The sequence below is a fragment of the Euprymna scolopes genome, chromosome 15 (genome assembly GCF_053919585.1).
Source record: "Euprymna scolopes isolate OS-2025 chromosome 15, ASM5391958v1, whole genome shotgun sequence".
Taxonomy (NCBI): Eukaryota; Metazoa; Mollusca; class Cephalopoda; order Sepiida; family Sepiolidae; genus Euprymna; species Euprymna scolopes.
This window is the reverse complement of record NC_136496.1, coordinates 97,085,017-97,157,105: the sequence shown is the minus strand read 5'-3', so window position 1 is coordinate 97,157,105 and position 72,089 is coordinate 97,085,017. Positions and strand designations below refer to the sequence as shown.

At 35.5% G+C, this 72,089-nt stretch overlaps 1 protein-coding gene across 1 annotated transcript; it reads right to left on the bottom strand.

Moving 5' to 3' along the window:
- Nucleotides 1-13,388: 13,388 nt before the first annotated feature.
- On the bottom strand, nt 13,389-50,565 carry LOC145294205 (uncharacterized). Its single transcript, XM_080141314.1, has 9 exons — nt 50,049-50,565; nt 47,967-48,092; nt 42,615-42,732; nt 35,097-35,279; nt 27,629-27,723; nt 25,877-25,982; nt 21,156-21,240; nt 19,142-19,328; nt 13,389-13,652 (listed from the first exon to the last, which is right to left on the bottom strand). The coding sequence occupies exons 1-9, from the start codon at nt 50,175-50,177 to the stop codon at nt 13,533-13,535; spliced, it is 1,149 nt and encodes a 382-aa protein (XP_079997440.1). The 5' UTR covers nt 50,178-50,565; the 3' UTR covers nt 13,389-13,532.
- Nucleotides 50,566-72,089: the final 21,524 nt, after the last annotated feature.

Here is a 72,089-nt window from a genome sequence, read left to right as displayed (position 1 = left end):
TTTGCATGTAAAAGTATTTAATGAAACCACAAGTAAGTCACAGATCTTACTTGGTTAAAAAAAGGGTGAGGTAAGAGGAATAGGAGGGGAGGTAAAAGAAAAAATGATAAAAAGATTTCACATGAATGGATAGTCCGGTGAAGGGTAAAAAATCCAAGAATGGTAAAATCCAAACACGGTCGAATTAAAAACTTATATATATATATATATATATATATATATATATATATATATATATATATGTATATATATATATGTATATATATCCGAACTAATGGCAACCCCTATCAACAAGAACAACACAGTAACCCTTTTTCGTCTTACTAGATAAGGCTTGCACAATGGATAGCACCAATTCTTCATATTGATGGATTTCAAGCATCCTAAAATAAGCAATGATTAAAGGGACACTTTTTACAGTAACATTGGATTTTTTAACTTTTACTTCCGGTTGAGTTGAATCATAAACAGAACAGCCACGACCAATGTAATAGAAGACCTAACCACTGAAACATGTTGTCATGCCTGAGATGCAACATTTCATCAGTGGGACAGAGGTTGAAACCTAGATGACAGTTCAGGACCTATCAGGTCGGTGACTCTTTTGAACCCTTACATGGGCGAATAATGGCCTTGTAGCGATACAGGATACTTTCAGGTATAAGTAACTTGCTAGCACAGTAGAGAGAGCCCGCCTTTTTCACAGCAGCCTTGGCAATGCTCTCAATGTATTTGTTCCAACTCATGTTCCCTGTAAACGTTAAGCTGAGGAGTTTGAAAGAAGTACTTTCAAGTAATGTATCTTTAGCCATTGCTATTGGTGGTTGAGAAGGTTTCTTATAATCATTGAAGGAAACAAGCTTAGTCCTGGCAGTATTGAATGTGACCATCCAACCTGGATTCTTTTATTTAAGAAGAATTTAATTATGTTAAGTTTTCGTCCAGTGATACCGTATGACCTGGGAAGCCATCGTGCCATACACTGTCAAAAGCCTTAGATATATCTAGGTCTACTGCCCTTCCCTCCCTTACTTTGTCCAGTACATGATATATACATTCGGAGATTACAGTTAGGATATCTACTGTAGAACGGGCTTGCCTAAATTCATATTGCTGGTCGGTCAGAAGTTTAGCAACTGTAAGATGATAGACTAGAGCTTATTAATTATGGATTCAAATACTTTGGCAAAAAGAGGGAGGAGGCTAATGGGGCAATAATTTAATGGGTCAGTTCTTTCACCAGAATTCTTGTAAACTGGTACCACAGAAGCAGTTTTCCAGCAATCAGGAAAGTAAGATTCGTTAAGGCATTTGTTGTAAAGTTTGGAGAGGACTGGAGCAACCTCAGTGAAGTATTTTTTTAATAGGATGAGATCAGGTCCAGATGCTTTTGATGTGTCTAGGTTTTTTTATGATATCCTGCACCTGAGTAGGGGTGATTTTCAGATCATTTAGTGTGGTGTCAATTCGCAAAGGAAAATCAAGGAGGGAATGGTTTTCTGGATCCAATGTAGAGTTTGAGACAAACCAACTGCCAAGCATGTTAGTCTTCTCGGTTGCTGTGCAAACAACCTCATGATTATTGGATAGTAGAGGAATTGTTTATTGGCCATTATTTATTACACCATTGTAGATTTTCCAGAAATCACGAGTTCCTAAATTCTGCGCTTCAATTTCTTGTGATTTCTGTGTATTCTCTCTTAGCTGTCGCTATTTCTTTCTTACAATTATTTCTAGCTTCAATTAACTTTTGTCTGTTTGTACTGAAAATACTTTGGATAAATCTACAGTATGCATGCTGCCTTTGAGCAATGTCAACTGCACAAGTAGAAGTAAACCATTGGGGAGAGTGGGGTTTGCTATAGAACTCCCATGTGGGAATATGAGCTTCAATTGCTGCTTGCAACTATTCAGTGGTCTCATTTGCACAGTGTTCTGCAGGGAGAGAAATAATATTTCCCCCTGGGGCATCTATGATGAGATCCCTGATGGCTTCCCAGTCAGCCTTCTTATAATACCTTGTCGTTTTGAGTAATGGTTCTTCAGCTTTGGGTGGAAAATTTAGGGCGATTTCTATCATTATCACAGTGTGATCAGCATTCTGAAATGGGCTATGGGCATGTGTTACACAATCATATGGGAACTGTGGTCAGATATAGATCTGGAAGTGAGGCTTGTTGATCTTGCTGGACTGGGAAGCTTGTCAGAAACAAAACTCTGTGATAGGGAATGAGATATAGAGAAGCTATGTGTTATGCTACCAGCTGCGTCTGTGTAAGTTGAGAAAGCAAGCTAATTGCTGTGGTGGGCATTAAAGTCACCAAATACATGTATCAAGGGAGACTATGCTGTATCTATGCTGCCTGGGATTTGGTTGATTAAAGTACAGTCCTGGGTTGAGGGAGAGCGGTAGAGAAAAATATAAGTAGCTAATTTTATGTGGCATGTTAAGTCTAAAGCATATAAAAGCCTGGTTGTTTGATTCTAGTTTTGATTCTCTAATCAAGGGGAGGGTGTTCCAAATATAGACTTCAAGTCCGTACATATGTTTGTCTGAATCCTTACGGCAAAGTGGGAGATAACCAGGCATGTTAAAGTGGTTAGAGGGGATGGAGGAGTGTAGGTTAGTTTCACTTAGTGCCAAGATATCTGGGGAGTTTGTTAGGAGAAATATTCAACATCATCTAAATTAGTTTTAAGCCCACAGATATTCATGAATGCAAGCCTCAGGGGAGGAGGCAAATTGATTTTTGTTTAAGTTTACGCCTTGTTTGATCGTAATTTTTGATTGAACTGTCATTTTATTTCATTTAAGTTTCAGTTTTAGGGTGCTGGACAAAGTGGTTGTGCAGAATACCAAACATGCAACACAAGTAGACCATCAGCTGACTCCTCATCTACAGGATTGTGGCCTCAAGAAAGCCCATTGGAGATAGGTGTAAGGTCTCTTTCCATGCGCAACATGGCACTATAATCATCCCGATATTATACAACTGATGAACGCTACCAAAGAGTCAGGTTTTCCTCAATCCAGGCTCTCGCAACTGTCTGATTTAATTATCCCAAAATGCCCCCCTCCCCCCAAAAATACTATCTCTTACCTTATTCTCTTGTTTTATAGAAAAAGGGTTACTGTGTTGCTGTTGTTAGGGGTTGCCGTTAGTTTGAATATATATATATATATATATATATATATATATATATATATATATATATATATATGTATATATAGATATCTCAAGTTACCAAAACAAACTAATATTGTTATATCATTGTTATTATCAAGTTGCCAAAACAAACTGATATTGTTTCTACATTCATCAACTCAAAGCTCGCCTAAATCTTCCTGATGGACTAAATTTTATGGACATGTTTTTCTTGACCAAGTGTCAGCATAACCCTCCAACCATACCTCATCCTCTCTCATCCTCATCTATCTGAGCAGGGTGCATGGCGTCGCCTGGGATCCCGTTACACAGCAACATATATGTAATGTGTCAATCAAATTTATGTATCAAAATTATATAATGAATTGCACTTGCCATTACATCACCTTTGCCCCTGCACACATAGCATCTTTTCTTTGGTTGCGTTTGAAAATGTTTTACTTTTACAACTTCCGGTTATATTAAGAACAACCTACATTATTTTTCATTTATCAAATTTCAATACTATCATTTAATTAATTTTTAATATCATTTAATTAATTTTAATATCATTTAATTAATTTTAATATCATTTAATTAATTTTAATATCATTTAATTAATTTTTAATATCATTTAATTAATTTTAATATCATTTAATTAATTTTAACCAGCATATGTTTTTTTTTATGTTTTTATTATTATGTTTGTAGTTTGAAATTTACTTATAAAAGACTTCTGCGAACCTAACATGAAACTCTGGAAATCTTCACAAAATGTACACAAACTATTGTTACACTCAACACATAAAATGTATACTTAAAATAAATCAGATTTAAATCTAAAAATTAAACATATGTTGGTTTAAATTTAATTTAATTAACTCGAATAATGAATTGACAGTTTATAATCGAATTATATATAAAAATTGTAACTTTGTGACTGTATCGAATCCTCCAAACCAGCAGTAATTATAACCTCCTACACCAAAGATTGCAAAAGCATGAAGCACATGTTTCGGCATGTAAAAACCCTTTTCAACACAGATCGAGCCTCTTTAAGAAAATTATTAATAAGCTGTCAATCTAAGCATAATGCAAAGTTCCAGCTTCAGCCATTGAACACTATTATAATTAACATACTGTGTATGTCTGCTAAATCAACATTATATAGAATTTAATTCTCTTCTTTCCCATGGTAATTTACGACGGCTGAGATGGTTGAATTCCAGGCTGCAAAGTTAAAGGTGATTTTGTGTCTGGGTTTGAATCCTTCAACTGATAGTAATTACCATCTCCTACACTCAAAACTGTGTTAGAGTGAAACACATGTATCTGTAGGTAAAAATAAAAAGTGTGTGTATATATATATATATATATATATATATATATATATATATATATATACACAGACATAACAGAAAAAAACGGACAGTAATTTTTCCTAAGATTAATATATGCTTATTTATATTTGCAGATAAGAATAGTGCTGAAATAACTTAGAGTATCACATTAACATTGCATCTAACAACATTGAAGCATAACACAAACCAAAGGAGCATCAGACCTATCAGAATTTCTGCAAGCATGAATTGTGGATCAACATGAAGGTGATCTTAGTCAACGCAAAATCTCACGAAATCTTTCAATACCCTTTTCTACTGTTAATAGAGTGAGTGTACAATTCACAAGAGAGGACAGAGGGTGCGCAAAATCTCATTCAGGTCGCCTCTGAAAGAACCTTGTGTTTTGTGAAAAGAAATGTTGAAGAGGATCCTCGGTGCAAAGCCTCTGACATTGCAACATAAGCTGGTGTCAGTCCCAGAACAGCTGTTAAGTATCTTCACAAGCTGGACTACAATGGTAGAGCTGCAAGAAGGAAACGTCTTCTTCATCCTGCCAGTATTAAGTGCAAAAAAGATTGGGCTCATGAGATGGTGGAGAGACCTATGACCTTTTGGACCAATGTCATGTTCTCTGATGAGTCACAATCTGCATTATTTCCCAACAGCGCAAGGATATCGGTATAGAGGCTCTGTCAGCAAGAGTTTGACTTCAAAAGACTGCAGGCAATGGTGTAACATGGGGGTTTCTTGGTATGGTATGGGGTGCAATTTGGAGTGATGGTCGCTTAGACCTGGTGGAGTGTGAAGGAAACATCAATTCTGCTAAATATGTTTCAATATTACATGAAGGACTCCTACCAATATTCTCAATTGGTAAAATGAACCATGCTAACTCTCTATTTATGGGAGACGGAGTGCCTTGTCACTCTGCTAGGGCGACACAACATTGGTCGAGCCAAAATGGGATTAATAAACTTCCATGGCCAAGTCAGTTCCTGGATATGAACCCAATTGAAAACTTTTGGGGCATATTAGACCGGAACCTTCACAAAAAGAAAAGGAAGCCATCTTCTAGTCTGAACTTTTTGCATTATTGCAACAGAGATGGCAAGAAATTCCTCAGGATGATATTCGTCAACTGATCAATGCATGCCCAAAAGGGTCCTAGCATTAAAATAGCAAAGGAAATTTCAACCAAGTATTAGTTATTAAATTTGTGATCATTTATTTTGATTTTGTTCTATAGATTATGTTTATTGAAATAAACTGTTTCTATGAAGGTCTATTCTTTCTGTCATGTCTGTGTGTGTGTGTATATATATATATATATATATATATATATATATATATATATATATATATATATATATATATTTTTATGTGCATAAAAGTTATCCATGGACACATGTTTCTAGCTATCATCTGTCGTCAGCATGGCTAAACTTTTTTGGCAAGGTGTAACATTGCCATAAACAAACGAAAGCAATAAATAAATAAAAATCTGGGTCGACATTTTTTCTTTCTTAACAGAAGTTTTTATTACCATTATTTTTGGAACCACTTTAATGTCTTTCTCTCTCTCTCGCTGCCACATGTCAGTTTTAGCCTGGAGAGCGGTTCTCCTTCTTCCCACCACATGATGGCTGCAGCCAGCCATTTTCTCGCCTTTGCTTTACACATCCATTCTTCCTGATGCCGACTTTTTTTCTCTGACGAGTACGTTTTACATTTTTTCTCCTTTTTTCCTTCTTTTTGCTCACATTTCTTAATTTGCATATGCACATTTTTCTGCAACTACTGCGGCTGTAAAAATTTAAGTTCAGTTAATTTATATATATTTATACTATATATATATATATATATATATATATATATATATATATATATATATATATATTTATCTTTATTAACTGAACTTAAATTATATATATCATTCAAACACGGAAGTGTTTGAATATATGGTGAAATGGCAGTTTTCGTCATTTAGAACTGCTTTAAAGCTTCACCGCTTACTCATTTTTCGACCAAATTTCAAACAATTATTACAGTTTATAGATCACTTTCTCAGCTATATTGTGAAAAACAATTTTCAATTTTCGCTCATTAAAACAAAAGTTATGATGAATTTACTAGTGCCAAAATCGTAAAAAATGTAAGGAGGTGAGCGACACTTTTTATGGCTGGTTTCCATAGAAACCACATCGCCTCAGCGACTACTGTTGCTACCAATTCACCGCTCTCACGAAAAGAGAAGTAACAAGTGAAACTGAGAGAATGAAAGAATAAAAGGGAGATAATTGGGGGGAATTTATTGAAAGCAGACCAGTGCCATACATTGTTATTACATATGTGTATGTTATGTTTATGGGGGCAAAAAAATAAGACTGAAAGTAGTTGATGGGCAGAAATCAGAAGCTCACAGTATTAATGCTGGAGTCCCTCAGGGGTCCATCCTGGGCCCAACTCTTTTCCTGATCTACATTAATAATCTTCCAAATCACATCCTTACATCACTGGTAGACATTTATGCTGATGACACTACTATCTATGGTAGCACATCTAAGACCGTAAACAACCAAGTTCTCTCCGATTCTCTCTCCTCTGATCTTGAGTATGTGGTACAATGGGGAAAGGAGTGGCTGGTTACTTTTAATGCATCTAAAACCAAGCTTCTATCTTTACATCATCAACGTTCTGATCTCCATCTGGCATCAATTGAAATGAATGGCTTTTGTCTTGGAGAGGCCTCATGTATTGACAAGCTTCTGGGCTTGACCTTTATTCCTGATCTTAAATGGAACACGTACATCAAATCTGTTGCCAAGGTCGCTGGAAAAATGGTGGGATCCTTCTATCGATCCAGTAGATATCTCACCGTTAATGCAATTCTCTATCTATATAAGAGCCAGGTACATCCAAGGATGGAGTACTGTTGCCACAACTGGGCAAGAGCTGCTAGAAAGGACTTGTCCTGCCTTGATAGAGTTCAAAATAGACTTCGTAGCTTCGTAAGAGATGTCTTTTTCTCTTCTCTGCAACCTCTATCTCACAGAAGAGATGTTGCGAGTTTGTCTCTGCTTTATTGTTATTTTCATGGAAAGTGCTCGACTGAGCTTCAATCTATGATCCCTCCTCGCCAAACTTTCACAAGAAACACTCGTCTAGCTGAAAACACTATCAATAATTCCCTCCACTATTTATCTGTGCCTAAACCTAAACGTAGATTCCATGAACAAAGCTTCTTTCTTAGAACTGCACGCCTGTGGAATTGTCTTCCATTTTCATGCTTTCCGGCTGACTACAATATGGTTGTCTTCAAGTCCAATGTAAACAAGTTCTTGATGAGTCGTTTCACTTAAGTTAACAAATTTACCGAATTTCCATTACTAACGATTACTATATTGTCCAATTGACTACTGTACACTCTTAACCCTTATCCTCGAGTGGTCTCTGGCCTTGATAAGTGGTTATGCCAATGTAAAAAAAATAATAAAAATAAACAAAGAACAAGTGAATTTACTGGAAGCCTGGCAAAATCATGGATTACAATAGAAAAATGGAAGCATGAAAAGTAATAGGGTTAAGCTTAAACACGGAAAAGTAAAGGACTAGTTGTTAAAACTGCAAAAGAAAAGGACAAGATATTCTAGTAAAAAGTATAATAAATTTATAACTTAAAATATTGTAGCCTTAAGAATTTTTTTAAATTCAATGTATAACAGTATATAATCAATTCTTAATGCTACAATATTTTAAGTTATGAATTTATTATATTTTTTACTAGAATACCTTTTTCTTTTCTGTTCCAGTTTTAACAACTAGTCCTTTACTTTTCCATGTTTAAGCTTAATCATATTACTTTTCATGCTCGCATTTTTCTTTTGCAATATATATATATATATAATCAGGCTTAGAATATACTAGACGATTCGACTGGTACATATATACAATCATAGGTCATCTATGTTCTTATTTATTTACCTCCCACAATAGCAAAATCAGACACAAGGTCATTTTTAATGTTGGGAACATTCAGCTCTCCAAAAAGGAGCACACTGGATTGAAGCAAAAAGTTGCCTTAGTCTAGAAGGATTTCCCCTTCACTGACTAAGGGTAGAATTAACTAAGTGTAGCATCAGAAGAAATACTACACTTTGTTCCTATGTACTTGCTTCTCCATGAGGGCAGAGTTAGACGCAAGGTCAGTTTTTAATATGGGAAAATCCAGCTCCCCCAAAAGGAGCACTCTGGACAGGAATAAAAATAAAAATTGTCTCAATCATGAAGGATTTCTCTTCCACTGACCCAAAACAGAAAAAGCGAAGTGTAACATCAGAACAGATAATACACTAATCTCGTTTATTTAGTTTATTGCTTGAAAAAATTACAATTAATGTTGAACAAAAAATGCAAAAATTACAAACAAGAAACTTAGGCATGAAGCTCTAAGAAATTTGGGAGAGGGATGCAGGGTCTTTTTAACAGGTCTACAGAACTTGTGTGTACAATTTTGTTTTTTTAAACAAAACAAAAAAGTTAATTGGAAGAAGTCTTCGAATTTGATATTGTAAAAAGTTCGATATTGTAAAAGTTTGTGGTGTAGAATGGGAAAGAGCTATAAAACACATAAAAAGAAAAGATTGAACCAAATAAAATGCATATTGGGGTGTATTAATATGGTCCCTCATGACCCTAATCTAAGTATTAGATTGTCCACTGTTTTCGGTTCCCAGAAAACAAGCAGGACTGTCTCTAGTTGTGATGGGGGTGATTTACTAGAGGATGTGGGGAGAAAATGTTAGGGTGGAAAAATGAGGGTTGAAGGTGACTTCCGAGTGGAGGAAGACTCGGGAGAAGACAAAAGAAAGGGATGCATGAGTTGAGCAAACTCAGAGGTTTTCTAGTACCAAAAACAGGATCTCATTTGTACGATCAGCCAAGAATCTTTTTAAGGACTATGCTATTTTATGGGATAGGTTCCTGGGTACCAAGAACTGCCTGTGGGAGGACGAAGGGAGGACAAATTCAAATCTGGCTCCGCGATGGATGCATAAACTAGTGTTATGCATCCACCTCTTATTGAAATCCACTTGAGGCAACCTCCTCCAATTACATCTGATTTTCACTTTAAGCAGATGTTTTAAGTAAACAAGCAGATCCCGATCTGTAACAGATGTTCCCTCGTAGACCTTTTTGGGGTGGCTGATCTAAATCACCAATCTTGCTACTGCTAGGATAGCCAGAAAAATCATTCTTTTCTCCTCAGACAGCGGCAGATCAATGTTGTCTATGTCTAAGGAAAAGCAGGTGCTCGACGTCGATGCAAGCCGTTATCTCTTTGACATACTCCATGAGTCCCCAAAGTCAGCTGCAATAGAAAAAGGCATGCTTGGTCATTTCAATTTCATGGTCACTGCAGCACAGACACCGCGGAGCAATATCCCTATCTACTTTTTGAAGTTTGACAAAGAGGGATAGTGCATTCCAGACCAGTCACCAGGTAAGGGAAAACTCAGAAATTATTCAGAAAGTCCCATCCCAGCACCCAATTTCACTGTGAGCAGATCTCCTTCAACCATCCTAGTCACCCCCTAAAGGGATCTGAAGCAGTACCCATCACTAGTGCCCGATAAAGATTTTTCTTAGGTTTTTTCTTAGGTTGTGAGAGGAAACTAGTCCCCAGTACAGCTCTAAGTGCAGCTCAGCATTCGGCAAAAAACTTTGGTTCCCCCTTCGACCTACGACGGCCTTTGACTGAGGGGTCAAGTTTAAGAATGGGAAAAGCCACCTCATCCCTTAACTTGCAAAGGAGGAGTTTCAGCGCTAGACGTATAACAGAGGCGACAGCAGACAGCTCTGACACACCAACTGAGAGATAGTGAAAGACTCCAAAAACATACTGTTGATCTGCATCGCTACCGTCAGCCTGTGATACAAAACAGAGACCCACTTGTGGAAGTCTAGATTAAAACTGGTGGCCTCTAAAACAGATCACAGGAAACGATGGTTGACCCTATCGAAAACCTTGGACTGATCTAAATTGATCAGTGTGACTTAGGTCACATCTTCTATTCCCCCTCTGATTATGCGGATCAAATGCAGATTGTTTTGAATCAATATCTCCTTCACAGCGTAGCTCTGGTCCAGTTCGATCAAGTCAGTGATGACAACCTGCCAGCAATTCATAAGAATCTTTGCCAAAATCTTCAATTCTGTGTTTAGTAGAGTCAAAGGCTTGTAATCATCTAAATTGTTTCCCCAATAGCTGGAAGATGGTCTCTGTGTTAACAGTGTACAAGAGTTCTGGTGAAAGAACAGACCTTCTCAATTATCACCCCATTAGTTTCCTCCCACTCTTCGCTAAATCTTTGAGACCTTAATTAATCAAGCACTAGTTCACCACCACACAAAAGCAAATCTTCTCTGACAAACAGTATGGATTCAGGCAATGTCGTTCTACTGCAGATATGTTAACAGTCATCTCTGAACGCATTTACCATGTACTGGATAAGGCAGGCGAAGCCAGGGTTGTATCCCTTGATATATCCAAAGCCTTTGACAAAGTCTGGCATAAAGGGCTGCTAATGAAAATTAAATCGTACGTTATAACTGGATGTATACTAAATATAATTAGATCCTTCTTAGACAATAGAAGCATACAGGTTGTCATTGACAGACGTACATCTAAACAGCATAACATTAATGCAGGAGTGCCTCAGGGGTAGATCCTTGGACCATTATTATTCCTGATATTCATAAACAACCTCCCTGATAATATTATATCCACGATGGATATATTTACTGATGATACAATGTTCTATAATATGCATGAGGGAAGAACAGATGTACATAAATCTAAGACAATGGCAAAATTGTTAGAAAATGACCTCCAGACTATAGTGGAATGGGTCCGCAAATGGATGGTAGCATTTAATGCTAGTAAAACTAAGCTGCTCTCCTTTATATAAGACGCCTCTCTAACCCCCTATATCCGTGACAAATAGCACCCTACATGAGAATTCTACCTTCAAAATCCTCGGCCTAACATTTGCAGGTAATATGAACTGGAACAAATACATAGAGGACATTGCAAAGGCTGCTGCAAAGAAGGTGGGTTCCCTATATCAACCTAGAAAACTACTCACGCCTAAGAGTATCCTGTACCTTTACAAGGCCACCATTCACCCATGCATGGAGTATTGTTGCCACATCTGGGCTGGTGCATCTACCACTTGTCTCTCTCTCTCTTAGATAAAGTCCAAAAAAGAGTTATCAATCTAATCGGTCCTACTTTATCAACTAAGCTCCAGCCCCTGTCTCATCACCGCAATGTTGCATCACTGTGCCTGTTTTACAAATATTTTAATGAAATGTGTTCTGATAAACTCGTTTCACTTGTATCCCCTCGACATACATATCCCCGACAAACCCTCTTAGCAATAAGATCTCACCCCTTCACTGTTGTTCTCCCTAAATGCCAGAAAGCTTTCTATTCTAATAGTTTCTTCCCTCAAACAGCTAGACTTTGGAATTCCCTTCCTGATGCCTGCTTCCCTGGCTGTACTGATATGCAGAAGTTTAAATGTAACATAAACAAATATCTTGTTATTCTTTCCTAGATGTGGCCCCAAATAGTAGCCCCTTACATCCAAGTGGCGATATGCTTTGTAAGGGGTGAACATGACTAAAAAAAAAAAAAATTTCCTCCGTATCGTGCTATTAACCTTTCCTCAGCAATGTGATCACTCTCTTGGTCACCTTCTCGGAAATGGAGCCCTGAGTAAACCAATGGTTGAACACATTATTATTATTATATTGTCCAATTTCTACTGTACACTCTTTAACCCTTATCCTTGAGCGGCCTCTTGGCCTTGATAATGTGTTGATACCTATGAAAAAAAAAAAAAAGAAAAAGTCCAATGTGAACAAGTTCTAATTGAATCGTCCCCCTAAGTAATCCAAGTTACAAAATTCCCACTGTTTACTATGCTAAAATCACAATGACTAATGTATACCTATTAACCCTTATCCTCGAGTGGCCTCTGGGCCTTGATAAGTGCTGACACCCATGTAAAAAAAAAAAAAAAAAAAAAAAAAACATCCTTCAGAAAAGGGACCAACATGGGTAACAGCCTCAAATAAAATTTGTAGGGAAGACCATCGTCCTGGAGACTACATTGTGATCTTGGTCTGTAGACCAAAGGCCAGAAACTAGAGAATGTCATCATCCTTTTATTACTTAATCATTTATGACATCATAAAGGATCTCTACCTGATGTCTTCCGTTCCATTTTTTATGCATGATATCACATCATCCATTTATGACATCATAAAAGATTCTTCTCAATGTCTTCCATCTATTTTGGTGGATCCAGTGTACATAATAGTTTTATTTTTACTTTTTATTCTTATGTTTTTTACTTGGGAGTCACCACTTATCAAGTCCCGGAGGCTATTCGAGAATAAGAGTTTATGAATGTAAGGTGGTAGTGTAGTAATTTTGTATGGTGTAAATTGGGTAGAATTTGATTATTTATGGGGATGACTCAACAAGAACTTGTTTACATTGGATTTGAAGGCTACTATGTTGTATTCAACCAGGAAGCAGGACAGTGAAACAGTGTTCCATGGGCAAGCAGTTCTGAGAAAGAAGCTTTGTTCATGGAATCTGCGTTTAGATGTAGGCACAGATAGAAAGTGGGGGAAATCGTTGATAATGGTTGTGATAGACGACTCATTTTTGTTCAGGATGCTGTTTGTTATTCGCTAAAACTGGTGGGAACCAAGTGGCTACTCAGCTACTTCAAATTAGTATATGGCCAGAGTAGGCATAGAAATATTTAAAAAAGAAGAAAGTATGCATGCAAACATATTTATTTGAATGTAAATTTTTTTTTTAAATTTTAATTTTGTTTTATTTACTTTTAAGAAAGAAATTCCTTATCAGAATTATCTCCCTTGTAATTTTAAATTACTTCCCTTGCGTTTATTTCTTACCGTTATCCATAACGTCGTGTAGGATAGTTTCAATTGTCTAACGACTTTAATTTTTATGCCAAGAGGTGGCGTCTTCTCGAAAAGTTGCAGTATGGTGGTTTTTATTAGTCATTTTCCATCGCTTCATCCACGGACCAGAAATCCTCGTGTCAAACTCATCTTCGTCCTATTGAGACCATAATTTGATAAAATACAATGAACAGTGTGTTAGAAGAAGAAGGCAAAGATGACGACGACGACGACGACGACGACGACGATGATGCAAATTGATGAAATGCAAGCAAATTATATTTTTTTATCAAACTACATAGTTTTAAAGTTCTGAAACCGGTTTAAAATGTTTTTATTTCAATAAAAGATTTTGTCGATATTTATTTTTTGGAGAAACTAAAAATCCAATATGGCCAACCCATGTGTATGCTTGCTGATGTTTCATTGGCTAATAAAATGGTTTTAAAAAATGACTGACCTATAACTAATCCTAAATCCAACTGACACCCCCAGATACCGAAATTAGGGTTAGTGGTAGAATGATTCTTTTTTTTTTTAACTATCTTTTAAGCCTGAAACTAGTGACCATCTCCAAACAAAATTTTTTAGTTATTTGTGTTTGGCTAACATTGGAATCAAGGTTTTTGATAAGCTTGCCAACATCATGTACAGATATTCGTAGATCGCATAGTGTGTTCCAATGTTGCATCCCTGTGCCTGTTTTGCAGGAGTTTTGGTGGAATGTGCTTTAATAAACTCATTGCACTTGTGCCTCCTTGATGTACATATCCACAGCAAACTCGCTTGGCAACAAAATCACACCCCTTCACTGTTGAATACCAGAAAGCTGAATAGTTTTTTCTTCCCTTTAACAGCTAGATTTTGGAATTCTCTTCCTGCTACCTGCTTCCCTGACTGTACTGATATGCAGAAGTTTAAATGTAATGTAAACCAACATCTTGTTAATCTTTCTTAGGCATGGTTCCAAATAGTAGCCCCTTTCGTTCAAGTGGCAATATGCCTTGTTATGGGTAAACGGAAGTAAAAACATAAATAAATAAAAGTAAGAGGATTAAATTTTTGCATTTGATAAAATTAACTTGTATTTGTTTTTGATTTACGTATATAAATAATTCCAATGAGTTTATATCCAGAGATTCAGCTACTCTCCAACTAGAACTGAAACGTGTTTGCAAATGTTTGCATAAATAAAAAGTAAAGATTCTTTCACAAACGAGCACTGTTAAGAGACGTATTAAAATACTATCAATTAGGCAAAATTGTGAAAGTTCCCTACCTTAGATTATCGAACACTCTTGGCAGCTTACTATATATTTGCTTAAAAAATAATAAACTTGTTTGCTTTTTATTTTGTTTTTTTGTATTACATTTTCACCCCAAACAAGGCACATTGCCACTTTGTTGTAGGGGGCTACCATCAGGGATATAAGCTACAGGGGTACTATGTAGGGAGTTGGGCAGCAAGATGTCGGTTCACATTACACTTGAACTTCTGCATATCAGTACAGTTGGGGAAGCAGGGACCTGGAAGGGAGTTCCAAAGTCTAGCAGTTCTGGGGAAGAAACTACTGGAGTAGAAAGCTCTCTTACATCTAGGGATCTCTACTGTGTAGGGGTGGAATTTAGATGGTAGTCGGGTTTGTCGGAGGTATTCACATAGAGGGGGTACAAGTGCTTGCAGTTCATCAGAACATTCACCATTAAAATACTTGTAGAACAGGCAGAAGGATGCAACATTTTGGCGATGGGACAGAGGCTAAAGCTTAGATGACAGTTCAGAACCTATCAGATTGGCAACTCTCTTTTGAACATTTTCTAGGAGCAAGAGACTAGTAGCAGATGCACCAGTCCAAATATGACAACAATACTCCATACATGGGCGAATGATGGCCTTATAGAGGTACAGGATACTTTCGGGCGTTAGTAGCTTTCTAGCACGGTAGAGAGAGCCTACCTTCTTAGCAGCGGTCCTGACAATGCTCTCAATGTAACTGTTCCAACTCATGTTCCCTGTGAACGTTAGGCCGAGGAGTTTAGAAAAAATACATTTAGGTAATAAGTCTTTGGCCATTGCTATTGGTAGTAGAGGTTTCTTGTAATTATTGAAGGAAACAAGTTTAATCTTGGCAGCATTTAATGTGATCATCCATTTTTGTCCCCATTCCACTACGGATTGGAGGTCTTGCTCTGGTGTTTCTTCCATTTCCTTAAAATTAAACTGAAAACTTGTTTTCCATTTTGTGTAGTTGTAATCACTTTTGCAGTAATAAAAATGTTGAACTGGATTCAAAGGTAACTTAAGCATGAGGTTTGAATTGTGTGATCAATGGAATAGTTATATATAGCCACGCTGATGATTCTTGGTTAAGATGAAACACATGTATGTGGATGTTAAAACATATCTATATAATAAAATAAACTAGATTTTTCCCTTGTACATTCAGGCATTATAGCTTAATAACGAAAACTTTAATATTCTAACCTGTTCTGCCATCCAATTAACCCTTGTGCATGTTTCCAGATATTATGCATTCATTTTGTCTTTTTTCAAACTTTCTTATGTTTTTTTCCAGTTTAACTGTTTCTTCCAAATAAACCTTCCAAGAAGAAGGATGCTGTCATTTTCACTCATTTCTTGATATCTACTCCTACAGCCAACAAAACACCAGAGCCTAATTGTTTATGGCATAATAATATTGTGAACAACGTTTTTGTTTAGTTTTTTATGATATTGCTATTCTCTATTATCTCCTACTACACATTTTTAATTAAAATAATGACTGCTCCAGTTTTATGGAATATATGAATAGTGGTTTTGTAATTCAAGATACTGACTTCATTATTAAAAGTTATACATATTTTCTTTCTTTATACGTTTGTTTAATATCGAAAATGTTACATCTGGTGATATGTGTTATTGGCTTAACAGCCACTCCAAAATGATCACCGGATGAATATAACCTTTAACACATTTATTTAACAAGTTACAGATTAGATGGTAATGTTGAAACCGCAGGACGTGTGATGATTTAAAGTCTGTGATGCTTAGGGTTTATTTATTTCCCAAATTGTCATGGCTAACCCTATGACTTGTTCGATTGATATTTAACAGAAATGTACACAACTAATAGCATTTTTGGTGACTAAACTAAGAAATAGAATTTTCACCATATATCTTAGCTGGAATTAATGTTGAGTCGGGAATTTCTAGACTAAACAAAAAAATAAATTGGTGACTATTCTATTTCACCAACGAAACAAATACAGATTACTTTTAGCAAAAAAAAGGAAAAAACTTTAATGTAACATGTGGTTGCTTTCTTTTTGTTTTTTGTTTTTACACACACACACACACACACACACACACACACACACACACACACACACATTTTAGATTTCAGATAAACCGGGCAGAAACAAACAGACAAACTCAGAATTTACAATGGAGGATTAGTTTTGCATAGAACTAACATAATATATTGTTTTTTATTTAGATACAAAGTTTTCCAGAATTAGTAAATAAATATAGATTACTAGCATGGGTGTCCGGTCAATTTTTTTAACTTTGACCCCTATTATAGCCCCTTAATATTAATTGTTTGGAGCTCAAATCAAGTTAGATCCATGTCCAAGGAACCTATATCTAAAATTTCAAGTGTTTAGACCTTAAATTGTCGGAGGAGTTTGGTAGAGTTCTCAAAGGTCAAATCGTTTAACTTTGACCCCTTAACATCCAAATTTCTGGCCGAAAACTAATCACATAGATTTCCCCAAATCTCAGTACCTTGTATATCAAATTTCGAGTCGGTAGACTAAAAATTGACAGAGTTATTGCGTAGGGAAATGTACACAGACAGACACACAGACACATTCATTTTTATAGATATATAAACTAGCATTTCTGCCCGGCTTCTGTGGTACATCGAAAGCATTGCTGAGGCTGCTGCAAAGAAGATGGGCTCTGTATACTGTACTAGAAAGTTATTTATGCCTGAAAGTATCCTGTACCTCTACAAGGCCACCATTCACCCGTGTATGGAGTATTGTTGTCACATTTGGGCTAGTGTATCTGCTACTAGTCTCTTACTTTTGGACATGGTTCAAAAGAGAGTCACCAACCTGATAGGTCGTGAACTGTCATCTAAGCTTCAACCTCTGTCCCATCAACGAAATGCTGCATCCCTCTGCCTGTTTTACAAGTTTTTTAATGGTGGATGCTCTGATGAACTACAAGTCCTTGTACCCCCTCGACGTAAATACCCTGGACAAACCTAATAAGCAGCAAAGTCCCACCCATACACAGTAGATATCCCTAGATGTAACAAAGCCCTCTATTCCAATAGTTTCTTCCCCAGAACTGCTAGACTTTGAAATTCCCTTCCGGGTGTCTGCTTCCCCAATTTTACTAACATGCAGAAGTTCAAGTGTAATGTTACCAGATATCTTGCTGCTCAACTCCCTACAACTTATTCCCTGATAGTAGCCCCCTACATCTTATGCAACTTATGTTCTTGATAGTAGCCACCTACATCAAAGTGGTACTATGTTTTGTTTGGGGTGAAAATGTAATAAAAAAAATATGTGGTAATCTCAAAGTGGTACAAGCATTTCGATTCTGGCGATATGAAGCTTGAAGGTAAGCCTCATTTGTGACAGCTGTTAAAACTGGATGATGAAGACTTGCAAACTGAGTGGGACATTGCATTTTCATCAAGCCCTCAAGAATTGGCTGATGAGCTGGAAGTTGGTAAATGGATAATTCACCAACACTTGAAGCAACTTGATTTTGTTCACAAAAAGCCGTGCCAAGATCCACCAGAACTAATTGAAGCACAAGCCAACGGACGAGTTTCAATTTGCCTTCAATTGCTCAGCAATTCATTGGACAAACATTTTTGGAAGTGCATTGTGACATCAGATGAGAAATGAGTCTATCTGGTCCAGCACAATCGAAACAAACGATGGGTTGAGAAAGAGCAAAGGATCCCATCGGTTCCAAAACAAAATTAATTCGGCAAGAAAGTCATGCTGTGCATATAATGGAACTTTGAAAGAATTGTGCACTTTAAGCTGGTTCTGAATGATCATGCCATCAATGCCGAATTTTACTGTAAGCAACTGCAGTGGGTCTACGAAAAGTTGAAGCAAAAGTACTAGGCTCTGATCAACCATAAGCACGCTTTGATTCAGCAGGACACTGCCAAGCCACACACCACCATGAAAAAGAAAAACAAGTTTGAAGAGTTGGATGGCATTGAGGTTCTGCCACATCCAGCCTACAATCCTGACTGTGCTCCATCAGATTAGGTCCTTTTCCGCTCAATGCAATACTTTCTAAAAGGCTGCTGATTCGACTCATGAAGTCAAGGAAGCATGTAAAAAATTCTTGGATTCGAAGCCAACTGAATATTACTTTGGCCAGATATGAAAGCTTGCAGATCGATGGCATAAAATCTTGGAAAATGATGGTCTTTATTTTGAGGATTAATTTTTTTTTTTTTTTGTTATTACTTGGCGAGTAAAATTTAAATTTTTTGCAAGTGTTTACAAACTTTTGAGCCAACTCAACCTCATTCATATTTTCATATTTCATTGTAAAAGACACATGCATAATTATGGGTCACATGTAAGCATAATATTTACCTTGCTTGCATAATCCTTCAAAGGTTTCTCATTGCTTGTAAAAGAATGCCAATCGATCTGAGTGACTGGGTTCTTCAAAGACCTCATCAAAACTCCTTCTTTCAAACCATAAAATCCCCAAGGATTTTCAGGATTTTGCCAGCGAAGATCAAGACTCCAACGAATTTCATTCGAAATATTTGGTAAGCTATGGAAGAAATAAAATATTTGCATAAATCATCATCAGTTTAACATGATATTTAACATTAGATGACTTTAAGAAATTCACTTTTAAACTAACCTAACTCTGGCTAGGTTTTCATTTATCTTCTTTCTCTCAAGTCTATGTTTATCATTTCCTTCCATATATTTCTCCTGTGAATCTACCCTGCTACCTCAATTGTTCAACATCTACTTACCCAAGACTCTCATCCATTCTTTCATCTAGCCATACCATTAAAATCTCACATCTACACACATCTCCCTATAATGGCTACATTTTTCATCAGAACTATGCCTACCTTTAAGATTCGTATTCATTGTATCATTTTTATGTCATTGTCATTTTTCTGCAACTTAAATGTTAAAAATCTGCAAAAATCAGATTCACTTTTTACAAATTTGTCTCATCACAAGATCTTAGATTTTCCATATTGTTATGAAGACAGAAACAATTTGTTTATTCTCTACTTTGTAAAGGCATTATAATGATTTCATCGAATTTATAATGTTGCAGTTTTGCTCAAGTTGCATTTCTTGCAACATTTGTTTGTGTGTTACGGTAAGGCTTTAGGGTTAAAAAAAAAATCCACTAAAAATCAAAGAACACAGTTGAAGTTGACGTGTACAGGAAGATACGGAGCAAAGAATAAAATCTGGTTCATAAGCATTTGATGTTGAAACGAACAGACGACTTTTTCTAGGCTCTTCCAACCATCTCTTCAGGGATGTCAGGGAAGAGATTAACACTATACAATTGTCTAGATGAATGTGCTTTCATTGTACTTGTAAAACGAAAAAGAAATATGAGGTGCGTTAAATAAGTTTCCAGACTTTTTTTTTGTATCGGCACTTTTATTGATAGTACACATGAAACTCTAGTTCCTTTTGAAGTAATCTCCTCCAGATAAAACACTTTCTAGAAAGCCCCATAGAAGTCCTCTTGTGTGAGCATGTCAATGACTCTTGTCACAGCCTCTTTCATCTCCTCAATTGTCTGATGACAGCCTCTAAGGTTTTCCTTGAGCTTAGGGAATAACCAAAAGTATAATTAGAAACATCAAATCAAAATATGTGCATATTGTTTTCTTTACTGCAACAATTATTACTGTAGGCAAGAAGTATCATAGCCAGCGTTCTGTGTCTGCACAACTAAAATTTGTTGAAGATCATTCTTTTTTCATGAAAATCACTCCAGACAAAGCATGAAACCACTTGATATAAAGAGCTAAAAATAACTAAATATGGCTAAGACAAAGAAAGAAATACCTATTGACCTTAGTCTTGATTTGGTAAGAGGAAAACAGTCAGCAGAAAGAGAGTTCCACAAGATTGAAGTCCTAGGAAAGAAGCTACTGGCTGGAATCAGAAAATCTGAACAGCGATTTGATGTAGACCACCAGACTAAAGAGTCAAATGAACTGGAACAAAGAAAGTAAGGAAGAAATTGGACAATTCTGAAAAAAATATGCCATAATAGTACTGGAAACAGATGTGTCAATATCCAGATATGGCAATGCAAACTTTGGTGATAGAGATCGATATGAGAGCGGCGACTATGAAGTAAGTGCTCAATGATCATCTTCGCTTCATTCAAGAGTTACAAATGTTGCTCCATTAGCATCCCACCATGTTCGGTGTGCATGAGAAAGGGAAAAGCTGATATAGTCTCGCCACTCCACATCTTGCCAGTTTTAGAGTTCCAGTGGTGTCGGGTGATACAGTAGCTCCTTAATAAAACTAAAAACATAGCTTCAGGCAAATACCAAATCTCTATTAATAATAGATATACGATTTGATTATAAAGCATATTTACCTTTGATGAGGGATCAAATTGTTGATAAGAAGCATGCCACCATAGTGGACAGGGCAGAGGACGGCATCTTCTTTAAAATTCACTCCTGAAGGAAAAACGGAAGAAAAAAGAATTCATTATTCAGAATACTCTACTTTCCTGGGAAATGCTGGGACACAGGTCAGCTAGTTGAGAATAAGTCATAGCAATGTAAAAACCTGCAACAAAATCCATCAAATTGATTCAATAATTTCTTTGGATTTAAGATGGGGTTTTAATCCTAGATTGTCTCATACCAAAATCTCTCAAAAATGCCTGATGCTTCTAACTGACAACTTATCATTATAAGAAGAAGATCAAGGATAAGAGAAGCAATCCAGGGATTGAGTGGCACTCTTCCCTAGATCTTAGCACAACAGGTAGTCTTTGGGTTGCCCTCGACTATGGTTGATCCAATTTTTTTAATGCTATGATTAGATTTTCAGAGGGGAATAACCATTGGCTGGTTTGGATTTCAGAATTAAAATTCATTTGCATAAAAATAGCAAAATGTAACAAACGATTTCAAAAGAGAATGAGAAGATATTTTTTATAGACTAAATGTTTGGCCAAGGTCACCTTAAAATTTAAAATCGGCAAACTGTTCCACGGAGTAAGAATGTGCACAGAGAATGCTGCCTTTTTCATGTTGAGACATACATAATGATGGTACACCTTCTGTTTGTGCCTGCGGAAATCACAACATTTTTGGGAGGGAGGTGAGATAATCCTCTAAAGGTAGATTTAAAGATCTGTTACTAATGTTGTTTTTAAGAATCAGTTCACCTTTCATCCTCCACTAAGCCTGAAAATCCCCCCATCATCATCATCATCATCATCATCATCATCATCATCATCATCATCCTGCTTGCCAACTGCTGAACATGTATTAAGTTTTGCTGAGGCAACATCGAGTAGCCTTGCTGATAGTCGATTTAGAATATCGACTTTTATTATTAAAAAGTAAAATGTTAGAAAATGAATATTATTATCATTTTGTAACTGTTTTGTAGAAAAATATATTCAGAGAGAATGTTATTGAAACAAAGGAATGTTTATTAAAATATTTAGGTTAACTTAGAAACAATCAAGGAAAGAATGCGATGATAAACAAAATATGTTTCTAACAAATAGTAAAATGTGATTCAAAAAGTCACATGTTAAAAGATGTGAGTTGAATTACCTCATAGCAAGGATTATTTTGAATATATACAAGCAGAGTTAGGAGTTAGTAGAGAGAGACATGAGAGGGTACTAGCAACACATTCTTCTTCTCCACCCTTACCAAGAATGCAGGCACTTTTTGTAGGCCAGAGTGTCCCTCCTCAGAAGCACTAACTTCTCAAGCCTACTCTCCAACCCTGGTGTCACAGTTCTTGCAGCGGGAGAAAACTAAATACTCCCTTCTTTGCCTAACTAGAGAAGTGTTTTCAATTTATTAATAACTGACTACTTGTCATTGTAACTTTATTATGGCGACTACTGAAGACTTACATACATTTTTATTTCTTACAAGAACCTGCTTGGTTTGATTTGGTTCACAGATCAATAACAAGTATTTAGAATTTGCTTTATTTTAAACTAGCCTGGGTGCTCGGCATTGCCCAGGTGTTTGGAGGTGTATCGTCATGAGCAAAAATAAAAAAAGAAGTGGTAGTAGGCAGGCAGGCAGGCTTGAACCTGTACCGCGAAGGAGGAGAAGGACATGAAAAATAATGTAATGTCTTTGCTGTTGCGTCCATCACCAAACCGGAAGTCGCAAAGGTTTAAATTAAGGCTAGTCAATCGAAAAGAGAGGATGACTTTCAAAAATATCGTCAAAAAAAGTGACCCCCTCCCTGAATAAAAGTGCCCAGTTGAGGGTGAAGGAATTAATGTTTTTAGCCAATTTTTCGATATTTGTTGTCCGAAGGGCTGAGCTTTCAAATGATACCAATCTCGTGAAAACCCGTTGCCTCTGTCAAAAGTGTTAGGCAGACATACATACATTCATACATACATACATACATACATACATTTAAACAGACAGGTGAGATTTATATAATAGATTATTTAGATTCCTGTTCTCATCTTGTATGTTATTCACATAGCAATGTAACCCTTGAACCCTAACCTCTGCTCTTTTTTATGTGCATCTTATTAAATTCGGCAATCTTTCTGTCAAACTCTGGAATCTGCATGGAATTTTGAATGGAACTCTTTATTTAATCCATGAGGTAGCTTGCTCTCATTCCATCATCCATGATCGTGTAGAAGTCTTCAGTAATTGCAATTGTATTCTTAGTATCGTTTGCATCAAGGATTGAACCTTCACCCTCCGGAAGAGTGTCATTTACAACTGAATTTTACCTAGTACTTTATTCATTATACCACAAGATCTAAAGTTGTGTGAATAATACTCAAAATGAGAACAGTAGTCCAAATAATCTAAATGATATGAATTATGAATTCTCATCTCAAAAATTCAGAAACAAAATATTTAGAATTATATTACTATTAAAACTAATATTAAATGCAAATATCAAGATTGACCTAAATCCACGTACATCTAGCAAATTGAACATGACGCCAACTGTGATCCTGAAGATCTGAGGCAGTTGATGGAAGACAGGGAAGTCTGGAGAGAGAGAGAGAGAGAGAGAGAGAGAGAGAGAGAGTCACATTGGTCCGTGCAAGGAGCCTGAGCAGGTAGTGGTAGATAGATAGATAGATAGATAGATAGATAGATAGATAGATCAAGATTGCACTCATTCTACTAATTTTAGAGCTGCTTCTACTTCTGTCCTATTCTCAAAATTAGCACTGTCACTATTCCAAGCCATTTTTTTTTTCAAAAGAATTCACTTATAAAATTAATAAATAAATATGTTTATCTATTGAAAGAGAGTCTGCACTTGTTTGATCTTTAAACCATTACATTTTGAACTTTGCATTTCAATATCAACAGTGCTTACTATGAACAGTGGATTTTCTATTATTTTATCTTCTATTTTTACATTAGTATAGCAACTGCGTATTGAGGTATTTTATCCAAGCAGGCGATCGTCATATTGAATATATATTTGTTTGGGTACACGTGAGAGTTGAAAATAAATGGGAAAATGACAATGCTGAGAAATTGGATTTTTGTCATTTCTCACCCTTAGAAGTAAAGTGTAGTATCTGTTCTGACACTACACTTAATCAGACTCATAAAAAGAATTTCGAAAACTACCTAACAAATATACTCGGTGAACCAAGTGCAAGAGAGAACCTTGCACTTAAGGGGACGGTTATACTCTAAAAAAAGATTTATCAGTTGGAATGTATGAGATAGCAGGTGAATGTTTGATATCCAGTAGGATGCCCCATTTCCTGCTAGAACAAAATGAGAAAATTGAAAAAACAAAAAAAAAAATAAATAAAATAAAATAAAAGACAATACAACATTTTTTTTTTTTTTTTTTTGTCTAGACACTTTGAACTTTTATTAACTCTTTACTTTTGGTTGTTTTAACAAATTGCAAATAAGATTGATTCACGTTTGTACAGATAGACTTTGTCATTTTTTGTCTATAAGAACACATTGTAAATAAAGTTGATATATGTTTGTACAGATAGACTTTGTCATTTTTTTTTTTGTTTTTTTGTTTTTTTTTGGCTATAAGAACAAAGCTGTAAATAAAACTGCTATATGTTTGTATGGATAGACTTTGTCATTCTTTTGATAATGCTTTTTCCATTACAGAAGCGCTAACAACATGATAGTACCCATATTACCTGGCTAACAGAGCTCTAGTAGAAAATCTCAGGAGGAGTCAACATCAGGATCTGTCATCCTCTGGTCATCTTTACACTTATGTATGGAAAGCAAGAACATCTCAGTTGCAAAACCAGAAATTCATAGGGTGAATATTACAATGTTGCCTCTGCACATGTCCAACAAATCAGACAATCCTGAAGCACAATCCTTTGGGGCTCTGTGCAGAAGTCTGATCGACTCAACAACAATAGCAACAGGAAGATGACAATGGCTAAGTGGTTAACAACACAGACTGATAACCTGGGTATGCCAAGTTCTAATCCAGTTCGTTCCATAGAAACAGTTTCACTTGGGATGTTGACAACCTTTACGTGGTCCCTCCTATAAGTACCCAATGTCTTTCTAGAAAGAACTCTGACAAGAAAGATATCCAGGGAACGAATGGCAACAATAATCATCTGATTTATTCGAACTGAATGAATGTATTAAGCTCAACAGCAACATCAGGAAGGTGATGATGACTCAGTGGTTAACAATGCGGGCTGACAACCAGGGTGTGGCAAGTTCAAACATAATTTGTTCCATAGGAACACTTTCACTGAGGAATATTGGCAACTTTAACGTGATTCTATCTGTAAGTACCGATATCCTTCTAGAAAGAATTCCTAATAGAATATTGGGAAAACGAATATCAACAAAAAATCAATGGTATTCTACAATTAAACAAACAAACAAACAAACAAACAACAATAACAGCAGTTGTTTTTTTCTCTCCAACTTTCTATAGATTTTTAACTTTGACAAATTTATTATTTATATTTAGGTCAACCCTTTCCATGTACTTTTTTTTACCAAAAGATTTGTTTATTTATTTTTATTAGACCCACACATGAGTACATGGGATAACTACATATCAAGAATAGTTTGATACTAATACACACTCACTGAGCAGTGAACTCACCAAGACTTTCTTCCATTTCTTTCTCGTCTAACATCAAATACCAAGTGGGGCCGGCACAACATTCATGTGTGGCTATCTTCCCAGATGTGTGACCCTTTCTAACAACCTGCAAAATACATAACAAAAATAAAAATAAAATAAAAATGGTAATATTTTACAGTAATCTCCCTTTATTAGAGCTCTTCATTTCATTACTAGAACTGTTTTATATAATTGCTTTCCCTTTTAACTTTGTCTACTTTTCTTTTATTATTTGAATTATTTCAACTACTGTTCTCATCTTGGATGTTATTTACATAACGTTTTGGCCAATGTAATTTCCGACCTTCTTCTAGTGCACCTTGTTGAATTCGGGAAGCTTTCTGTTTTACTCAGAAACCTGTATAGAATTTCGAACAGAACCTTTTACTTAATTCATAGATAGTAGTTTTTTCTCATCTCTCGGCCATGTCCCGGTAAAAGTCTTGTATAATTTGTAATTGTATTCTTAGTATCGCTCTCACTAAATTTTAAACGGAATCTGCATTCAAGGAATAACGTCATTTGCATATTGCACTAAAGAAAATCTATTTTAATAATAATTTTAATAATAGGCTCTATTTAGAAATATTATTTGAAGTTGATTGATTTCATTTATGTTTTTATTTAATTTATTTTCCATTATTGTCAGACTACACCAGTTGCCTTTGAAAACGGAAGTAAGTTTATTTATTTAACTGTGAGAGTTATTTCCCCTTTAAGCTATTTCTCGTTCAATTTTCATAGACAAAAATTGATGTATTTTCATAGACAATAGACAAAAATTTATGTATTTTATGCTTCCATAAATCCAACATGTGATCCACTTTTAGAAAAAAACTGTAAGAAGTTAAGATATTCAGTGTATCTTATATAGTATGTGATTAAACCCTCTGCCCACCAATATGTTTCAACCTGGCAACACCGGGTATATATATATATATATATATATATATATATATATATATATATATATATATATATGCATATATATATATGCATATATATATATGCATATATATACATATATGCATATATATATATATATATGCATATATATATATATATGCATATATATATATGCATATATATACATATATATATATATATATATATATATATATGCATTAAATATGTACAAGCATAAAAAGGTACGACATCAGAGGTTCTTAACCCTGGGCTCACAAAGCCATGAAATTAGCTATCTAATTTTAGTAAAATTCATGCTGCTAAATCAGAAATGGGTAAAGAAATCTCTACAAATTCAAGTACACAACTGGATTATCTCCCTTTCTAAATGAGGATTTAAATAAAGATGCACATAGAAACATAATTTTGTTCTAGTTTTGATTTCAAATCCATTCCTATTTCTGCCGAATAGTTCTCATGTACAATGGCCTCCATATGCACACTTGCAAGTTGAACATGTATATGATGCAGATAGATTACATTGACATGAGTAAGAATATAATACAATGTTATAAAATATTAAAAAAACACTGTATACTTTATCATCATAGTTTATTCCACTGTTCTATGTCTTAACTTGATTCAGTGTGTGTCTATCAGTTACACCTCTGTATTGTATTGCTTCCTATAAATTAGAGCTTTATATAATTTTGTTCTTTCTTTTCTTTTTAAATTCTAGAAAATAATTTTAGAAAATCATTTTATTTTATTTAACTTTTTTATTCAGATTTTTTGAGTTTGCATAAAAAAGAGCTATAGCCTCACCTGCATGCAGCCATTTTCAAAATTAGCATCAACCAATGGAATCCAAGCTGTTGGAACTAAGGTACCATAACTTTCTTCGTCTGTATATGCAGCATCTTGGCATAAGAATAAAAGAATTTTGAAAGATTCTCTTTTGTTTGGGAAATAAGATTATATTAGAAATAATTTTTTTTTTTTTTTTGCATATATCTATATATCTATTAGTGATGAGACGATTCCAATATTTTTCCTGATTTCAATACAATTACTGATTCTGTACTAAATTCTCGATTCCGATATTTTTAAAATCTTCAATTATTTAACTAAAGAGATTTGTTTTTTTCTTTTTTTTTTAATTTCTGATTATATTTTCACAAAATCTAAAATCTAAAAACTGTAGATCATATACCATACTGCCACAAAATACAAGCACAATATGTGGCGGTATGATCTATGGATTTTATTTTTTATAAAATAGTTTATCATCAATTTTTCAGATTCCTGGTGCCGATTAATATTCCAATCTATATATATAAAAGGCAAAATGTGTGTGTGTGTTTGTGTGTGTGTGCATTTTTTCTGTATGTCCGGCGAAGGCTTTTTTCGGGGTGGTTCTCAAGATGGTCGCTCATTCTTATAATTTTTTATATGCAACCAAGATGATAATATCTAAGATTTATGAAACGAATCGGCGTGTATCTTTAACTTGTGCAGTTTTCACCATATTTATTGGCTCATGCGTGTATCTTTGACTTTTCAGTATAAAAAAAGTGAAACTGTGAAAACGAATTTGTGTTTTCGGCCCTATGTGCTGAGACGTCCAAAAAGCAAATAAAGTTTGATCAATGCTGGGGGGGGAAAAACTCGTCATATCAGACAATTGCTATTCATTTAGTGGGGGAAACAAACAAATACCTTATTAAATTCTCGCACCTGTCAATTTCACTTTATAAACGTTAAATTAAGACAGCTTTCACTTCCTCTCCCCTTGTGGCCGAGCGGGTTAGATGTCAGGGTTTTTTCCCTTTCTTTCCCACCTTCGCGTCAAGGCTTCAGGTTCGAGCCTACCTTCTTACAAAAGCTTTTTTTTTTCTTTTACACCTCCAAACACCCAGCCAACGTTTTATTTTATTTTATTTTTGTTTTGATCTACCCCCACCCCCACCACACACACCCACAAACACTCGGGCAATGCCGGGCACCCCTGCTACTATATAATAAAGTAAAATGAAACTTTGGAATTAATAGTTTTCTTCTAAAAACAAATCAATATTTGATTCTGAATCATATTTTTGTAGAAGAATATTGACCTATATTCTTAAGAACAAAAAAGTGTATTTCAATTCAATTTCTTTCCAGAAGATAATTAATCTGCCTCAAGAGATTTTTAAAATGAATACATTTTTTTTCAATAATGACCTATACAATAGCGTCATTAAAAATATAAGTGATAAGCATTTCATGATAAATTGCCAAACAAAATAGCTCAAATGGTATGGCATCAGGCTGATGATCTAATGGTCCCAGTTTCAATCACTGATATCGACATTCATTTTTCATTAGAAATCTATTATTCACTCTGCCTGTTCTACAAGTACTTTCATGGTGAATGCTCTCATGAACTACAAGCACTTGAACCTCCTCAACGTAAATACCCCCAACAAACCCGACAAGCAGCTAAATCTCACCCCTTCACAGTAGAGATCCCTAGGTATAAGATAGGCTTCTACTCCAATAGTTTCTTCCCCAGAACTGCTAGACTTTGGAACTCCTTTCCGCGATTCTGCTTTCCCAACTGTACTGACATGTAGAAGTTCAAGTGTAATGTGAACAGACATCTTGCTACTCATCTCCCTTCATAATATCCCTGCAACATGTCGCCGATAGTAGCCCCCTACTTCAAAATGGCACTGTGTCTTGTTTGGAGTGAAAATTGAATAAAAAAATAAATAAAAAATAACATAAAAAGTGCACTAGTATAAAGTACTAAAATCACTGAATTACTTATTTTCTTGATAAACAAGTCACTTATTTTCTTAGAACATTGCTTTGGACACAGAAAACATTCTTAACAAGAAAACAAAATTGTGGAGGTTGATATTTGGAGTGTTAAAAAGGAACATAACAAAAGTGCTTTGTGACTGAAAGATTTTAAGAATGAAATAGAAAGTAAGTTTATGCAAACCCAAGATATGGTGAAACTCAACAAAGAGAAAGTTCAAAAACAATGTAGGAAGATTCCAAATTGGAAAGCCCCAGGAATAGATGATGTGAGGGATATTGAATGAAAGCCCCTACCAACTTGCATGAAAGGATTTCATCTCAGATTGACAGAGTTTTGTATAGAACACGCATGTACGAACTGTGCTCTGCCAGAAGGATACATCAAAGGGCACTCTGGCCAATAATTATCAGTCCATTACCTACCTTTCATTGACATGGGAACTTCAGACAGGCATTTTGACAGATGAAATTTACCAATATCTGGACCAGCATAAGATCTTACTTGAGGAACAAAAGGGATGTAGGTGAAGTTCTACAACTAAGATCAATTGGTTATTGACAAGACAATACTTCGGGATTGTAAGAGACGAATCACAAATCTATCTATGTCAAAAATAGAATACTGCAAAGCATATGATCTGGTCCCACATAGCTGAACTAAGAAATGTGTGTAAATATTTGGAATGGCAGATGAAATATACCAATATCTGGAATAGCAAAAGATCTTTCCTGATAGGAAAAAAGTATGTAAGCAAGCTAGTACAGGAACTAAAGATCAATTGCTTATTGATAGGATCATATACTTCGGTATTGTAAGAGAAGAGTCACAAATCTATGCATGCCATTGATAGATTATCGCACAACATATGATCTGATTCCACATAGCTAGATTAAAGAATGTATGGAAATATTTGGAATAGTGATGAAGATGCAAGATTTCTTGGAAAGAAGTATGAAACAATGGACAGTGTTATTGACATCAAACAAAAAAGATCTTGGGGAAGTTCATATGAAGAGAGGGATTTTTCAAGGGGGATAACTTGTCGCCATTGTTTGCTTTGAATATGATACCCTTGTTGTTTATATCACGAAAGGTAAATGTGTGTTATGAGTGGAGAAAGAAGCAGTGCCGGGTAGACCATTTATTATTTATGGATGACTTAATGTTGTATGCAAAAAATGAAGACCATCTAAGTATGTTTGTGAGGACTGTTCACATGTTCAGTACTGACATAGGTATGGAATTTAGCATGAATAAGTGTGGTGCCCTGAAATTGAAAAGTGAAAAAATTGTTGAAAGTGAAGGAATAAAGATTTGGTAACTTTTTACAACGTGCCCCAGCGTATTATAAACACCCCAACCTCTTCATGTTAAGAACAGCTTTCGGAATAACCCCCCCCCCCAATCTCCCCATGTTAAGAACGGCTTTCGAGGTTGGGGGGGGGGTTATTCTGAAAGCCGTTCTTAACATGGGGTGGTTGGGGGTGTTTATACTACGTTGGGGCAGGTCATAAAAAAATACCAAAGATTTTGAATGAGGAAATGATAAAAAGGTTGAAGAAGAAGAATGCACATATTTAGGAATTGTGTTTTACATGCTGGTATTAATTGGATGGCTTTTAGAAATTGAATTAAAAGTCAACCCATCTTTGGCCAGGTCTTTATTTATTCCTCGTTCTCTCAGTTTTGTTTTTATCCCTTCCTACGTTTTCATTGGCCAACTTCTGCTACCAAAACTGTTCTACATCTACTAACTGAAGAAGTCTCATCCGTTCTTTCAACATGGCCAGACCACCAAAGTCTTCTGTCACATGTCACTATTTAATCTTCCTCTGGGGTCATCAGAACTAAGTCTGTCTTTTCACATTCCATTGCATCATTCTTTTTATGGAAATCGCTCCAGACAAGACATGAAGCATAAGGAACTAAAAGAATGAAAGATAATTATAACAAAGACAGGAGACCAAGACTATGGGTAAGACGAAAAAAGTCAGTAGGAAGAAAATTCCACAAGTCTGCAGTTCTTGGAAAGAAACTACTGGAATAGGAATTTGTATTACAATGAGGTATCAAAACAGCGAATTGATGGAGACCACTAGACCAACAAGTCAGACGAACTGGAACAAAGGAGACAGAGAATAGAACAGACAATTCTGAAAAACACATGCCACAATAATATTTATAGAAAAGACTGGGACTAGCAACATCACGTCTATGAGAGAGAGATTACAGAAAAGACAAGGTGAAATGGAGTCAGACAAAAAATACATTTCTACACTTTATCAAGAACCCTCAAATGGGACAGGTATTCACCAGCACCAATATGACAACAGTATTCCATACATGGTCTGATAGTAGATTTGTAGAAATAGCGAATAACCTCAAACCTGCTTTCCAACTAACTACAATTCGGTCGTCTTCAAGTTCAATGTAAATAAAATCTTGATGAGCCATCCTCTTAAGTAATCCAATTTATCAAATTTCCGCTACTAATGATTACTCTGATATTGTTGCATTGATTACTGTACACTCATTAACCCTTATCCTCGAGTGGCCTCCGGGCCTTGATAAGGGATGAATCCTATGTAAAAAAAAATTTCATAGTGTGAAAACAACTTAACAGTACAAGATCAACTGTAAATTTTGTCAGTGAAATTGTGAAAATATTGAGAATTTCGTTCATGATATAATGTAAAAGAGTTGCTTTTTGTTTTTTATTTATTTTATTTTTATTTTATTTATTTATTTATTTTTATTTTATTTATTTATTTTATTTATATTTTTTATTTTATTTATTTATTTTTTTTATTTTATTTATTTATTTTATTTTATTTACTTATTTATTTTTTTTATTTTATTTATTTATTTATTTTTCATTTATTTTTATTTTATTTATTTATTTTTTTTTTTGTTAGTGCCAATATCTAATGAACAGGTTTCCCAATTTATCTATCCAGCAACTGCTGTTTGTATTTTGGTCAGAGTGAACGCTGAAATGTAGAAGAAAAACAGGCAAGTTATAAGCCATATCTTTCTCTTCTCTCATGTATGTTTTTATTTTATTTTCATTTTTATTCTTTTTTTTTTTTCGTAGAGAACATGAGTACGTCGTTAAAATTCTTATCACCAGATGTAATGTTGTAGACTCAGCTCACAAAATTAAACAAAAGCAAAAGAGAACTAAGAATAAGATGAAGAGATATTTGCTTTGGAGCTAAATTTATGAGTTTTTCTTCTGGATGTTTATTTTTGCAATCCTAAACGCAGATGATCAGTAGGTTTCTTAGCTTCTGAAACGAAAAATGAGACAAATCTCAACTGAACACTGTTGTGTCACTATTGTGACAAGCTCTCAGAATCCAAACCTTATGATGGTACATCAACATCACAAAATAAGAGCCTGCAGAATAATCTCCATCATGAAACTGGCCAAAAATTTTGGACAAGACAGTCTTGCAAATGAAACAAAATCAAAAAAACAAATCTGCTATGGAAATAGTTCAAAAGAATCGCTAAAAATATACCAAGACCTTCTATAACAAAAAAACTGGAAGAATGGACAGAGCAACAGCATGCTAAATATCTTCTCTGTGAATTTACCAAGGATCATATAGATAAGGAAGGGTCTATAGACTGGCTAAAAAGTAGGATTGCTCCATTATGATCATAAAAGGAATGATGATCAATGCTTTTAAGAAGATGAGTGATCTCAACAATGACAATGAGTGCAGATTCTGCCACACAGAAGTAGAGAATGTAAGCCACCTGACATCCAGCTGTAAGGTTTTGAGGGGGGGGGCGGTTACTATAAAATGCAACATAATGAAATATGCAAATATCTCCACTGGACCATCCATAAAAAGTTGAATATTGAATATCAGCAAGTCCTATGAACATATACAAAAAACAAAAAGATTGGAAATACGTCATACACCATCCATGTGGTTAAATAATCAAGTGTTAACTATTCTACACTTGCTATAATGCATTAACTATGCTGCACTTCCAACTAACAATTTTCAGGGTTAAATTTGACACACTGCTGTCAAAAACTAGATACTCCAAAACTCGACACTCTGCTGTCAAAACTTGCAACTCAAAAAATTGACACTCTGCTGTCAAAACTCGCAACTCCAAAACTTGACACTCTGCTACAACATCCAATCCAAATCAAATAAGTCTCTAAAAAATCCAACTTTTTTGTATAAACCGGAAGCATCTCATTTGCATATGAGATGACAAGATCACCAGCATATAAAGAGAAGCAGCAGTCGTTTTTCTTTTCTTCATTTTTTTTTGTCTGTACTGGACGCTACAGATGCACAGAAATAGGTTTGTACCAATTTTCAAGACATTTATGACTATGCAATTCATACAGCTACATACCTAGAAAATGCAGCTACTAAGAAACCTGACATAGTGATATGGGACAAGAACGAGAAAGAAGTAACTTTAGAAGTTAAGGTCCCCAATGATGCTGGATTAAACAAAGTTGAGAGGGAAAAGATAACAAAATACCAAAGTTTTATGTACATGAAAAGAAACTGGAATCGTAGGAAGATCTACATCATTCAAGTAATTATAAGAGCAACTGGATCCATAAAAAAGAATTTCGAAAACTACCTGGCAAATATTGTATGCCACAATCACGTTGACACACCAGTTCTCACCAGATCACCAAAGTTAAGCAACGTTGAGCCTGGCTAGTACCAGATTGGTGACCATTTGGGAAGGCACTGTATGTATCTTCTGAGAAGGTTGCGCGTGGGGCCAGCACCCTCACCCCATAAAAAAAAGAGCTCAGTCGCTACAAAAGCATCTACAAAGTTGTAGATGGCCTATGCCCTTCCAGGCGCTCAAGGGCTATGGATGGATGGATGGATCTGGCAAATATACCTGGTGGTGGTGGTGGTGGTGGTGGTGGTGGTGGTGGTGGTGGTGGTTATCACAAACTGTATATCCCAGTTTCAAAGTTTTTCACGTCTGATCTATATCTATATTTTTCAAAGTTATTATTTTTTACTTTTATTCAAACAAGACATATTGCAACTGAAGCATAAGGGGTTAGCTTGGTAGACACCAGATTTATAGGGGTCCAACCTATGTAGAGAGTTGAGCAGCAAGATACTTGTTCACATTACATTTAAGTTTCTACATGTTGGTACCATTAGGGAAACAGGAAGCAGAAAAAGAATTCCAATGGCAAGGGAAGAAAATACGGCATCTAGAGACGTTTATAGTGATGAGGTGGGATTTTGCAGCAAGTTGAGTGGGTTGAGGGTATTTTTGTTTAGCAGGTACAATAAGTTCATCAGCACACATCGCATGGAAGTACTTATAAAATAAACACAGGAATGCATCACTATGGTGATGTGACAGGGGCTAAAGCTTGGAAGATAGTTTGGGACCTATTAGGTTAAAAATTATTATTTGCTTTGTAGAGATATTGTAACGACAAAAAAAAGTATATGAAAAGTGCCTTACCTTGATGCCAAGGGACAACTGCGGCCAAATTCTGGGGAGTCTTTGGTCTAAGGTTCCACACTGGATGACCACCAATTTCTGGACCAATTAGTTGTTCGATGGCATTGAGGAGACGTTCATTTGACCACAGATCTTGTATTGCCTGAATTTGCAAGACAATCACATTAGGTATAATTCCAACTACTGCTAGCAAAAGAGGTACACGGTAATTACCCCTCCCCCTTTTTGAATTTGTTCATTTCCTTCTTTTGTCTATTTTTCTATTGAAATGCATTCTTTTATCTCTTTGTGAATGTTATCTATTTATTCCTTTGTAATTTTCATGGTGATTATTGAATAAACTTGATAACATCAGTATGAAGCGTCAACCCATTTTCTCTTCAAGGCTGATTGATAGGCTTTTTTTAACACTTTTTAACTACAAACAGAAGATTTGTTTGGGGAGAGAAAATTCATTCACGAATGAAAGAGTATCTAAAAGCGAGGCTTTTTTCTACTTGGAGATTGAGAGACATATAAAACATCATCAGGGGTAGCATGGGGAGAGTTTCTCTCTACATTTTCAGAACATGTTGTTCCTGTTGCTTCCCAAGTTCGACTGTCTAGACACTGTTCTGCTCCCCAAACACGTTATGTAATTTCTCTGTAATATCAATCGACACCTGACTTTCTAGTGCATTTTTCCCCGGAGCTAACCTTTGAAACCTCACCTCAATCATGCTAGCTGCACTGGGTCTATTTTCATTTATTGCCCGGTTATTTTCACATGTCCTTAATGTAACCCTTGACAAAATTCATACTAGTTAGCATAATCTCTACCTATTGGCATAGGGTTCCAATATATAACATTTATTTTATATAGAAAGATAAACATTAATATTTTGGTCATTTTTATGCAAATTCATGTTTCCTTTAGATATGAGAAAAAAAGAAATCAATTTACCTAGATGATGGTTTGTGTGTATGGGAGGAGGGGCTCGTTTTAAATTTAAAATTTCTGAATTCTATCGACTTACTTAAACAATTGTACATGGAATAAAACAATATTCGTAACGGACCAATTTGTTAAAAAAAAAAAATCGATTTAGAAATCTTAAGTGGCATGACCCTTGGAAGAAATGTGGTATTATGGTGATTGAAGATTCTAGCTAGGAAAATGATAGACAAATCTTAGACACAGTTACAAGGATGACTATAGATGCTCCCCTCCTTACACTTTTGAATAGCTTCGCACCTAAATTGTTTTTGAGAATTGTACTTTTCAGAAATAATTTTTTTTTTCTTCAAAACAATCATTGAATGATAAAAAAAAAAAAACAATAGTAAAATATAGTTAATAAAAGATCTTTTTGAACAACAATATGTAAATTAATCAACTTCAGTACTTACATCATATTGTAAGCGAATAACAGAGAAGAACACCGGTTGCTAGGACATCAGTGAATTGTAATATTTATTTGCTTCTTCACTGAGCAAATTAGGCACAAAGCTGTTTTTTAATATGGAGAGAAAGGGGAGGGGAAGGGGAAGGGAAAAGAGGGACCAGCTCCCCTGAGGTGGGTGAGAGAGCTGAATAGTGACAATTGGTATGAAGGATTTCCCCTACATTGACCAAAACGGATTGCAGTGGTCTGATATGTGGGGTTGCCCCCACATATAGTCTTTAGTGCAGCATCCCGGGCCAAGAAGGCTAGGGAATTGCTAGGACATCAGTGAGTTACTTCCCCTTGGGCAGAGAGACCCAAAAATCGGGAGGCGAAAGCATGCTTTCCCCATGATGGGACCACGAAGAGAATGAGTAAATCTTTTCATTGTATGTTCTGTTATTTGTCTTCGTCACATTTGTTAATACTCCTTATTCAATGTCTCCCATGGCGTTGAGTTACATATCTATACTTTTCTTTTGCAGAGAGCAGGGATGTACGGAAGGTGGGGTTAGGGGTGCTCAAGCACCTGCCCCTTTTACTCCTGTTATAAAAGTGTCCTTTTCAGAGGAATGTATTATAGGCCTGTGCCCACTATTACTACATTTTTTCGATTTTTTTTTTACCGATAGAAAAAAAAAAATAATGAAAACAAATACAACAATATATGCATAAACAATGCATAAAACACATTAGGTGCTTATATTTTGTAAATTTGAACTAATTTGAAATAAGGTGTTTTATTTTAAAATAATTTTTTTTTATCTTGAAATAAGTTTTTTTTATCTTGAAATAAAGTTTTTTTTTTATCTTGAAATAAGTTTTTTTTATCTTGAAATAAAGTGCTTTACCTTAAAATAAGATTTTTTTTTATCTTGAAATAAGGTGTTTTATCTTAAAATAAGTTGTTGTTTTTTTATCTTAAAATAAGGTTTTTTAATCTTGAAATAAGGTTTTTTTATCTTAAAATAAGTTTTTTTTATCTTAAAATAAGATTTTTTAATCTTGAAATGTTTTTTATCTTGAAATAAGGATTTTTTTTATCTTGAAATAAGGTTTTTTAATCTTGAAATAAGGTTTTTTATCTTGAAATAAGGTTTTTTTTTAATCTTCAAATAAGTTTTTTTTAATCTTGAAATAAAGTTTTTTAATTTTGCAATAAGGGTTTTTTATCTTGAAATAAGTTTTTTTTATCTTGAAATAAGGTTTTTTAATCTTGAAATAAGTTTTTTTTTTATCTTTAAATAAGTTTTTTTTTTCTTGAAATAAGGTTTTTTCTACCTTGAAATAAGGTTTTTTCTATCTTGAAATAAGTTTTTTTTTTATTTTGAAATAAGGTTTTTTTATCTTGAAATAAGTTTTTTATCTTGAAATAAGTTTTTTTTATCTTAAAATAAGTTTTTTTATCTTGAAATAAGTTTTTTTTATCTTGGAATGAGATGCTAATGCAACACATGAGCCTAATTTCCTCATTTAATCGTTTAGATATTACAAATATAAGAAAAAGAAGATTGTGGTTGTGCTTATTTTTGGTAAGTGTCCTTTTCTATGAAGGAGAATTGTTGTACCCGGAAATTCTTCTTCAAGTTTTGTCAGGCGATCAGCAAACCCAAACTCTTCATATAAATCTGAAAATCCCAACCCGAAAAAAAAAAAAAAAAAATTAATAATTGGTACGATAGAGAGAATACAAGAGCCAAACAATTTTTTTTAAACTGTAAATAAATATAAATCTATGGCTTATAGATTTGTTTTCCAATCATTTGTGATGAGAAAATAATTTTTACTTATATATAAAAGACACTCTTTTTGTTTTAATTTTCTTATCATTGAGTTTTTCCTGGGGATGGGGCATTCTACCGGGTGCCAAACATTCTCCCATTAGTTTAGTTACTCCAACCGAGAGATCTTTTTAAGATTCTAACTGTCCTTTTAAGTGCTATTGTTTGTATTTCTTTTGCACTTGGTTCACTGTGTGTGTGCGTGTGTTCCCTATGGACTATGAAATGGTCAATTTAAAAACAAAATTTCACACAAATGTGCTTCATGTGTTTGAGAGTGTTCTTAGATAGATTGTGTATGGAAATGCCTGTGATAATATAAAAAATTGATAATCGAAAAAATCCAATTAAAGAAAGAACAATCTGATTTTGAACAAAGTTAACATCTTATAAAGCCTAATATCACCAGTGCGTTTAAGAAGTTTTATCACCGCACAAGCATAAGGGATTGGTGTATAAAATCAATAGTACATTCTTTAATAAGACAGAGATGTGTTCAAAATGAATGTTTCTGCTTAGAACACAACTGGACCATGATACTTGACTTTTGTATTTTAAACTTTAATTCAAGCCATTATATAAAAATGATTTTATAAAATCAAGATTAGGTTCTTTACGGTGCAATATAGACTACAATGTATTGTGGACTAAGCCACTGTGAGATGTGAAATCTCTTCCCGGTCCACTATGGTGGTTCCTGTCTAGAGCAGAAAGTCAATCGATTTGATTGAAAAATGGTCGATTTCACTGATTTCAATAATAATAAAAGTATTGGAAGAGTAGAGCGTTCATTGATCCTCATTCAATCCTGGGCAACGTCGAGTCTCCCTGTTAGTAACATATAAGATGTCAACCAATGAGTAAGATGTCTTTAACAAGTTGACAAAAACCAGTTAAAAAATTGAAATATTAGTAGTTTCCATTTTCAGTAAAATGTTTCTCTGTTCCTTTGAAGAAATATAACCGATCAGTCTTTAGCTAGATGGGTTTGATTCAATCGTTAGCTGCACTTTGTTCAGTCTTTATTTAGCTGAGTTTAGTTCAGTTTTTAATAAGCTGAGTTTATTAGTAAGCTGATTTTCTTTTAAAAACAAACTTGAAGTATGGCATCAATATGGAAAATCCAGGCCAAAAACAACCAAACCTAAAAGCAGATCATTGCTGAAGGCAGCAACCTTTGAAACCAACCGACATGCAGACCTCGAGTCAAAAGGAAAGAGAAGGAAGGAGAAAGAAGAACGTCCTCGAGCCAATACTCCTAATAGAAATAGAACTATCTGCCCTCAATTCAAAAGGGCAGTTTGAGTCCGGAATCAGCCTTGCTCGTTACTTCTGTACACACCAAAACCCAGAACATGACCACTATCCTCACCGTTGCGGGGTCACCAAGGGAGAGAGTATGATTAAAACAAATCTACTGTGTAGATTTTTTTTTATTCAGAAAAACAAAAGTGTAAAAATTTATTGTTTATTTCTTTTAGAACCTATTTTTCGAAATTTCACCCAAACATATGCATGAAATAAATTATATATTATATGTGTGCTTTGGATCTACCTTTTTTTTTTTCTTTAAATCAAAAACTAGGTAGAATAAACATTTAAAAATCCCTTTAGATCGTGTTTTGCTTGCTTATTTAAAATTTTTGTTTTATTTGTTTTGGTAACTAGTATTTCTATTTGGAAGAAAGTCCGGGAAGTATTTTAATTCAGATTTTAATACCTTATCACTCACTTTAATCACTTTAAATACCCTATAAATCGCATAAAGAGAAAAACAAATGAAACATATTGTATCTTGCATTGAATTAAAGGGTTGATATGCCATAAAATAGACAAACCAAACGAAATTCAACCAAAACAATTAAAAGAGAAACAGTGGGACATGTTGTCATGTGACTGCTTCCCTACAGGCTAGAACATGGTCATTTTCAAATCCAATATCAACAAATACCTGTTGAGTCATACTCTGAAGTTATCATTTTTTTCATCGTTCTCAATCCTTTTTTATTTTTTTACTGTCATATCATTCAACCAACAATCTCACTAACATTTATTCTTGAATAGTAATGGCCCAAAGCTAGAATAAGCCACATCAGTATTGTACCATAATGTGTGGCAACATCAGGTAGACAGAAGTAGCTGTAGTGAAATAGAGAGAGAATCAGTAGGAGGTAGCAGGACTGGTGACGTCACGCAGAGATAGCAGTGGCAGTAAGGCAGAGAGAGTGGAGTGGGAAAGATGTGATGACATGAACAGCAGGAGCGGAGCAGATGACAGAAAATTTCCGCTAGCCGGTGACAGCTCTGTGAAAATTTGTTATGTAAAATGAAAAGCCCGGACAGGAAATAAAAGTGTCTCTGAAAAAAGGGTGAGTTCAAAGTATTCCTTTTATTATTTGTTTGGCACTTCGATGGGCTCGACAGAGGAGAGGAAGAAAGAAATGACATTGGAACCATAGAAGTAGCACGGAGGAAATTGGTTCCGGATCTGCATGATTTATCCTATGAGGAGAGTGGATCTTCCAACTCTGGTGTTCTGCCAAATAAGAGGAGATGCCATCCAAGTTTTCAAATATCTACATGGGGAATACAACATGGACTGTCTCAAGATTCTTCCTTTGAAACAAGATTGTAGGACCCGTGGGAATTCTTGTGTTTGTATAAGCAGTGACATTAGAAGGGGCAGCTGCGTCTATTCAAGCACACTTCTTCTCCCAGCATGTGGTGAACGTGTGGAACTAGCTGCCAAAAGAAGTGGTATCTGCAGTCACTCAATACCTTCAAAGCCAATCTAGATAAACATTGGAAGAATGGATGTATAACTGGGCATATGCTAAATATAATTAGATCCATCTAAGACAATAGAAGCATGCAGGTTGTCATTGACAGACGTACATCTAAGCAGCATAACATTAAGGTAGGAGTGCCTCAGGGGTCGATCCATGGACCATTATTATTCCTAATATTCATAAATGACCTTCCTGATAATATTGTGTCCAAGATGGGTATATTTGCTGATGATACAATGCTCTATAATATGCATGAGGGAAGAACAGATGTACATAAATCTAAGACAATGGCAGAATTGTTAGAAAATGATTTCCAGAGTATAGTGGAATGGGGCCGCAAATGGATGTTAACATTTAATGCTAGTAAAACTAAGCTGCTCTCCTTTAACAATTACAAGACGCCCCTATATCCATGACAAATAGCACTCTATGTGAGAATTCTACCTTCAAACTCCTCGGCCTAACATTTGCGAGCAATATGAATTGGAACAAATGCATAGAGGACATTTCAAAGGCTGCTGCAAAGATGGTGGGTTCCCTCTATCGAGCTAGAAGACTACTCACACCTGAGAGTATCCTGTACCTCTACAAGGCCACCATTCGCCCATGCATGGGATATTGTTGCCACATCTGGGCTGGTGTATCTACCACTTGTCTCGCCCTCTTAGATAAAGTCCAAAAATGAACTGTCAATCTAATCGGTTCCACTTTATCAACTAAGCTCCAACCCCTGTCCCATTGCCGCAATGTTGCATCACTTTGCGTGCTTTACAAATATTTTAATGAAATGTGTTCTTATGAACTCGTTTCACTTGTACCCCCTGGACGTACATATCCCCAACAAACCCGCTTAGCAATAAGATCTCACCCCTTCACTGTTGATATCCCTAAATGCCAGAAAGCTTTCTATTCTAATTGTTTCTTCCCTCGAACAGCTAGACTTTGGAATTCCCTTCCTGCTGCCTGCTTCCCTGATTGTACTGGTAAGCAGAAGTTTAAATGTTACATAAACAAATATCTTGTTAATCTTTCCTAGACATGGCCCCAAATAGTAGCCCCTTAATCCCAAGTAGTGATATGTTTTGTGAGGGGTGAACATGCGTAAAACAAAAAAGGAATCACCCATATTGCTTTGATAGTCCTGTATATGACCTTAAACTATATCCAGTGGTGAGGCCCCAGCTTGCAGGCTTTGGAGAGTGTAGCACCACCTTTTAATTGCCATTGCTCCCAGGTTCACTTTGACCCAGAGTGGTAGTACCTGTTAGGATTCCAACTATGGGTTAAATAGAAACCGACTTGAAAACAACAAATATATTCTATTAAAAAAATTTTCTTCAAAATCTTTGGATTCGGCATTAAATAACCTGAAAAGGGTTGATATGCCGTAAAACAAGAACAGCCAACCAACCATATCGCTTTGACCACAAGTCTAGAGATGCTGTGTATTCAGGCTTGTGTTCTTTCTCACCATAGACTGTATTGCATTAGTATGATGAAAAAATAGAAGGAAATCTAACTTACTTTTTACCTTGCCTACTTCGTACAGCCTTTGTGCTAAGTCATCAACGAGTTTGTCAATGGCTTTTCGGCAAGCATCCAATTCTTCTTGAAGGAAATAATCCTCTACCACCACAAAACCCTGAAATCAAGAAATAAAGTCATTAAAATAGGTTCAAATTACATCACATAAAATCTCTGCATCACATGAAATTGAAATGAGATGCTAATAGACATAAAGAGAACATAAGTAAGGTAATAATAGTTCTTCTGTAGGAGACGTCTCCCTGCACTGCTCTTGCTTTTTCTCCTGCCCCTTCGTAGCAGTGGGCCGATATCAATGGACTTTTTTTCTTTTTTTTTTATATCAAAACGGCCATTAACAATGTTTCGTTTTGTTTTTAAATGTTTAACACATTGCAAACTGATGTAAATTATTGCACAATAAAAATAATTAAATTAAAATAAAAATAATTTTTCTTATTTCGAATTATTTAAACAAGTAAAAATTCCATTTTTTTACTTGATTACTAAATTAAAAAATTTATTCTAGCAAATTACGGTACCTAACAATTTAATAAACAAAAATATCGTAAAAACTGAATTTAACTTGAAAATAATATAAAAAAAAATAGTTTTTTACATTTAGTAATCAACTGATATGAATTATTACACAGTAAAAATAATTAGATTAAAACAAAAATCATTTTTCTTATTTCGAATTATTTAATCAAGTAAAATTTACAATTACAATAAAAAAAAATGATTTTTTTTTTTATTAAATTGTTAGGTAATTTTCTAGAATAACTTTTTAAATTTAGTAAGCAAGTAAAAATTTGAATTTTTACCTGATTAAATAATTCGAAATAAGAAAAATGGATTTTTGTTCAATTTGATTATTTTTATTATGCAATAATTTATATAAGTATGAAATATGTTAACAATCAAAAAAAAAGAAAAAACACGTTGTCAATGACCGTGTTGGTACAAAAATGTCCACTGATATCGGCCTGCTTCTATAAATTCAGAATAGGGGCATATAAGCAAGAAAGTAAAAGTAGTTCAGGGAGACATCTCCTACAGGAGAACCAAAGTAATAATTTTATTTCCTACTTACTGTACTTTTTTTTCTGGTTGTTTCAATCTTTGTATTGGGCAACAAGAAGAAGAAGAAGAAGAAGAAGAAGAAGAAGAAGAAACTGCTTGGTCTAACATTCACATGAAACATAAGTTGGAACAATTACATTGAAAACATTGCCAGGGCCGCTGCGAAGAAGGTAGGCTCTCTCTACCGTGCTAGAAAACTCTGAAAGTATCCTGTACCTCTATAAGGCCACCATTCGCCCATGTATGGAGTATTGCTGTCACATTTGGGCTGGTGCATCTGCTGCTAGTCTCTTGCTCCTAGACAAGGTTCAAAAGAGAGTCATCAGTCTGATAGGTCCTGAACTGGCATCTAAGCTTCATCCCTCTGCCTGTTCTACAAGTATTTTAATGGTAAATGCTCTGACGAACTGCAGACACTTGTGCCCCCACGATGTAGACACCCTCGTCAAACCTGACAGGCAGCTAAATTCCACCCCCACGCAGTAGAGACCCTAGATGTAAAAGATCTTTCTACTCCAGTAGTTTCTTCCCCAGAACCGCTAGACTCTGGAATTCCATTCCAGGTCCCTGCTTCCCCAACTGTACTGACATGCAGAAGTTCAAGTGTAACGTGAACCGACATCTTGCTGCCCAAATCCCAACATAGTGCCCCAGTAGTTGCTGCTCCTGATAGTAGCCCCCTACACCAAAGTGGCAATGTGCCTTGTTTGGGGTGAAAATGCAATAAAAAAAAAGAAAAAAAAGAAGAAGAAGAAGTTTCTGCATTGTCAACCAAGTTCCAAATTCTGCCCCATCACTGCAATGTCACATCTTTGTGCTTGTTTTCAAGTACTTTAATGGAATGTGCTGTGAGAAATTTGCAGCATTGGTGCCTCCTCAATTTAAATACCCTGACTAACCCAACGAGCAACAAAATACTGTACCTTCACTGTAGAGATCCTCCAATGCTGGAGAGTTTGCTTGTTAAGTTTTGAGACATTGTGTTGAACAAAGATGGCGGCATAGTTCAAATCAGTAACCAAGATGGCGGCCAAGAATCAAATGCGGTCCGTGGCGTAGTTAACGGCGAACTGATTGAATTCAAAATTCAACATTTTTATAATAATTTTGAAACGATTTCATTGGTTGTTTAGCACAGCCGGTGGTTAAAAAAATGATTGGCGAATCCATTCGTCTCATAGCCCCATTAGTCCTCTGATAGGGAAGGTCTCCTAGCGGCTTCAGCTGCAGGGAGACAGGGTAGAAGTACTAAGGATTCATCACTTGACACTCAGCCCGACAGGTGAGGGGCCAGGAACCGGCTCAGCACCTGTCGGACTGAGGTACACCGCCTGGGTAATACCTAGGAGGTCCACCCTCCCAAGCCTTGCCACTGGTCTTTCTGGTGGAGTAAGTTTATAGCTTACTGCCTGAGGCGCCCACTCAGGCAATTTTTTCAATTGCCGGAGTGCCCCTCCTTTAGGGGAGCCTGCTGTTTTCCCACTTTCCGGCCTTGTGCCACATTTTGCTGAGGTGGGCAGCAAATAAATCTCTACCCCCATTAGTTCATCTTTTGGCTGTATACGTTATTCATTGCGCTTCTTACTGTTATTATTGTTATTATTGTTGTTATTATTGTTATTATTGTTATTACTGTTATTATTGTTATTATTGTTATTACTGTTATTATTGTTATTATTATTGTTATTATTGTTATTACTGTTATTATTGTTATTATTGTTATTACTGTTATTATTATTGTTATTATTGTTATTATTATTGTCATTATTATTGTTATTATTGTTATTACTGTTATTATTGTTATTATTGTTATTACTGTTATTATTATTGTTATTACTGTTATTATTGTTATTATTGTTATTACTGTTATTATTGTTATTATTATTGTTATTATTGTTATTATTGTTATTACTGTTATTATTGTTATTACTGTTATTATTATTGTTATTACTGTTATTATTGTTATTATTGTTATTACTGTTATTATTGTTATTATTGTTATTACTGTTATTATTATTGTTATTATTGTTATTATTGTTGTTATTATTGTTATTACTGTTATTATTGTTATTATTATTGTTATTATTGTTATTGTTGTTATTATTGTTATTATTGTTATTATTATTGTTATTTCTTTCTGTTAAATTTGTTATTGCTTTCCCTTTTCTTCCCCCGTCGCTACTTATTTAGTGGCAGATCTTCCTGTTTTTTTTTTCTTGTTACCCGTCGGCCATGGAATATGCCAGCTGTGAGCCGTCGGAGCCTGCGAAGGAGAAGTCAAAGTTGGAGAATGTAGTCTGGAAGAAGCCGGCAGCTGTCAAAGTTGATTTAGAATCCTTCTTGGAGGAAACTAAGAAGTGCGTGGAACATCTTACCACTAACTGGATTACCGTGGAGCAATTTAGACTAGAAGAATTCGCCAAGAAAACGATATCACTTTTTGTAATTGACAGAAAAACGAAAAAGCTAATTCGATCGACCAAAGAGATTGTAACTAAATTGATTGCAACCGTAGGCATGAGGGCAGAAAAAATAACAAAGGCGAGAGGTTACAACACCTGGGCAGCCCTTTTTAAGTCTGAAGAGGACTGCATCAAACTATCAAAAAATGAAATAATTACACCGGACTACATTTTGAGGATGGAATACCTGGGACGAAGACGCACAACCATCTCCATATTCGAAGTCCCTGGTGTAGTAACAGTGGAGTATTTAGATGCCTACCTCCTCCAATTTGGAGATATAACAGGAGTAAATGTCGACCAGTATAATGGTGTCTGGTCTTTTGACATACTACTAAATAAGGAGACTTACTACAAAATTCCCTATTATATAGAAGCAGAAAACAAAAAATTACCCATAGTAGTGGCAGGAAGGTGACGGCGTCCGGCATGTCACCAATTTGTTGAGGTGGTGCAAATTAGGAATAATGTATTGCTTTGAGGAAGAAACGAACGATGTGTTAAATTGAATTAAACGAACTAGGATTTATTTTGTGAAGAAACAAATGAAAGAAAAGGGTACTACATGTGTTTAGTTTGGCGTGCGTCTCTCGCTGTTAACTGGTGAGAAGGAAAGCGTATTGTTGTGGAGAGAGAGAGAGAGTGTGTGTGTATGAGTGCTTCGCTCAAACTCATCCATTTCATTTTAAAATAACGAGGTCACCATCATTTGTAGAGGGGTCACCATCGTTTGTAGAGGACTAGGATATATAAATCCTAATCCCGTCACAAAAGAAAATAACGAAAAAAATGGAATGAAGGAAACAAAAACTAAATTGCTGGATAAAATAAACATGTCGTTTATTTACTGAAAAATGAATGTGTATAACACGTGTTCATGTCCGCATTCGGGTGTAACCATCGTTTGTTGAGGGACTGGTGGTGTAGAAAGAAAAGGAAATATGTGTTCATCTCACTATCGTTTGTTCGTGCGTGGGAAGAGAAGTGAGTAATGTTGTGGAAATGGGAATGATAGCCCAGCATGTAGACAAAGAAAAAGATAGAGGGTTAAGCTGTGCGCCATGTTAGCAGTCAGCTACGCGGAGGTGTTCTCCGGTACAAGTAGTAGATAGAGAGAGAGAAAGAGTGAGAATGTCAATCCAGTTCATGGAGAGAGAAAGCGTATAAAGTGTACGTACTGTTTGTTAGCTTTTTGCCCCACATATAGTAGCAAGTGGTGTGAGGCACGCCTGCCCAAACGGCGGAGGCTGGTCCGTAGACCACTCACCTCGGAAGCTGGTCCGAAAAGAAAGAAGCTGCTTATTGCTCTTGGTTTTATAGGTGTTTCCGGTGGTCTTTTGTGCATGTGTGGATTTCCTTTGAAGGGGAAGTGACGTTGCCCATGTGTGCGTACGTGTTTGTGTATGTGAGTACATGTGTGTACGTTAGCATGTGTGCATACACGTGAATGTGAGTGTATATACGCGAATGTAAATATATGTACGTGTGTGGACGTGTGTGCGTATGTTTGTGTGCGCGTATGTATATGACAAGTAATATAGCTTGAGATGTGAACGTGTGTTTTTGTGTGAGACTAGAAAAGGCTCGCGCAGACTTTACTTTATTTTTTTTCCCTCAGTTTTTTATATATTTGTTACACTATAAAATGTATTTTGGTAACGAGTTCCCTCTCCCCCGCCTGACATCGTTACTTGTTAGTTGTGGTTTTATTTAGATGCACTTCTATATATTAGTAGTTCGAGGTGCCTTAAATAAGTTTCCAGACTTTTTCATATGGACACTTTTATTGATAGTACACACATGAAACTCGAGTTCCCTTTGAAGTAATCCCCTCCGGCTGCAATGCACTTGTTGCTCTCAGTTGTGTAAATTTTTCTATCAAAAAAAGGATGAACTGTTTCATTGAATTTTCGTCTTCAGTCATGAAAGATTTCTGAATAAAAAAAAAGAATTTCTTTCAAAAAATACTTATCGTCTGTCAATAAGAACGTTTGAATAAACACAAAACACACACAAGACAATTCCTTCTTCAAAAATAATTATTTGCAATTGTAAAGTTTTAATCATGAGTATTCTGTTACTTTTTGTTTTTTTCGAATGACATATGGACAAATATGCATTGTCAATCTTCTTTTTTCTTTATCTATATATTTATAAAAGTGAGGATATGTGTGTGTGAAGACACTTCTCAACCAATATACTCAACGAATTTTTAATCTACAGACTTGAAATTTGGTATATAGGTTATTTAGACATGTGGAAAACTTTTAATTGGTTTTCATCCGGAAAAAGGGGGCTTCAAAGGGGTCAAAATTGAAAAATTGGTACGTGGGAGTCATCGGATTTTTCTGTCTTACTGCATTGATATTTTTTCTTAGTTACTATAATAATAATAATAATCTATATCAATACACTAGTTCGTTTCGACCGTTATTATTCTGAAAATCTCTTAAAATAAAAATGAAATTTTCCAAATCGCATCAACCATTATTATACTGAATTCTTTTAGTATGAAAATGGAATATTCTGAAATGCCCAATAAACAATTATTTCAAATGGATAAGTTATCGCCAGCCAATGTCAGATCATAATACTAATAAGTTAGTAATTGCCAACCAGTGTATGGTGGGTGCAGATCACAATACTAATAAATTATTTATCGCCAGTCAGTGTCTAGTGGGAACAGGTCAATATACTAATAAGTTATTTATTGCCAGCCAGTGTCTGTGGTAGGTGCAGGCCACAATACTAATAATTTAGTTGTTGCCAGTCAGTGTATGGTGGGTGCAGATCACAATACAAAATTACTTATTGCCAGCCAGTGTATGGTGGGTGCAGATCACAATACAAAGTTATTTATTGCCAGCCAGTGTATGGTGATGCAAATCATGATACAAAGTTACTTATTGCCAGCCAGTGTATGGTGGGTGCAGATCACAATACAAAGTTACTTATTGCCAGCCAGTGTATGGTGGGTGCAAATCACAATACAAAGTTACTTATTGCCATTTTTTTTGTGTCTTCGTTTTTTCAGACATTTTAAATTCAAATTTGTAAATAAAATAGTTATTTTGAAATAATTACATTACACTTTCGTTTGGTATTTCATTTTATATCATTTTATCTGAAGTCAAAGAAAAGGAAGTTGAAACTAATTTTCGATTTTCATTTTTTTAATGTCTTGATTAAACTGTACAAGTACCAAAAAATTTAAATATTACTAGTTTATTTTAGGTTTCTTTCTTTTTTTTTAATTGTACAAAAGTTATGATGATAATATTAATGTATATTAAAGTTATATCGTGTTATATATAGAGGGTCATTCTACAGTGCACTTTGGAGGTACCTAGAGTACAATAATAATATCACTACCAACCAGAGATATAAATGTTGACCAGTCACAGATAAAGGGAAAGGAGACGTGCACATATGCGATGCTATCAGCCTAGGCTAATACCAGGCAAAATAGTCGTGAAATATCCAGGCAGAGAGAGAGAGAGAGAGAGAGAGAGAGAGAGAGAGAGAGAGAGAGAGGGAGAGCAAACTCCTAATAGGAGGGTGCAGAGTAATACTGGAACCTTGGCGAGGCTTATTGCCACTCAAATTCTTTAAGCACATTTTACACCTGGAAAATGTCAGTTTCATCTGTAACAATATAGCAATATAGCATTAATTAAAAAATACAAATATTCACATACTTCTATACTTTTCTTTCATATTTGAGCATATGTCATTTTCAAAATGATAAATATTTAGGTAGTCGTTATGATTGGCGACAAATAAGTAGTTAAATCAAAATAAATTTAGTGTCTAATTTCCTACATTTTTATTTTTAATACAATTTATTCTGTCAATAGTAACGTGTACCGTTTTTTCTAGTTTTACTTACCTCGTCAAAGAATTGCTTCACCATTTCTTCAGTCAACTGCCCTGGTTTTGTTGTTCGTGGATGAGGTGGAATTTCAGTAAATAATTTTCTTCTTTCATCCAACCTTATCTTCATGGTGGAAGACGCCATCTTAAAACTAAGAAGACTAGTGAAAAGTTATCTTATATAGATAATAGTATCTTATAAAAATAATATAAATAAACAAAGGTTTTAGAATTTTATTTATTTCTTCTTTTTTTTTTTTTTATTGATATGTTGCCTTCAGCTGAGCAAAGAGAGGTGGGAACTCAGCAGTCTTTGTAAACCTGTGGCATTCAGTGACCCCTCCCCTTCCCTCTTACATATCGCTTTCCAAAATATCGACGAAATGTAGAAATGTGCTCAGTTGAGAGTGAAGGAATTAATGTTTTTAGCCAATTTTTCGATATTTATCGTCTGAAGGGTCGTGCTTCAAAACAATACCGATCTCGTAAAAATCCGTCGTCTCTGTCGAAAGTTTCAGGAAGAAATACATACATACATAATTTAAACAGACAGGTGAGATTTATATTATAGACTAGCCTGGGGGGCCGGCGTTGCCCGGGCGTTTGGAGGTGAGTGTTGAGCAAAAAAAAAAAGTGATAGCAGGCAGGCAGGCAGGCAGGCTTGAACCTGTACCGTGAAGGATGAAAAGAATGTGAAAAAAAAAAAAAATTATGTCTTTGCCGTTGCATCCATCACCAAACCGGAAGTGCTGAAGGTTTTAATTAAGGCTAGTCAATCGAAAAGAGGGGATGATTTTCGAAAATATTGACGAAAAAATCGACCCCTCCTTGTAGAAATGTGCCCAGTTGAGAGTGAAGGAATTAATGTTTTTAGCCAATTTTTCGATATTTGTTATTCGAAGGGTCGAGCTTCAAAACAATACCGATCTCGTAAAAATCCGTCGCCTATCAAAAGTTTTTTGGAAGACATACATACATACATACATACATACATTTAAACAGTCAGGTGTGATTTATATTATAGATGATAATGATCTAAGTGATTGAGGAACTCATTGTCAGATTTTCATTTATATTTTAACTTGCGCTATTTTTACCGTGCCAGTTTTTCTGTTCCATTTTTACCTAAATTCGTTATTATAATCTATAAATTTTAGTTTTACTTGTTTATCGTAAGTATTAGCAGCATACAAATAAGTTTGAAATAAAAAACATACACAAAAAAATAAAAGACTCGTTTTTCGAATCAGAAATAAGGATCAGTTTTTTTTTCGATTCTAATACCCCCAAAAGTTCCCATCTATACGATTTTCGACTCCAATTCCAATTAATTGTCTCAACACACACACACACACACACACACACACACACACACACACACACACACATAATGAATGTATTTCTGTGGTTTCCTTATGTTAATCTAGTGAAACTCCAATATTTTCCCATATTTGTATCTAATAAAACACGCTGTAGAGGACTTGACAATTGTGGAGCGTTATATTTAAAACCAGTTGAAACTATCGCCTGATGATGGTGTATTTTGACAGAAATCACGGCTGAAACATATATGAACATATGTAACCAATAATGTTTGTATAAATAATGAAAATTATACAATATATATATATATATATATATATATATATATATATATATATATATATATATACTAGCATTTCAGCCTGGCTTTGCTCGGGTCCTATGTACTGGTTATAACTTTATGTGCATATGTATATATATGTTAAAAAGTTTGACTCATGTCCAGGTACATCTAAAATTTCAAGTTTTAGACCCAAAATCGGCGGAGGAGTTTGGTAGAGTCTGCAAGGGTCAATTCTTTTAACTTTGACCTCTTGGCAGCCAAATGTTCGCCCAAAAACTTATTAAAAAGCTTGCTGCATGTCTAAATACCCTTTATGTAAAATTTCAAATGTTCAGATCCAAAATTGGCTTAATAGCTTACTAGAGACCGCAAAGGTCAAATATTTTAAACATTGACCACTTGACAGCCAAATTTTCGACCAAAAGCCGATTAAAATGCTTTCCCTATGTCTGAATACACTTTATGTAAAATTTCAAATGTTAAGACCAAAAATTGGCTGAGTAATTTGGTACACCGCAGAGGTAATTTTTTAAAAACTTGGACCCCAATTTGGACCCTCAACATTTATTGTTTTGGGCTCAAATCAAATTATAAAGTTTTATCCATGCCCAAGTAACCTATTTCTAAAATTTCAAGTGTTTAGACCCAAAATTGGCAGAGAAGTTTGGTAGAGTTTTCAAAGGGCAAATTGATGAACTTTGGCCCCTTGACAGACAAATTTCTGGTCGAAAACCGATCAAAACGGTTTTCCCAAATCTCAATACCCCTTATGTCAAATCTCGAGTCTGTAGACTTAAAATTGACAGAGTAGTTTGGTAGGGAATGTACACACAGACACACAGACAGACAATTTCACTTTTATATATATACTAGCAGTTCAGCCCGGCTTTGTTCCGGCCGTATGTACTGTTCATAACTTTATGTGCATATGTATATATTAAAAAGTGTGCATATGTATGGTAATACCTTTCTATATAATAATCTTCCTAAACTACCATAGAAAAAAGTTGGTAAGGACCGCAGAGGTTAATTTTTTAAAAACTTTGACCCCAATTGTGCCCTCTTAACATTTATTGTTTTGGGCTCAAATCAAGTTAAATCATGTCCAAATTACCTACATCTAAAATTTCAAGTGTTTAGACCCAAAATTGGCGGAGGAGTTTGGTAAAGTCTGCAAAGGTCAACTTTTTTAACCATGACCTCTTGGCAGCGAAACATTCGCCCAAAAACTGATTAAAAAGCTTGCTGCATGTCTGAATATCCTTTATGTATAATTTCAAATGTTTAGGCCCAAAATTGGCTTAATAGTTTGCTAGACACCGCAAATGTAAAATTTTTACCCCCTTGGTAGCCAAATTTTCGGCCCAAAACCGGAAGCTTACCCTATGTCTGAATACATTTTATGTAAAATTTCAAATATTTTGACTAAAAATTGGCTGAGTAATTTGGTAGAGACTCCAAAGGTCAATTTTTTTTAACTTTCACCCTTTAGCATTTATTGTTTTGGAATCAAATCAAATTATCAAGTTTGATTAATGTCCAAAGAACCTATATCTAAAATTTCAAGTGTTTAGACCCACAATTGGCGGAGGGGTTTGGTAAAGTTCTCAAAAATCAAATCGTTGAACTTTGACCTCTTAACTGCCAAATCTCTGTCCGAAAACCGATCAAAAAGATTTTCCCAAATCTCAATGCCCCTTATGTCAAATCTCGAGTCTGTAGACCGAAAATTTACAGAGTTATTGTGTAGGGAAATGTATATGCACAGACACACACACACACACACACACACACACACACACACACGCACATTTTCACTTAGGAAGAGAGACAGACAGACAGAGAAAGGCAGGCAGAAGAAGTGTGTTAAAAATATTATCACTAATATCATTAATATTTTTTAAAAAAATGTTGCAGTTGCACCCACTTTTGTTATTATTCTATTTTCTAAATGTGGAGGGTGGGTAACATTGTGTGACCCTGCTAGTAAATACCGAAGATAAAACAGATATTTTGGCATAAAAATATAATAGTTAACTTTTTCTTTTTTTTTATTGACGGCGGCGACGACGACAACAACAACAACAACACTAACAATAACAACAACACTAATAACAACAACAACAACAACAACAACAATAATAATAATAATAAAAAAAATGAAAAAAATAAAAACATAATGCTGTGTACATGTTACTTTCGTATTTCGTTCAATTATTTTTTCACCAAACATTAAATATAGATTATAACTAATGGTAATCGTGAAGAAAGAGAGAGCCTGTTTCCTCCGTTTGACTATAGGTGGCGTTAATGTCTGTCCACCCAGTTACGGAAGCACAAAATGTATATAATGGCACCGTTGAAATAAAAATAAATGTTTAATTTTAAACATGTTTTTTTTTGTTTGTTTGTTTTTCGCAAACATATTTAAGTTTGTTTTTGTTTTTTTTTTCAAACATATTTACGTTTGTTTTTTTGTTGTTGTTGTTTTTGCAAACATATTTAAGTTTTATTTTTCCAAACATTTACGTTTTGTTGCTAGTTTATTTTCAAACATTTACGTTTTTTTTTTGTTTTTACGTTTTTTTTTTGTTGTTTTTTTTGCAGGCATAAACTAAATATTTTTGAAATATTTTTCTTTTAGAAAAGTTTGCTTATGCACTTATTGTACCGCGCTATTTTTTATTTTTTTATTTTTTATAGTAGTTTCAAGTAATATTCAGGTTTTACAATATCCCTTTTCAAATATATATATAAATACTCGCGGAAAAAGTAAAATAAGTCCAGAAAAATTAAGAAAAAAGAGGGGGGGTCAATAAAAAAAAAGATAAAAGAAAAAACGTTGACTTTTTTATTATAAGAACGTAAAAAATACTCGCGGAAAAACGGTTGTACCCATAAATATGTTTAAAAGAAAAATATAGCAAAAACATTTAATTTATGCTTGCAAAAAAAAAATATATATTAAAATTAAAACAAAAATAACGTAAATGTTTGAAAATAAACCAGCAACAAAACGTAAATGTTTGGAAAAATAAAACTTAAATATGTTTGCGGAAACAAAACAAAATAAAACTTAAATATGTTTGCAAAAAAAAAAAAAAAAAAAAAAAACATGTTTAAAATTAAAACATTTATTTTTATTTCAACGGTGCCATTATATACATTTTGTGCTTCCGTAACTGGGTGGACAGACATTAACGCCACCTATAGGCAAACGGAGGAAACAGGCTCTCTCTTTCTTCATGATTACCGTGGTTATATATATATATATATATATATATATATATATATATATATATATATATATATATATATATATATATATATATATATATATATAAAATAAAAATTACAATTAAATTTATCAAAATGATCCAAGATGATAAAACTAAAGTATATTATAAATATTACAGAATTAATATTTATAAAGTAATCTCAACCGGATGTAAAAGCACGATAAAACCAAATAGGAGATAGAGCTAATAAGAGCAAACAGTTAATAAAATATGTTAAAAAACACTTTGAAAAAGAGTTAAAAACATATTTAATCTGAAAAGGAAACACTTGATAAGTGGATAGTCCTTAATCCGCGGAGTTTCGAAGAAATACTTTCCTTCTCATCATAGGGTAGGAATTAGCAAAATGCGGGATCGGATTTTTGCATACAAAAGTATTTGATGAAACGGCAAGTAAGTCAAAGATCTTACTTGATAACAAAAAGTGAATCAGAGGGAATGTGGTGGAGAAAAAGGTGATTACACGTGAATGGATAGTCTGGGGAACGGTAAATAATCCAATGACGGTGAAATCCAAAAATATAACTCCAAGAAAGTTAATTGAATTTCCATTTGCACAAGTAAAATCCAAGGAAATCACGTAATTGGAAGATGGTCCAAAATAATCCAAAAGGCCGAAATCCATGGAATAATTCACAAATATGTACAAGGAAAGGGGGGGGGAATTCCAATAATATTAATAAAAGAAAAATAAGATATGCTTTTCATACGGCTGCCGAGACATAATTTAAATAAGGAAGATCAGGGAAGAAGATGAGAAAAAAATGATCAGGAAAGAAGAAGAGGGGGAAAAATTAAATGATGATAGAATTAAATATAAAGTAGAAAAGCAAATGTCAAAATGACCCAAACAAAAAGATGTTAAAAGACGCGAAAAAATATAGGGCAAAAAATAGGTCAACTGAAATGTACAGGTCATTACTTAAGAAAATGTCAGAAGAAAAATTGTATGCAAAATCCGATCCCACTTTTTGCTAATTCCTACCCTCTAATGAGAAGGAAAGTATTTCTTCGAACTCTGGGGATTAAGGGCTATCCACTTATCAAGTGTTTCCTTTTCAGATTAAATATGTTTTTAACTCTTTTTCAAAGTGTTTTTTAACATGTTTTATTAACTGTTTGCTCTTATATATATATACATATATATATATATATATATATGTATGTATTCATATACAAATTCATACATATACATATATAAACACATAACATATGCACAAATATATATGCATATAAATACATTTATATACACCTATATAAACACACATATGTATATATATGTATATATACATATATATACATGCATATAAATGCATATATATATGTATATATACATATATATACATATATATATGCATTTATATATACATATGCATATACACATATATAGATATGTATACACACATATATATACATATATATACATATGTATATATATATTTTTTTTTACATATGCATAACCACATTATCAAGGCCCAGAGGCCACTCAAGGATAAGGGTTAAAGAGTGTACAGTAGAAATTGGACAATATAGTAATCATTAGTAATGAAAATTTGGTAAATTTGATAACTTATATGGAACGGCTCATCAAGAACTTATTTACTTTAGACTTGAACACAACCATATTGTAGTCAGCCGGAAAGCAGGAAAACGGAAGACAATTCAACAGGCGTGCAGTTCTAAGAAAGAAGCTTTGTTCATGGAATCTACGTTTAGGTTTAGGCACAGATAAAGAGTGGGGGGAATTATTGGTAGTGTTTACAGCTAGACGAGTGTTTCTTGTGAAAGTTTGGCGAGGGGGGACCATAGATTGAAGCTCAGTCGAACACTTTCCATGAAAATAACGATACATCAGAGACAAACTATACATATATATAAATATATATAAATATATATATACACATACATATATATATATATATATATATATATATATATATATATATATATATACTTATATATATACATATAATATATATATGTATACATGTATATATACCTATATACATAGATATATATACATGATGATGATAATGATGATGATGATGATTGCACCGTCTTGTCAGACGAGTGCCACTCCCTCAAACGCTTAACGTCCATGAGCCCAAAAATGACTTCCATCGCCACAGGACCATTTTTATAGACAAATGCCTGAGGGAGTATCTATACACAGATGATGTTACAGAGTCTTAGCTTTGTACGACAGCTAAGTCTCTCTCTCTGTTCAAAATGTTGAGATCCAGCAACAAGTAAGAGCACGATAACCAGCAATAAGTTAAACTGCAGACCAGCTTAATGCGGGTACTGATCTCCTGCTTTATGGTTTTTTTAAATCAGATATTTACTTCTCCTAGAAACGTTGCTTTCACCACGGCTTACGGGAGCCCTCTCCACTCCCCAAAATACATATATATTTACATACATATATAAACATATACATACATATACATATATATACATATACATACATATATATACATGCATATATATACATTTATACATATATACACATATATACATATATATATACATATATATGCACATATATATGCATATACATATATATACATATGGATATATACCTATATATACACATATATATACGTATATATATACATATATACATTTATATACATCTATATATATATACATATATATAAATCTATATATACATCTATATATACATATATATAAGATATATGCACATATATATATGCATATATATACACATATTTATATACACACATATACATATACACACATGAATATACACATATATATACACATATATACACATATATATACACATATATACACACACATATATATATTTGTATATATATACGCATATATATACACATATTTATATACATATATATACACACACATATATATACACACGCATATATATACACATATATCTCTTGCTCATCCGTCGAAGTTGACGATGACCAAGGTATCAATCAGTTCGGCGTCGGGGGTCGGTGGGTCCTGAGATGGCTGATGAGGCCAATCCGTGCTCGGCAGACTCTTCCACACTCTGGACACGTGAAGGTGGTATCGGCAGGATGTGAACCGGCAGCTCTCTCCTTTCTCCTCTTGCGCTTCTGCTGGTCGTGGGTCATGCGTTGATCCTCTGCCCTGTCGGCTCCCAGGCTAATGGCGCAGCGCCAGGCAGAATGTTCCGCAGCGCGACTCTCACAAGACTGGGGGTTGATTTCAAAGTCTTTGAGGGAGGTTCTCAGGCAGTCTTTATATCATTTCTTTTGGCCTCCTGCAGTCTGCTTTCCCTGGCTGAGTTCGCCATAGAAGAGTTGTTTGAGGATTCGGTCGTCAGGCATGCGATAGACATGGCCTGCCCACCAGAGCTGGGTTTTGCAGATTATGATGGTGATGGTATGGAGCCACGCGCACTTCAAGACTTCTGTGTCAGGAATTCTGTCTTGTCAGTCTTGTTGAGAAGATTACGGAGGCATCTGAGGTGGAAGCCATTCAGCTATTTTTCATGTCTCTCATATGGCATCCAAATTTCACAGCTGTATAGTAGGTTTGTCAGTACGACTGCTCGGTATACTTTCAGGTTGGTTGCGAGTTTAATGCCTCTCCTCTTCCACACATTGTCTCTAAGTCTTCCAAATGCACTGCTCGCTGTGGAGGTCCTATGGTTAACCTCAATGTCAATGTGCGGGAGAGGGTGCTGCCAAGGTAGGTGAAATATGAAAGGCATTCCAAAAGTAGTACCTCCTATTTTTTTTTAGCTTCCTTGGTAGATGACATTATCAATTATATGAGAGGCATTACTTTTGTAATGCCTCCTATTTTTTTTTTATTATTTTTGGATCTTCCTAAGTAGATGCCGTTATAAATTATATGAGAGGCATTCCATAAGTAATGCCTCCTTTTTTTTTAAGTTTGTGTATCCTCCAAGGTAGAGGACATTATTAACTATATGAAAGGCATTCCAAAAGTAATGTCTCCTATATTTTTAATTGTTTGTGTATCCTCCTGGGAAGATGACGCTAACAACTATATGAGAGGCATTCCAACTATGAATGAGATAAGTTGAAATATATACTAGCAGAATGTCCGGCGTCGCCCAGGATTGAATGAGACAGGCGGAAATATATACTAGCAGATCATCCGACACCGCCCGATATAAAATATATACTAGCAGAAGGTCTAGCGTCGCCCAAGATTGAATGACGCAGGTGGAAATATATACTAGCAGAAGATCTGGCATCGCCCAAGATTGAATGAAATAGGTGGAATTATATACTAGCAGAAGATTCAGCATTGCCCAGGATTGAATGTGATAGGTGAAATTCTATACTAGCAGAAAACCCAGTGTTGCCCAGGATTGAATGAGATGGGTGGAAATATAGACTAGTAAAAGACCCGGCTTCGCTCAGGATTGAATGAGATAGCTGGAAATATATATCAGCAGGAAACCCGGTGTTGCCCAGGGTTAAATGATAAAGGTCGAAATATATACTAGCAAAAGACATGGTATTGCCCGAGTTTATTTAGAAAGGTCAAAATATATACTAGCAAAGCACCCGGCGTCACTTGGGATTGAATGAGATAGGTGGAAACATATACTAGCGGAAGGCCCGACATTGCCCTGGATTGAATTAGACAGGTGGAAATATATACTAGCAAAAGGCTCGGCATTGCCGGGCATTGAATGAGACAGGTAGAAATATCTATTAGCAGAAGGCTCGGCATCATCTAGGATTGAATGAGACAGGTCGAAATATATACTACCAGAATGCGTGGCATTGCCCAGGAGGTAATGAGACAGTAATATATACTAGCAGAAAGCCTGGCAAAGTTCAATATTGAATGAGATAGGTGGTAATATATATTAGCAGACAGCCCGGAATCACCCAGGGTTGGATGAGACAGGTAGAAATATATATTAGAAGGCAATAGCGTCGCCCAGGATTAAATAAGTAAGGTGGAAATATACACTAGAAGAATGCCCTGCGCCGCCTATAATTGAATGAGACAGGTAGAAATATATACTAGCAGAAGGCCCTGCATTGCCCGGAATTGAATTAGTTAGGTAGGAAATATATATTAGCAGAAATTCCTGCAACGTCCAGGATTGACTTAGATAGATAGGAAATATATACAAGCAGAATATTTGGCGTCGCCTGGAATTGAAAGGCATAGATAGAAAATATATACTAGCAGAAGGCCCGGTGTTGCCCAGGATGGATGAGATAGGTAAGAAATATATACTAGCAGAAGGCCTGGCGTCGCCCCGGATGTAATGAGATGGATGAAAATATATAGTAGGAGAAGGCCCGGAGGCATCTGGGATTGAATGAGACAGGTAGTAATATAGCAGTAGGCCTGGCGTCTCCCAGGATTGAATGAGAAAGGTGGAAATATATACTAGCAGAAGGTCTGGCATTGCACGGGATTGAATAGGACAGGTGGAAATATATACTAGTGAAAGGCCGGCATCGGTGGAAATATATACTAGAAGAAGGCCGAGCATCGGCCATGATTGAATGAAATGGATAGAAATATATAGTAGCAGAAGATCGCCCAGTATTAAATTAGTAAGGTGGAAATATACTCTAGAAGAATGCTCGGCATTGCCCAGGATTGAATGAGATAGGTGGCAATGCATACTAGAATAAGGTCCAGCATAAAGCTCAGCGTTGCCCAGGATTGAATTAGTTAGGAAGGCCTGGTGTCACCTGGGATTAAAAGAGATAGGTAGTTAATATATCCTAGCAAAACGCCCAGTGGTGCTTGGGATGGATGAGATAGGTAATAAATATATACTAGCAGAAGGCCCGGTGTTGCCTTGGATTGAACGAGATAGTGGCAATGTATACTAGAAGAATGCACAGTATTGAATGAGACATGGGCAATAAATACTAATAGGACACTCAGCATCTCCTGGGATTGAATGAGACACATGGAAATATATACTAGCAGAAGACCCACCATCACCTGGGTTTGAATGAGACAGGTGGTAATACATACTAACAGAGAGTCCGGCATTGACAGGTTTTGAATAAGACAGGTGGAACACCAGGCATCACCCGTTACACGCAGAATGCCCAGTGTATTGAATGAGACAGGTGGAAATATACACTAGCAGAAAACCCAGCGTCTTCCGGGTTTGAATGGCACAGGTGAAATTATGTATTAGCAGAATGCCCAGCATCACCCGGGATTGAATGAGACAGGTAAAAATATATACAAGCAGAGTGCTTAGCATCGCCCATTATTGAATATGATAGGCGGAAATATATACTAGCAGAAGGCCCAATGTCGCCCGGGATTGAATGAGGCAGATGGAAATTTATAATAGCGTAACACCTGACGTTGCCTGGGATTGAATGAGGTAGGTGGAAATATATACTAGCAGAAGACCCTGCATCGCCCAATACTAAATAAGACAGGTAAAAATATACACTAGTGGAACACTTTGCATCGCCTTGGATTCAATAAGACAGGTGGAACTATCTACTAATAGAAGGCACAGTGTCGCTAGAGATTGAATGAGACAAGTGGAAATATATACTAGCAGAAGGTCTGATGTCGCCTGGTAGTAAATGAGACGGGGTGAAATATATACTAGCAGTAGGCCCCGCATCGCTAGGCATTGAATGAGACTGGTGGAAATATATACTAGCAGAAGGCTCGGCATCGCCCGGTATTTAATGAGACATGTGGCAATATTTACTAGCATAATGCCCAGCGTCTCCTAGTATTGAATGAGACAGGTAGAATATATACTTACAGAAGACCTGCCGTTTCCACATTGAAATCAGACATGTGGAAATACATACTAGCAGACAGCCTGGCGTTGCGCAGTATTAAATGAGACAGGTAAAAATATATACTAGCAAATCGCCCAGCATCGCCCAGGATTGAATGAGACAGGTTTAAATATCTACTGGCCGAAGGGCCGGTGTCACCCAGGATTGAATGAGATGTGTGGAAGTATATACTAACTATCGAATGGTATATATATATAATATATATACCATTTGGTATGGACCCGACCATGGAAGATCAGATAATAAATAAACGTGGATTTATAAGACTAAAAAATCCAACCTTGATTACCCTTTGGGGCTTGTGGTGCAGTGGATAGAGATGTTGAATCTCGAGGGTTCCAGGTGAGCATTGTCTGAATATAGCAGTTTCAATCCTACCCAAAGCCGGCCAGAGGCTTACTTGGCAAAAACGTGGTGAGACAACAACAACTATGAGAGGCAGCAATTGCTGAGAATGCAGTTAGGAGATTCAGAGTTCCTATCCCGCCACGGTTACCACCTGATGAAGACCAGAAGAATAGTTGACCAAAATGTCATGAAGCAACAACTAAACAATAAAATAAATTAATAAATAATACTCATCTCAATAAATGAATTCCAATTAAATAATATATGATCTATTTCTTTCAGACAAAAGGAGGAGATATTTCCTGTTTTGGATTCTTTTTTTTTTTTTTTTAGATAATCATTGATAACTTGGATTCTTTTCAATGAATAAAATAATCACATTAGAGTAATTACTCAAAAATAATTCCTCAAATCCAGCACAATTTTGCAATTCATAAAAATATAAACCGAACGTTCACCTGAATTAAAATTATTAGCAACATTGGAAGGCGTTGCATATGATCTTTGAGAATTCGGTAAGATTGCTCGACTACTGAAGACAAAATCACCTGGGTTTCACCATTTTTATTTCTTCTATAATTCAGCAGCCTAACTCTACAGGATGTGCAGACACGTGGGCAAATAATATTTGCGCTCATTACAATTTTCTCCACACAAACCTTGGTTACTGATAGTTTTATGAAAGACTTCAAATAGAACTTTGTATGACAAGCAAAGATGCCTACTTTCAACATTATAGCTTTTTAGTGATTATATAATTACTAAAAAACTGTGTGTGTGTGTGTGTGTGTGTGTGTGTGTGTGTGTGTGTGTGTGTGTGTGTGTGTGTGTGTGTGTGTGTGTGAGAGAGAGAGAGAGAGAGAGAGAGAGAGAGAGAGTTAAGATAAAGAAAGCCATGCAGTAGAGTTAGCTATGTTCGGACAAATCTGTTGGAATTGAATATTGAATAAGAAAAAGGTTACCACTTTCCACGGAAAATATCAACATTTCCGCTAAACTATAAATAAACTTTATTTAAAGGGAACAGTGGAATATAAAGAGAGTTTTCTGGCCAGTTGACTTTCGTAAAAAGCAGAATGTGGCGTCCTGGAGTTCCATTCTGTCTGGTCACTTCTGGTGAAGGATGAGAGCAGGATAGGACGTTTTGTCATCACAAAAATCTTAAGAAGAACTGAATCATTTTTGGTGCTAACTCTTTGAGAGCGAATTCAAAGTTGAATGTGTGCAGAGATGTCCTTTGCTTACAGTTATATAAGTCTAGTTATCATCACACATGTGCAATGTCTACCTACAACTCAACCTGACACAATATATTTCACGTACATATAAATGAAATAGATGTGTCATGCAACTGGTACTGTTTAAACTATCGACATATGACAGGCCCAGACACTGTCTGATCCACAGAACACATCTGGCCCACCGCATAGTGTGCAAGGGTGTGGAACAAAACTAAAATTTGATATCACCAAACGATGACTAAATAATGCAGTTTTAAAAACTAAGGATTATATATATTATATCAAAAGTTTATTAAAGAGGTTTTTCTCCCCCAAAATTATGACCTCTGCAAATTAATCAATTGAGAAAATGCTGATAAGTGATTTAGAGTTAGAGTAAATGCAATTGATACCTTGGTGATGCTCGGGGCTAAATCCTGGATTGTATCTCCCAATGATTCAAGTATAAGACAGTCCTATTACTGAGAAATGTTATACGAAAGTAAGATGATGTAAACATGCACTAGGCTGCATGTTTTTAGTGGTGCATATGTATGGCAGACGTTGCAGGTGATGTTTGACTAAATTAAAAAAGGGGGGATGACAGAAAATGAAAAATCTCTCAGAGTCTGGACACCCAAGACATGTTTTTTGTTTAAAATAAGTATCTCATTTAACAGGGCTCAGAGAGCAACTCACCGGAGAAAAGTAATGTCTAAGATTATCTGCTGAAAAGTTGTTGGGATACTTTTATTTTTCACAGCAAGAATCGATAAGCTTTTCGCCCACAGAAGTTAATCCTGATGCTGATATTAAGCACAGTATTTTAGCACAATTTTCCAGAATCTATGATTCTTTGTCTTTGTATCTCTATGTTATTATTTAAGGAAAAAATTTTATTAGTGCTCTATGGAAAATGAAGTTGTCTTAAGATCAGAAATTTCTGAGGGGAGGAGACTCTATGATAATTGGAGGTCATTGGTAGGGGAGTTGTCGGTTGAATGAGGTGAAGTTCTTAAGAAGGGTCTTAAAGGAAAGTATTCCTACTTAATTTTTGTATTTCTGCGATGTTTCGACAGAAACTTATAGCTGTTCTCTGTATACTAAACAGAAGAATAATGTTTTTTGATTTTTGCAAAGATCAAGGTGGCTCCTCTTAAAAAGAAATCCCAACACACTTTTAATTATTTTGAAAACATGCACTAAGCTGCATGTTTTTAGTGGTGCATATGTATAGCAGACATTGCAGGTGATCTTTGACTAAATTTAAAAAATGGGGGATGTGTGACAGAAAATGAAAAATATCTCAGAGTCTGGACACTCAAGACATGTTTTTTGTTTGAAATAAGTACCTCATTTACAGGGCTCAAACTGAGATCAACTTACTTGAGAAAAGTAATATTTAAAGTTATCTGCAGAAAAGGTGTTGGGATGCTTTGTTTTTCACAGTAAGATTCGGTGAGCCTTGCATCCATGCTAGTTAATCATGATGTTGATAATAAGTGCAGTATTTTAGGGCAGTTTTATAAAATCTATGATTCTTTGTCTTTGTGTCTCTGTTATATTTAAGGAAAAAAATTTATTAGTGATCTACAGAAAATGAAGTTGTCTTAGGATCAGAAATTTCCAGGGGGATGGAACTCCATGATAATTAGTAGCGGAATTGTTAGTTCGAAGTTCTGTAGAAGGGCCTTAAAGGAAAGTGTTCCTATTGAATTCTGTGTTTTTGTGATGCCTCGAAGGAGGCTTATGGCTTTTTTTTAATTCTAAACAGGAGAATGCATATAAATGACAAATGTCGCAGGTGATTGATGTCCGGCCAAGCGAAAGAATGGTTACAAAGAATTGAAAATATCTCTAGTTGGAGTTTGGCCGTTCAAGTGATATTTTTATTTAAATAAAATAAGTATCAGGTTGACAAGAAAGTTCTTGTGGTTTTTAACTTTTAAATTCAGATGAGCAGATCTCGGCTCAAACAAAAATTTATTGATCAAAATAAGCACCATCAGAATCGAATGCAAAACAAGTGTATTTATGCCAGTAATGTAAAAATCTTGTATTTTGGTGACGATGAAGTCGGTGAAGACGCTTTTGGTATCGCTTAGGTTTTTTAAGCATTTCTCACGCAGAAAGTTGTCAAGATGCTTGAAAAAGTGATAGTCAGTAGATGAAAGGCCTGGAAAGTATGGCGATGAGGCAGAGTTTTGCAGCCCAATTCATTCAATTTCTGCAGGGTCGGTTTAGCAACGGGTGGTCAAGCATTATCGTGGAGAGGAATTGGGTCTTTTTTGTTGACTAATGCTGGGTGTTGTTGTTGAAGTTTCTAATGCATTTCATCCATTTGTTGACAGTGCTTCTCTGCTGTAATGGTTTTGCCTGCAGTCACAAAACTGTAATGGATGAGACCGGTCACAAACCATCAAACAGTCAACATGACCTTCTTCTGACTTCAAAAAGTGTTGTGGAGCTTTGTTGGCATCTAACCACTGACCTGAGTATTGTTGATTCTCGTAAAGAACCCATTTTTCATCGCAAATCACAACCTGATCGAGAAATGGGCCGTTCTTGTTGTGTAAAAGAAAGGAAGATGACACTTCATAATGGCATTTCTTTTGGTTGTCATTCAATTCATAAGGCATTCATTTATCAGGTTTTTTTTGTTTTTCCAATCTGTCTCAAATGGTTGGAAATCGTCGTATACATTATTTCTAATTCAGAAGCAAGTTTTCGAACAGTTGTGTGTGGATTGGCTTCAACTAAGGCTCTTAATTAATCGTTAACATCCGATGGTCGATTATTATGCTCATCATCTTCAAGACTTTTGTCACCGCCATGAAATTTCTTAAAACACTATTGTGCTGTTTATTCAGCAGTAGTTCCTGGGACAAACACTTCGTTGATATCGCAAGCTGTTTCAGCAGCTTTTCGGCCTAGCTTGAATTGAAATAAGAAAATTGTACAAATTTGCTTTTTTTCCATCTTGTATTACACGTTCTGAAAAGAAGACATAATTGTTTTAAAACGATTATAATTTAAATGATTAGACAGAACAGAAAACGCTCTTTAAAATGATACTTTGAACCCAGCAAACCACTCTCTCCCTGATTTTCCTTTGCGGACTGAAACTACACTAGATGATCCCACTCTCAAGTTCATGATACAATAAAAAACCTAGACACCTCAAAAGCATTTGGACTTGATCTCATCCCGGCTGTACTGAGTTTGCTCCAGTTCTCTCCAATCTCTTCAACACATGCCTTAACGAATCATGCTTTCTGACTGCTGGAAAACTGCTTCTGTGGTAACAGTTTACAAGAATTCTAGTGAAAGAACTGACCTATTAAATTATTGCCCCATTAGCCTCCTCCCTCTTTTCACTAAAATATTTGAGTCCATCATCAATCAAGCTTTAGTCCGCCACCTTACAGTAGCTAAACTTCTGTCCAACCATCAATATGGATTTAGGTAAGCCCCTTCTACTGCGGATATTCTAACTCTAATCTCTGAACGTATATACCATGCACTGGATAAGGTGGGAGGGGGGGCAATAGCTCCAGATATATCTAAGGCTTTTGACAGGGTATGGCACATGGTCTTCTCATGAAAATCAGATCCTATGGTATTACTGGACGAATATTTAACATAATTAAATCCTTAAATAACAGAAGAATCCAGGTTGTCCTCGATGGTCTTACATCTAAACAATATGATATAAATGCAGGTGTACCTCAAGGGTCGATCCTTGGACCTTTATTATTATTATTTATGAATGACCTCCCTGATAAAATAGTCCCTGAGATGGGTATATTTGCTGACAACACCATGCCCTATAACAGGCATGAGGGGAAAACGAATGAACACCAATGAATACGAATATCCAAGGAATGGTGGAAACCCCAGAAGAAGACGTCCAGTCTGTAGTGGAATGGAGTCAAAAATGAATGGTAACGTTCAATGCTGCAAAGACTAAGCTTGTTTCTTTTAATAATTACAAGAAACCTTCTCACCCACCAATAGCAATGGCTAAAGATACATTACCTGAAAGTATTTCGTTCCAACTCCTCGGCTTAACGTTCACAGGCAACATGAGTTGGAACAGATACATCAAGAGCATTGCCAAGGCTGCTGGGCTCTCTCTACTGTGCTAGAAAGTTACTTACATCTCTACAAGGCCACCATTCGCCCATGTATGGAGTATTGTTGTCACATTTGAACTGGTGCATCTGCTATTAATTTCTCCCTCCTGGACAGGGTTCAATAGAGAGTCAACCTCTGTCCCATTGACGTTAATAAGGGATGTTCCGATAAACTGCAAGCCCTTGTACTCTCTCTATGTAAATGCTCCTGACAAACCCGATAAGCAGAAAAGTTCCACCCCTACTCAGTAGAGATCCCTAGATGTAAGAAAGCCTTCTACTCTACTAGTTTCTTCCCCAGAACTGCTAGACTCTGAAATTCCCTTCTGGATTCCTGCTTCTCCAACTATACTGACATGCAGAAGTTGTAAAGAAGTGTAATGTGAACAGACATCTTGCTGCTCAACATCCTACATAGTATCCCTACAACTTATATCTCTGATAGTAGCTCCTACATCAAAGTGGCACTGTGCCTTGTTTGGGGTGAAAATGTAATAAAAATAAGTAAAGATATTATAATGGAAACTTATTCAAAAATACATCATTTGAAATCAAAATTAAAAATTCTGCAAGAATCTTCTTGTCACCTTAATACCTTATATCATGTCCAGACTGAGAGAATTGGGATTATTTTCAGATGAATCTCTTGGAATTGACACTGTCTAACCGTTACACCAAGTGGATATCTCGAATAGTCAGCCTCTGGATGGTTGAATGGTAACCATTAAAAAATAATTATAGTACTAATTATGTCAGTCCCTTTAAGAACTCGGTTCTTATTGTTGAGCACTCTAAGTTGAAGTTAAAAGTCGGTCACTTAAGCTTGCATACACAGATCATGATGTCATAATCATTAGATCACTATCACCGTCTTGACATTTAAAAGTAAATGTTTAAATTTCAACTGTATTTCTCATGGTTAACATGGCCGTGTCAGTTTATTCTTTGCTAACGGAGTGAGAGATGGCTTCATTGCCGGGTTCGAATCTCCTGATAGGCAATAATCGTGACACCTTGCACTGATGATTCCCAAAAGGATGAAACAGTAGAGTCTGTGGGTATCAAAAAATAATTATATATATATATATATATATATATATATATATTTTTTTTTTTATTTTTTTTTTTTTATTACATTTTCACCCCAAACAAGGCACATTGCCACTTTAGTGTAGGGGGCTACTATCAGGGGAAACATCTACTGGGGTACTATGTAGGGATTTGGGCAGCAAGATGTTGGTTCACGTTGCACTTGAACTTTTGCATGTCAGTACAGTTAAGGAAGCAGGGACCTGGAATGGAATTCCAAAGTCTAGCAGTTCTGGGGAAGAAACTACTGGAGTAGAAAGATCTTTTACATCTAGGGATCTCTACAGTGTGGGGGTGGGATTTTGCAGCTTGTCGAGTCTGTCGAGGGTGTTCACGTCGTGGGGGCACAAGTGCTTGCAGTTCATCAGAGCATTCACCATTAAAATACTTGTAGAACAGGCAGAGGGATGCAACGTTTCGACGATGGGACAGAGGCTGAAGCTTAGATGCCAGTTTAGGGCCTATCAGATTTGCGACTCTCTTTTGAACCCTGTCAAGGAGCGAGAGACTAGTAGCCGATGCACCAGCCCAAATATGACAGCAATACTCCATACATGGGCGAATGGTGGTCTTATAGAGGTACAGGATACTTTCGGGTGTTAGAAGTTTTCTAGCACGGTAGAGAGAGCCCACCTTCCTTGCAGCGGCCCTGGCAATGCCCTCGATGTAATTGTTCCAACTCATGTTTCCTGTGAACGTTAGGCCAAGGAGCTTGAAAGACGTACTCTCAGATAAAGAGTCGTTGGCCATTGCTATAGGTGGTAGAGAAGGTGTCTTGTAATTATTGAATGAAAACAGTTTAGTCTTGGCGGCTAATATATATATATATTGGCGGCTATATATATATATTGTCTTCCTTTGCTAAAACATACCATTTGTTACCCAATATGTATTAAATGTTGGTGTGGTTCCTGGCTATACACAAAGATGCTCCAAGAGTTCCTCTACCAAAGTCAAGGATCATACCATAGCCGTAGCTATGTTAATGTAATGTTAATATTAAAAGAAATATTATCTGATAAATAATTTTTTTTAAAATCATGCAATCAAATAAGAATATATCTCATGAAGACGACAGTCCAACATCGTCTGTTGATTTTCACATGCACCATTATCAAAATAATCTTAATTGTTATCGAAATTTTTAACAGTTAAGGTCAGTTTCTAAACCATGTTTTATAAAACTATTAATACACTTCAGTTGCGTTCAAAAATAATACATTTATTCTGAACAAACTGGTGGTTCTTTCAAATATGTAGTCCAACAAAGAAAGTGGCAAATAGTTCCACTCTCTATTTTCTATCAATTTAGTACTCCCACTCCTCTCACATCATTGTGTTACTTTCTTAATAGGTGTAATTATTATTAAGCCATTGTTTGTTATTTCATTTTTTATCATAGTATGAAAGTCATCTCCATAACAAGAAGAATGTTGGATGTCGATTTTTTGAACCATGTAAGTTGTTCAAAATAATCTTTTTTTTCTTATGTTTTTAAGGAATTTATCTGATGAGTAAGCTATTAAAAATGCGACAAAGACATAATTTTGTTAACTTAATGGTTGTAATAATTTTCCCTTTGAAATGTAATAAACTACTAACTAGGCTGAATTGATTTTGAACTTTTGAAAGCTATATATGTGTATTAATATTAATATATAAATAAAATATTTTTTATTATTATTATTTTCAACCTCGAGTGTATTATCTTAACTCATTACAAGTTGTTTCAATAAACAGGATAAAGATTACCCATTCATATCTTCTTAATTAATGGATACTCATACATATTCTTTCTAAGTGAAACTGGCATAGGGCCAACCACTTCCCTAGACGAATTCATAATTAAAGGATACTCTAACTTAACATCTAAATCTGACCCCCAAGATCGCCATGGGCATGGAATATGTTCCTACATTAAATATTGCTTTCTGTATGGTAGGGATATCTCCAGAGAAGACCCTAATTTACCTTATATGTGCTTCCGGGTTGCTTACACCACTGCATTTATATTTGCCCTCTATCGCCCCCACAACAGCTGAGTTACTATCTTTAAGAGCATATCTGAGAAAATTGACCACATCCTGTTTGCTCATCCTTCGGCTAACATTCACGTCTGTGGTGACTTCAATGTCCACAATGTGGAATGGCTGACCCATTCAAACAAGACAGATGATGAGGGGAGGTTCTGTCATGATTTCTCCATTGCCTATGACCTCACTTAGATTGTTCACGAACCCATCCGTGTGCCCGATACTTCCAGTCAGTATGCAAGCTTTCTAGACCTTTTTCTCACAACTTCCCCTGAACTATGTTCATGTTCCGTTCTATCTCCTCTGGGATCTTCTGATCACTCGGTTGCATCAGTTAAGATAAAAATGAAATGCAACAAGTCTTCAAACGTACCTCTCCACTGTACAGTATATCGATACTCCATGGCTGACTGGGCTAGCTTCCGTACATTTATATCTGATCTAACTCTGCATTCCATATTTGAAAAGGATGTGTCCTCTATAGTATCACACCTGACCGAATAGTTAATTGGAGGTATAGACCGATTCATACCATCCAAAAATTCCAACAAAAACCTAACAGCCAGCCATGGTGCTCCCCAGAATGTGTTGCTGCCATCACGCACAGAAATCACCTTTTCCATAGCTACCAACGTAATAAATGTACTGAGACTAAAGCTGCTTTCAGGACTGCCAGCAACCACTGTAAAAGAGTAATAAAAAATGCAAGAGAGCTATATGCTCAGTCCATTAAATCCAAAGTAGCTGAACAGCAGCTTGGTTCCCACCAGTTTTGGCAAATAGCAAACAGGATCCTGAACAGAAGCATGTGTTCTATTCCAACCTGAGGTCATCTTGTCAGCATGCGTCCTATTCCAACCTGAGGTCATCTTATCAGCATCAGACAAAGCCAAACTATTTGCCAAGAACTTTGCAGCTAATTCTACCTATGCGAATACTCCCCGTATTTCCTTCTATAACAGACAACACGCTATACAACATACAAATATCTGTGCGTGATGCCGCCAAGCTAATCAAGAACCTTGATTTCAGTAAAGCAACTGGCCCTGACGGCATTCCAATAATAGTGTTGAAAAAGCTTCAACCAGAACTTGTCCCCATACTTACAAAACTGTTTAAGCGTTGTCTTAAGGAGAATTGCTTCCCAACACCCTGGAAAACCTCATAAGTATGCCCTGTATTTAAGAATTTAGGTGACAGGTAATCTCCCTCTCAGTACAGACCAATAAGTCTCCTGTGTGTCATGAGTAAATTGCTGGAATCCATATTAAATAAAGAAGTAGTCAACCACCTCAGCAGAAATAACCTTCTTACTGACATGCAACAGCAGATGTGCTAATGGTTATATCTCATAGGATTAGCGAATCTCTCGACAAAGGCTTCCTTTCTAGAGTAATTGCGCTTGAGATATCAAAGGCCTTTGATAAGGTATGGCATAAAGGCCTACTTCACAAGATTTCCAGCTACGGTATAACTGGAAATGTTTTCTCAATTATTAAATCATTTCTCTCTGATAGGCT

Coding starts and splice junctions, on each gene's coding strand:
- LOC145294205 (XM_080141314.1), bottom strand. CDS start 50,177: ATGGCGTCTTCCACCATGAAGATAAGGTTGGATGAAAGAAGAAAATTA. Junction 27,724..35,096: donor AGTTGTCCCTTGGCATCAAG/GTAAGGCACTTT, acceptor TCTTATGCCAAG/ATGCTGCATATACAGACGAA. Junction 13,653..19,141: donor TGAAGGATTATGCAAGCAAG/GTAAATATTATG, acceptor TGGTCTCAATAG/GACGAAGATGAGTTTGACAC.